Genomic DNA, 59,973 nt, shown 5'->3' on the forward strand with positions numbered 1-59,973 from the left:
GGTTGTTTTTGCCTTAGCACTACACAGCTGATTCAAATGATCAACTCATCAAACTTCAAGTGGAATTTATGTATTCATTTGTGATGCTACATGCACATGTGTGTGTGCACATGCCTCTATCTATCCGATGGTATCATGATTTGTTGTAAGGATATTATATTTGACCTGGTGATGTAAAAGTCTAATGACATTATCTTCCATATTCCTACAGATACCTTGTAACTGGAGATTCCTTCAAAACGATTGCCTACAGTTACCATGTAGGGCACTGCAAGGTTGGGTGACCAGGGCCATCTGGGACTGCCTCTTGGGGGAATTCAGGCATGTGAAGGTTACCTGTGTCCTGCATAACTTTATGAGGATGGACACGAGGAACAGGAGGAATCTGCAGCTTGCCGTGTGCCAGAGGAGAAGTCTGTTGCTCTGCAGGATGTTTCAAGGATTGGGTCCAACAACGCAGCTAGCGAGGCAATCCATGCGTGGGAAATCTTCACCTCCTACTTCTTCGAAGAGGGTGCTGTTCCCTGGTAACAACATAGACTATGCACAACCAAAGGCTCTTTATAAGCCATCCACATTGCAATAAGAGTTTTCTTCCATTTACTTAGCTATGTCAACTGCAATTATTCAATTCACAGTTTCTCTCCCTTGGATTTCTACTCAGGTGAGGGTGCCGTTTAGGTAAGGGTGTGATGTCTGTACAAGAACAGGCTATTTTAAGTCACCATATTGAAAAAAAGTACAACAATTAGACACCCTATAACCTACACACCAGTAGCGGTCAGTGATGTTTAAGATGAGGGAGGCCGATTATTTTGAATCTTATTTTTTGATTATTTTTTCTTGAACATGGACTTATTTCTATTACAGCATATTGGATGACTGTCATTCATATTCCATTCACCCAGTTCAATGTAACAGCGATAGGTTTAGGCTACTACATGATACTCAAATGTTCCCTTTACCCATCATGAGGTTGCTACAACATAGCCTATGAATTAAAGTTTACAATGTACAGTTGAAGTCAGAAGTTTACATACACCTTAGCCAAATACATTTAAACTCAGTTTTTCACAATTCCTGACATTTAATCCTAGTAAAAATTCCCTGTATTAGGTCAGTTAGGATCACCACTTTATTTTAAGAATGTGAAATGTCAGAATAATAGTAGAGAGAATGATTTATTCAGCTTTTATTTCTTTCATCACATTCCCAGTGAGTCAGCAGTTTACATACACTCAATTAGTATTTGGTAGCATTGCCTTTACATTTTTTAACTTGGGTCAAATGTTTCATGTAGCCTTCCACAAGCTTCACACAATAAATTGGGTGAATTTTGGCCCATTCCTCCTGACAGAGCTGGTGGAACTGAGCCAGGTTTGTAGGCCTCCTTGCTCGCACACACTTTTTCAGTTCTGCCCACAAATTTCTATAGGATTGAAGTCAGGGCTTTGTGATGGCCCTCCAATACCTTGACTTTGTTGTCTTTAAGCCATTTTGCCACAACTTTGGAAGTATGCTTGGGGTCATTATCCATTTGGAAGACCCATTTGCAACCAAGCTTTAACTTCCTGACTGATGTCTTGAGATGTTGCTTCAATATATCCACATAATTTTCCTCACTCATGATGCCATCTATTTTGTGAAGTGCACCAGTCCCTCCTGCAGCAAACCACCCCCACAACATGATGCTGCCACCCCCGTGCTTCACGGTTGTGATGGTGTTCTTTGGCTTGTAAGCATCCCTCCGTAGTCTGGCTTTTTTAATGGTGGTTTTGGAGCAGTGGCTTCTTCCTAGCTGAGCGGCCTTTCAGGTCATGTTGATATAGGAATCGTTTTATTGTGGATATAGATACGTTTGTACCTGTTTCCTCCAGCATCTTCACAAGGTCCTTTGCTGTTGTTCTGGGATTGATTTGCACGTTTCGCACCAAAGTACGTTCATCTCTAGGAGACAGGACGCGTCTCCTTCCTGAGCGGTATGACGGCTGCGTGGTCCCATGGTGTTTATACTTGCGTACTATTGTTTGTACAGATGAACGTGGTACCTTCAGGCGTTTGGAAATTGCTCCCAATGATGAACCAGACTTGTGGAGGTCTACAATTCTTTTTCTGAGTGAATTATAATGAAATAATCTGTCTGTAAACAATTGTTGGAAAAATTACTTGTCATGCACAAAGTAGATGTCCTAACCGACTTGCCAAAACTATAGTTTGTTAACAAGAAATTTGTGGAGTGGTTGAAAAACCTAGTTTTAATGACGCCAACCTAAGTGTATGTAAACTTCCGACTTCAACTGTAGGTGCACACATGGACAGACGGTGACATTCAATACCGCCTTGCACACTCATGCCTGCATCTAGCTGATATAGGATGTAATTATTAGTCCAACAGTTGCAAACGAGAGTTTCTATTGGACAAATTCAGGTATATTTATCTTCTGTTTAAGAAATGTTTTTTCAACCGACTCGGTGGAATGCATACACCCCTGATCACGCGTAAACACACAGCCACATCTATTCCTTCTCGCCTCCATGCTCTGTCCTGTGACCAGCAGAAAAAACCTTTCCAGGCCAAACCGCTACACACAGTCTACATGTTGTCACCATATTAGCTAAAGTAACGTCATAGTCAACATAGCTAATAGAACTAAGGCGTTAGTAAACCCTCTACAGTCATGCAATAACTTTACAATGTACAGTCAGTAAGCCGTTACACCGGTGGGCCCCGGTGGGCCCCAGTGGTAATAAATTAATTAATAAAAGCAAAATCTTACCTTGAGTTCCTGTGTTGTGTTGGATAATCATAGTCTAGCTAATTGCATTCGCTAGCTGAGTAAGTGAAACTGAAAGTGAAAAAAAATGACAATCTCCCGCTAAATATTTCTCTCTTACCTCTCCATTTTGGAAGAAATTATTTTGTTCAAAACGGTTCAACTATTGTCTCTCTCTTTTGAGTCAACTACTCACCACATGCACAGCAGTGCTAGCTAGCTGTAGCTTATGCTTTCAGTACTAGATTCATTATCTGATCCTTTGATTGGGTGGACAACATGTTAGTTTATAATGCAAGAGCTCTGATAGGTTGGAGGACATCCTCCGGAAGTTGTCTTAATTATTTTGTAATTCTATGGAAGGGGGTGAAAACCATGAGCCTCCTAGGTTTTGTATTGAAGTCAATGTACCCAGATGAGGATGGAAGCTAGCTGTCCTCCGGCTACACCATGGTGCTACCCTACAGAGTGCTGTTGAGGCTACTGTAGACCTTCTTTGCAAAATAGTGTGTTTTAATCAATTATTTGGTGATGTGATTATATTTAGTATAGTTTTATCTAAAAAAAAAAAAAACTTTTTAAATGTTTTACCATTTCTAGGAAATTCACTGAGGAGGATGGTCCTCCCCTGAGGAGCCTCCACTGCTACACACTCATGTATCAATCTGACTGATGGATTGTGTTGTGCAGTAAGCAGGCTCAGGTGTATAACTGTGGCTCCTTCCACCTTCAAAGAATAGGCAAGAGGGCCAACCATGGAGAATAGTAAGACACTTATTTATAATACTCCACTATATTGTTTGTCCTCGTGTGTCTGTGCATGTTTTTCAGCATAAAATACTCTGCAGCCACTTAGTGTGGACACCAGGTGAGGCCACACACACAGATTCCTGTTGAACACTGTCTTTAAATACCTTATTTTCTCAATAACAGTCTTTGTCCTTCACTTCATCCTGCTCTCCCCTTCTCCCTAAATCCTATAGGTCAGTGGTTCCCAAACTATTTATAGTCCCATACCCCTTCAAACATTCAACCTTCAGCTGCGTACCCCCTCTAGCACCAGGGTCAAATATTGTTTTTTGCCATCATTGTAAGCCGTCCACACAAACACTATATGATACATTTATTAAACATAAGAATGAGTGTGAGTTTTTGTCACAACCCTGCTTGTGGGAAGTGACAAAGAGCTCTTATAGGACCAGGGCACAAATAATATTAATATAATAATAATTTTGCTCTTTATTTAGCCATCTTACATATAAAACCTGATTTGTTAATAAAAAATTGAGGGGTGTGCATGAAAGGATGCACATAACTCTACAGTGTTGGGTTTTATTGGAGAGAGTCTTAGTCTTAAATCATTTTCCACACACAGTCTGTTTCTGTATTTACTTTTCATGCTAGTAAGGGCCGAGAATCCACTCTCACATAGGTATGTGGTTGCAAAGGGTGATTTGCCAAGGCAGGATACTCTGAGCGCAGCCCTATCTGAAATCTGGCAGTGGCTCCTGATTAAATAAAATGTTCACAGAACCTCTTGTTGCAATTTCGATGAGGCTCTCTTGTTCATATATCGGTAAGTGGACTAGAGGCAGGGCATTAAATAACGAATCCAGTTGTTTGTGGCGTCCGTTTCGGGAAAGTACCTGGGTAATTGCGCACCTAGCGCACTCATGTGCTTGAGTTCATTTGCACACACAAGAATCATACAATGATGGAAAGACCTGTGTGTTGTCCTTGTTAATGCAGACAGAGAAGAACTCCAACTTCTTAATCATAGCCTCAATTTTGTCCCGCACATTGAATATAGTTGCGGAGAGTCCCTGTAATCCTAGATTCAGATGATTCAGGTGAGAAAAACATCACCCAGATAGGCCAGTCGTGTGAGAAAGCTCGTCTCTCAATTAAAAAAAACATGTAAATACTTTGCCCCTTGATAACCAGCTGTAAAAGCGTTACATGGTCGCTGCCCATATCATTGCATAGTGCAGAAAATACACGAGAGTTCAGGGCCTAGCTTTAAGAAAGTTAACCATTTTCACTGTAGTGTCCAAAACGTCTTTCAAGCTGTCATTCATTCGCTGGGCATCAAGAGCCTCTCGGATGCTGCAGTGTACCCAAGTGGCGTCGGGAGCAACTGCTTGCACGCGCGTTACCACTCCACTATGTCTCCCTGTCATGGCTTTTGCGCCATCAGTACAGATACCAACACATCTTTACCACCAAAGTCCATTTGATGTCACAAAGCTGTTCAGTACTTTAAAAATATCCTCTCATGTTATCCTGGTTTCCAGTGGTTTGCAGAAGAGGATGTCTCCTTAATTGACCCCCCCATAAACGTAACGGACATATACCAGGAACTGTGCCGGGCCCGCCACGTCTGTTGACTCATCCAGCTGTAACGCATAGAATTCACTGGCTTGTATGCGAGACAGTAATTGTTTCAAAACATCTCCTGTCATGTCACTGATGCGTCGTGAAACAGTGTTGTTTGATGAAGACATTGTCTGCATAGTTTTTTTGTCCTTTACCACCCTGCATTATCCCAGTCATATCTGCGGCAGCAGGAAGAATTAAGTCCTCCACAATATTATGGGGCTTGCCTATCCTAGCCACTCGGTAGCTCACCATATAAGACGCTTCGAGCCCCTTCTTATTAATGGTATCTGTTGCTTTAATACATGTCTTACTTCTTTATTCTCACTCAAAAAACTCCTGTGGCTTATTTTTCAAATTGTTATGTTTCGTTTCTAAATGTCTGTGCAAGAGTGAAGGTTTCCCGCTAGAAAGTAGCTGTTAATGTGATCGGATGTTAATTATTTGACTAGGCTACCTGTATAATTGAAATTGTTGTTATTTCGCTGAACACTAGATGGTTTAATTACATTTTTGACAGTGAAACGAGGCTACTCAGGCGAGGGGGGGGAAAAACTCACTCAAATGTTGGAAAATATAAATGTACTGTTTGAAAATGTGAAGAATTGTTTATTTTTTTTTAATAAAAATATTTAAAAAATGTTTTTAAAATGTGAATCTAATTTTTATTTGGCGTAACCCCAACAGCATTACCCAGTTTGGAAATACCTGCTCTAAGTTATATCAGCTGTGTTGGTGAACCCCTCCCACATCTGAACTGGCTACTAGAGGGCACAGCATGATCAGAGGTGAGGTAACTTGGTCGGGTCAACAGGAAGTATTATTAGAGACAGTGAAATACAGCTAGAGATGTGGTAGTCCCAGAGTTAATGATCCAAGGTCAGTTTTGCATTTCCCCTCCTGAAGATTATGATAAAATCAAATGTTATTTGTCATATGCGCCGAATACAGTGAAATGCTTACTTATAAGCCCTTAATATAAGCCCTTAACCAACGATGCAGTTTTAAGAAAAATACCTAAAAAAATGTAAATAATAAGAGAGCAGCAGTAGAATAACAATAGCGAGGTTATATACGCTGGTTAGTTGAGCTAATATGTACATGTAGGTGGAGTTATTAAAGTGACTATGCATAAATAACAGAGTAGCAGCAGGTAAGAGGGAGGGGGGGCAATGCAGATAGTCTGGGGTTGCCATTTTTCACCCGACGCGTTTGCGGTGACAAAAAGGTTGTCTGCTGCCTCTACTGAAAATGAATAGGAAGCGGTGTTTCACTGCACGGCACTGCACGGGTCATTATGGTCAAGGGAAGTGACTTCCCAATGATTCCAGATAGTTTATTTCTTGTTTTTGCTTGCTTTTCAGAGGTATTTTTTTTATCTATATTTTTTTTAAATTCAAAATACAGATCAACAATTTACATTGTTACATCATACAAAACAGAACGCAGGTATTAACGAGAAAATACTAAAACACAAAACAATTGATGAAGTAATAAAAAATGACAGTGAAATTGTAATCACTCTTAAAAAATCTTATAATGATTCATAAAAAAGTTATTCACTATGGTTAATGTTTTAATAAGATAGTTCAATTCAATGAAATATGTGTAATTTTGGTATAGAATTTTTGTTTGTGTATAAAGTATTTGGCAACAAGAATAAAAAACTTCACAATCATTTCAATGGTCTTGTTATCATCAATAGTAACATAAGTATTTTGCAAGGTTTTCCCAAAATTCTGACACAAATTCAAAGAACAAGTGAGACAGCTGGGTTTTCTGTGAAAAAAAGTGAGAATCTATCATCAATAGCCATACATTTGGATAACATAGAATTACATGGATATATCTTATGTTAAACTTTGAAGTGCACTTCCTTAACTTTGCTTGGTATACAATATTTGTAAGGCCTTAACCATGCATTTTTCCAGACAATGTCAGGAATAAGCATGTTCCAGAAAAATGTTCCTCTCGGTGTAAGTTGGTTTTGTGAATGAAGAATTTGCTTTATATATTTATTACAACAAGATTTCTCAGGTAAGCCCATGCCTTCCAATCTGAGTTCTGGATAAGCTTTGCGATCATTACCAAAGCTAAGATGAGTTTTCATTAGTGTAGTTAGACCACTGGGAACGGCTTTGATCACAGAAATAAACTATCTGAAAGGTATTGGAAACTCTTTCAATGTTATAAATTGTTCATATGTAAGAATATTACCCCTGTTGTCGAAAACATCAAGAACAAAGTCAATATTCCTCTCACGCCAGCTGGGGTAGAACAATGACTTATTCCTTACAGTTACGTCTGAATTATTCCACAAAAGAGCTTTATGTTGGGAAAGATTTTGCAGGAAACATATTTTCTAGGCCATTAAAGCTTGTTGGTGAAACCTAGCCAATTTAGCGGGTAATCTTTCAGGAATATAATTACATAAAAAAAAATGGAAGACCTCCCAATTTATTAAATACATTATTTGGAATTAAAGGTATGGAATGAGAGGTGTTTCTGTTAAATAAAATGACGTCAGTCGCAACGTAATATCGGTTTCCGGGCAAACTCAAAATCATTTAGTTTTATTAAATTACAAACTCGCCCGTTTACGTTCATGTTAAATGTTATATCACCGACACTTGTTATGGACAGGACACAATTATTCGCATTCAGAAGAAAACGCTGGGTTGTTCGAGCGGGGCGGATAGATACCTCGCTCGCACGCTCACTTCAGCTCGAACGACTAGCTAATCTCCACAACATCTGGGAAACCTAGCTACACGAGGACTTGCTTCGTCGAGATAATCCACACAATGTGGAATCGATGCATGTGTACAAACGTCGTTTTTTTTTATGATCGGACATTAAGGGGGCGGACACGATCTATTTAGCTTACACAAGCTCATATTTGATTGAATATAATCAACTAAACTGATTTATATAAGAAATTTTAATCGAGGTTATTTTTCGAATCATATCTCAACATCATTTAAAGACAGACTATTTTTCACTATCGAATAACTCGTTTTGAGGTGAGTTAACGCTCCATGAATTATATCCTTGCTCTCTCTACGTTAGCTACCTGCACGTTTTGTGTTGGGAAATAGTTTCTAGCTACTGTTATATAGCGACAGCGTGTATCTAACTACGGAAAGATAATATACAATGCATTCCCATATACATTGCGCCTTTGTTAGATTACTTAGCTAGATAGCTAACGCATTCAGAATGGGCATGCTAGCGGAGTAACGCTGCTTTTGTTTTCTTTTTTAAACCAATATGGAGGAGAGTGGCGTGTATACTAGAAGTGGAGAGCTCGTCCGTGTCACTGCTGGTCCATGACCATGACTCTAAATGCTGGCTAACTAGTTCACGTTAAATAGCTCAATAACACAGGCAGCAAGCTAGACTGCTAACTGAAGAGTTTTCAAACCATCTTTAGCTAACTGATCACTATTTGCACATCATGATACAGTATGACCAAATCATTTCATAACGACCTTTGACTTTGGTATCACCTCGTATTGTAAGCGGTAGCTAGCTAGCCCTCCGATTGTTCAGATTGAAGGATGTGTGTTAACTCACCATCTCCTGCATGATTGCCACGGTAATTAAAATTGGAACTGCCAGTGGCCAACCTATCCATAGTCTCTGCCTTCTATTGAGCGCTGTGCTCATTGGATGTTTGACATTTGCGCACTGGTCTCTTACTGCACATGCCTTTTAATTATCTACCCCCAAAAAGAACAAAATACTGTGACATTAGGCATAGTAAACCTGTAATAACCAAGTTTTTACATAATTTTTTACTCACCTATGCAAAGGGCCCCTGTTAGAGAACTGGAAACAAGACTGTAACTACCAATTGGGGAGAAAGGGGTAAAACGTACAAAAAAATGTATATATAGACATGTAGCCACTGATGAATCGCCTTCTCTCCAATGCTATTTTGTTTCCTGTCTACCTTTTATTGATTCCTGACCCTCATTGCCCTATTCTTGACTTTGACCAGGAACCAACTGCTGGTCCCACGGTCTACCTGATGAGTATGAGCGAGTCTACAGAACCTTCTAATGATGCTCCCACTCTTACTGAAGGTCTTATAACATTTTTCATATATACAATGTCACTGTGTTGTCTGTGTGGGGCAAGGGAGCATATGTTTTTGCAAAACTCAAGCTGCTATTTCTACTAACAAATATACTTCTGCAGCAATGGGTAAACATAGGCGTTTATCATTTATGTGTGGCACTCAGTGTTGAGTTTCCCATCTACCTCTCATTTGTTTAACTGAATTACAGTATATCAATTCAAAAGGTGAGGCTATTTGTCTCACAAGATGCCATAGAGCAGGGCTCTCCAACCCTGTTCCTGGAGAGCTACCATCCTGTAGGTTTTCACTATAACCCCAGTTGTAAGTAACCCGATTCAGTTTATCAACAAGTTAATTATAAGAATTAGGTGTTTGATTAAGGTTGGAGTGAAAACCTACAAGATGTTAGCTCTCTGGGAACAGGGTTGGAGAGCCTTGCCATAGATCTTAGCATTTGTAGGCTTTAAAGGGACAATCTGCAGCTGCTACATCCATTTTTGATAAAGATGAGCAAAAAAAAACCGGTATTAAAATAAATAATAAACATTGAGCTATTGTATCCTCAAAAAAAGTGGAATTATTTTATACAAATACAATTGCTTAGAGATTTTGTTAAAAATGTAAAAGAAAATACATTTAAAAAAGATAGGGGTCAAAATTATTAGCACCCCTGTTTTCAATACTCTAGCACCCTCCTCTTATGAGGATAACGGCACTGAGTCTTTTTCTAAAATGTTTTATGAGATTGGAGAACACATTGGGAGGGGTCTTAGACCAATCCTCCATTACGAATCTTCCCAGATCCTTGATATTTGTCTGCCTTATGGACGGCCCTCTTCAAAATCAAACCACTGGTTTTCAACGGGTTCATGTCCAGAGACTGAGATGGCCATTGGGAAATGTAGATTTTTTTGGTGGATTTTGATATGTGCTTGGGATTATTATCACAAACAAATGTAAACGCAGTTGTCTTGAAATCACCATAAATCCAGAGAAGGCCAGACTTAGATGACAAAGTTTGACAATTTGCCCATGAGAGACTGCCTGTTAAAGTGAGAACAGCACAACAAGGTGAGTCCAAAAATGTGTTGTACGCTGCTGCATAAATAATATACCAGAGAGATGTGTATACTGTAGCTAAGAAAGTAATACTAAGAGTATATTGTGTAGTAAGCTGTTAGTAGCCCATGTGGCTCACCCTAATAATTTGGTCTATTTTCCTCTCTTAATTTCACTTACTGTTCTGACTTGGTGGTGCACATGTAGCCTATAACCTGTTTTAGAGAAATGTAATCATTGAATATTGTAAGAGCTGTCATTGTCTGCTTATATGGCCCCTTTATTTATCATACGGTTCTGACTTGGTGTACAGGGAGAACACTGTAAGAACGGCCAATGTTCTGAATTCTGTCGCTGTACATTTCAAAAGTGCTGAACAAATAGTTATATTGACTACGTCTGTCCTAGCTCGCTTATTAATGTCTTAATAGAATTTACGGATTTCCTCTTATCTGCTTGTCGTCCCTTATGCCATAGTTTGTACATCTCAATTGTCAGTAGAAACCACATTTGTTTAAGCAAGTCAGGCATATAAGCTATGTTTTTTTTCAACGGCAGTAAATGAGGCTGAATGAACTGTTTCGCTGCCAGACAAGGCTCTGCTGATAGCCAGGTGTAGCAGTGGTAAGGTGTTGGGACTGCTGTTGGGACAGATTTATGTAAGCCCTAACAGTTTGTGGGCGGTTTGTCACCTTTATGGTGCAATTAATGTATTGTTTAGTGTTGTGTAGTGGCTTTACTGGCATGCATCCCCAACATTATGTTTGTGTTTGCCCCACCAAGATTTACATGCCAGTAAATCTGAAGCTTGGCCGCAAGTGGATCTTGCAGCAAGATAATAACCCCAAGCACACATCAAATTCTACAAAGAAATGGTTAATTGACCACAAAATCAACATTTTGCAATGGCCATCTGTCTCTGGATATGAACCCCATTGAAAACGTATAGTTTGAATTGTCAGAGGGCCGTCCATAAGCGCAGATGAAGGATAGCAAGAATCTGGCAATATTCTGTATAGAGGAATGGTCTAAGATCCTTCCAAATGTGTTCTTCAATCTCATCAAACATTTTAGAAAAAGGATTGGTGCCGTTATCCTTGCAAGGGGAGGGTGCTGGAAAACTTTACTCCTATCTTTTAGACTTTCTCTATGACTACAAACAAAATCTCTTTCCCTTTTTAATATATATATTTTTTTTTTACATACAATATTGCTCAGGATTGTTTTGCTTATCTTTATCAAGGGTGCCAATAATTTCAGTCATGACTGAATACACATTCATTCTTGAAGAATATAACTTATAAATGCCTCATTAACTTAGTTAAACTGTCGTACCCCATCAGAACCCAAAATATAATTGTTTTTCTCCAATGTTTGTAAACAGTAAATGTATACAAATACTCTATAGCCTCAAAACATGCTTAAAACTATCATTTTGATATATTGGGTGGTCAGTCCTTGCAACCATAGCGCTGTCTATACATTTAAGATTGGTTACATTTCTCCAGCCCCATCCCTTAGCTTTTTACCAAAACAGAGGCGGGACGGCACTTTATTGTTTCAACTGGGGTTAACCCCTTTAATGAAAAGTTCAGTATAAGTGTCACCGTCAACAGAGTGGGCGTTTTCTGGAGCCGTGATTTGCTGCTCCTGCACCCACAGCCGACATTAACCCTGCGCCCACAGCCATCATTCCACCTGCACCCACGGCCCCCACCCAGTCTGAGGTGACGATGACGACACCGGCTGAGAAGACACAGGAGAAGGCAGCTGAGGATGTGGTGGCCGTGGAGGAAGAGGAAGAAGAATATGTGGTGGAGAAAGTTTTGAATCGAAGGGTGGTGAAAGGGAGAGTGGAGTACCTTCTTAAGTGGAAAGGCTTTTCGGAGTGAGTTTACACAATACAGATGTGATATATTTTTTATCCCTATGTGGAATGCTTGTATTGACCAAACAAAACCCCTCTCACTCCAATGCCATTTTCTGGCTTAATTAACACTGCTTTTGTTTCTTCAGTGATGACAACACATGGGAGCCAGAGGATAATTTGGACTGTCCCGACCTGATTTCACTGTTTCTGCAGAAACAGAAATCCGCTCATGAGTCTGTAGGCAAGAGGAAGTCTGCAGAGCCTAATGTGGGAGGAGAGGAAAGTCGACCCAAGAAGAGAAAAGATGACGTGAGTTGTAAAGACAAGCGCGTACACAGATGGAATCATTTAGTCTTTTTCACATTGAGTGACACTCGCCCTTTGTTTTAGCCAGAGAAACTAAGGGGCTTCACTCGAGGTTTGGATCCAGAAAGGATTATTGGCGCCACTGACTCCACTGGAGAACTCATGTTCCTCATGAAATGGTTTGTATAGCCCTTAATTGCCCTATTCATTTTTATAAAATGTTTTACCTTTATGCTACTAGACCTAATCATGCAGCAGTCGCAAGTCAATATACCTGTCAATTCCCATAACCCTGTGTTCTGTTTATCATGCCTATGCATCAATAAAAAAAGTGGATCCATTTCCTTTAATCTCTTCATTCTATGCATCCTAACCTATTTCATAGCGCCACTACAATCCCTGAACAAGCCAGAACCCACCACTTAAGTACTCATCCAACTCGTGGTTCTCTTTACACGGCCTGTTCTTGTAGGAAAAACTCAGATGAAGCAGACCTGGTACCAGCGAAGGAAGCAAATGTGAAGTGTCCACAGGTGGTCATATCCTTCTATGAGGAACGGCTCACGTGGCACTCTTACCCCACCGAGGAGGAGGAGAAGAAGGACGACAAGAACTAGCCGTTTTGGAGGTGTGAGGTATCAAGCTGGTTCTGAAGACTGTAGAGGTAGTGTCAAGGGCTTAGGGGGCTCTAGGCAAAGGGTCTGAGACAAGCATGACAGCACATGGACTCCCTTTTTGGTTTTATATCACCCATCAGGTTAAAATCTGGATATGACCAAAGTCAATACAGGCTATGGGTTCTCTTGAGAAATCACAACCCTGGAAGAAATGTATAATGTAGTGTTAAATGTTTTAAGATTCACTCTAGTGACCATTTGGATACTACGAGATCATTTTCACAGGGCAGTTGACTAAGAGGTCTAGGCCTTGTACATTACTGTGTAGGCTGGTGGAAATGTTATCATTCATAGTCTTGTAAACAAGTCAACGGTGCCATTTAGTTTTATGTAAATGTTTTGTAGCTTATAGTGCAAAACAATGTTAATCTTTGCTCATTTTGTGACCGTTTTAGTGTATTGAGGTGACAACACATTTTTGAAAACCATGTTTTTTTTTTTTTACTTTGCTCATTTGTCCATCTTATTCTAACATTTTCATAAACAGGACTTGCTTGTCTGTTTTTGGAGAATAAACAACTTGTTACAATTGTCATCTGTCTCATACTGACAGAGTCTAAGCTTCAAATTTGTGTAAATAGTTGGATACATTAAGGCCTTATGTATTTATCTTCACAAAACCTAATGATCAGACATTCTATTCCCCCCAAATGGACACATTTCATCTTATTATTAAATCATGCAAATGATGCAGTCACAGATGAAAATAAACACTTTATTAATTAATAAAATAACAATCCCAGATTGCCAGCAAATATTTAAATGTAAACCAAAGAAAATACATAACCAAAGCAGGGGCTGTGCAAAATGCAGACAAACTACAGAAAAGAATGACAAAAGGAGAAAATATTTACAGAACAAACAAGACCATTAACAAAAGCAGCACTAAGAAGTAATAACTTAAATGGGCTTTGCATTGTGTTGCAATGCAGGTGAACGTTTGCGCGTCTTAAATATCAAATGTTTTCTGAAGTGCGAGAACAAACAACTTTCTTCATTTAAATTGAGACAGCAACTTTTTTCCCCCTACGAAATAATTAGTACTGCATGAAACATCTGTTTAAAAGCGAAAGTATTTTTACTTTGGCTCCCCTCGGAGGGTAATGATGACAAGAACTATGAAAGTTATGTGGATGAAGAAGAACATAGGACATTCATCAGTGCAGCGACTTAGTTCTTTCCCATCCTTCACTGTAGATCTGGGGTTCACAAATGTACTCATTCTCTTTAAACAGCTATCTCTGCTGCATTAATAAATGGCCTAGTCTTTTTTTGATTAGGGGTACATGCTAAAACACAATTTGACCCCAAAAAACACATAAGCTCAGGCAATAGCACTTCTAATGTTCTGATAAGTCCAATAACCTTTTGTTCTCAAAACCATCGAATTTAGAAATGTGCTTGTGAAACAAAGGCATTCGAAAACAAGGCTCTCACTTCACATATTATCCTTGTCAGTTCACTCAGTTCGATTCAATTGGTTTACAATTCTAAATGACACGTATGACCGTAGACTATTAAAGCTGACAACTAGGCTATTCATCAACTGTCTTGTCCATTGCTTCAGGTAACTATCAAATAGAATGACAACTCTTTCAAAGGCTACCACTGCAATTACTCGACAGCCGAACGGCTCATCTGTCACCTTACAAAGAAACAAACCAACCTAATGATAGTAAAGTTGGGAGCATTTGATTTGTAATAAAACGGGACACTTCCACAGGGTTGCAGTTCATACAATACTTCCTGCAAAGACGGCTATCAAAATCAATATTCCCTGGCCTGTAAAATTCCTGCAATGTGGTTACAGGCACAACACACAGTGTGTGATGCAATAAGGGCAGGGAGTAGACCCAACATGATGAAGCTAGACTTATAACCTAGCTTATTCTGGACAGTATGAGGATGTGTGGAAAACGAAAAGACTACCAGCAGAGCTCACCCTTAAACCTGCGGCAGACGGATAGCCAGAGACACGGCACGATGCATACAGCCAAGCCTTAGAAGGACAAATTACAGAGCTATATAGATATACAGAAGCTGATACATTTGTAACGCAGCGTGTGCCTTCTTCCTCAGCGTTCCATCTCCTATACTTGTCATGTTCCACCATCGTGGCAAGCCCAAGAATACTCTCCAAGCCTCTTTTGTGTTCCAGTGTCCTACATCAAAGGGACTCAAAGTCAATGGCCAGTCAAAAACGGTGGTATTTGTAATAAACACATTTTGAATGAGTGCAGTGTCAGACTAGCTAGACATTTGCTTAGAGTACAAGTGAAGTGCACAACACATTTGGTTAGTATCGGCGGTATTGTTAAGATAATGGTATCCTGGATGATGGACTCGCTTTACCCCACTGGTATCTTAACCTTTGACATCTCCAGGCCCTGTCTTAGCTTTCCTCTACATGTGCAACTTCTACTTACTCCAGAAACAGTCACTCCAAGGCCCAAGCAAGAAAACTGGTTTAACATTCCGTTCAAAGCTGACTAACAATAGACCGGAATTTACACCCAGTTTCATGTTGACTTAATGTTAGTTTTACCTTTAACTCTGACTTCACTTGATACCACTCCCTTCACTTCATAACATGAAGTAATAACATCATGGCCTGGTGCCCTTCTTTTCCTTGTTTGTTCCTTTTTTTCCACCCAAACAATGAAAATTCAGTACTCAAATTAAGAACTTCTGCTTCAAAGTCGTTTCCCAGAGAAAACACAGGAACCACAAAAGAAAAGGAAAAAAACCTAATGCAGGAAAAGTAGTCAACAATGCAGTTTCTCCTCACAAGAATCTTCTCAAAGGAAAAAAGACCTCTCTTGCATCTGCAGAAATCTTTCTTAGTGATTTTAGCTAAATGAAAGAAAAGGCAACAGCTTCCTCCTCACTTCTTTTTGTCCTTTTGTTTCTTTTCGGCCTTACGGGTTTGCTGATCTGTCATGGTGCGGGGCATGATCAGAACGCTGCCGTCGGCGCTGTACTGGAGCGAGTACTCGCTGGGGGGGTAGGGCTGGCCCTCCTCATCCCGAAGCTGGGTGAACACCTCCTGGTAGAGGCTTTGCACTTTCTGCTTCATCTGGCGGATGGAGCGAATAAACTCCATCTTCTCCTTCAGCAGCCGCGCCTTGTCACGACGCAGGTCGTGCACCCCTTGCTCCAGGTTGATGATGGTATCCAGCTTGCGCTTGCGGCAGTTCTGGGCCGCCATCTTGTTCTTGCCACGTCTACGAATGTCGCGGACGAGGGCCAGTTGGGCCTCGCTCAGATGGTGCTTGGACAGAAGCTCGTTGAACTCCTCCACAGGCAGATTTATGATCTTCTCGTTTGAGAAGGGGATCTTCATGGCCCGAGCCCGTCGCTCATCGCGACTCGACTGTTTGTCCAGGAAGTCCTGTTGGGGCTTAAGCTTTGACTGCTTCTCACGGCCCATTTTCTTGCCAGTGGGAATCGGTAGCTCTAGGTGTTCATCGAACGATGAAGACAGTGGTAAATTGTAGGTGTGATTGTGGTTGATGTTGTCGAGCTGAGGGAGCCCGTGGAACTGGGAGGGGTCCTGGTAGCTCATGCGGCAGAGCTTGTTGAACTCGGGCTGGTAGCCCCCCACAGCGCCTTCTTCTGGTTCCACGGCAGCTGACTCCGAGTCAGTGCTGTATCCCACAGCCCCTTCCTCTGAGAAGGTGGCAGAGGTGGAGGAGGAGGAAGCGGCGGAGGAGCAGGAGGTCTCAGAGCTGCTCGGGGAGGCCGGGCTGTGACTGGAGTCTAGGGAGAGGCCTGAGTCCGAGTCGAGTTCATCCTCCAGCTGAGAGGCCTGGGCCTGGTTGAAGCCCTCCTCCATTGCCAGGTCCAGCAGACTGATCTCATCCAGCATAGACTCCTCCAGCAGAGTGCTGAAGGGATCAGGCAACACTGGAGTGCAAGTGATGTTGTTGGTGCTGTTCAGAGGCGGTGGGAGAAAGAGTCCAGTCAGATTGGTGGCTCCGAATGTAGAGTTGACGTTGGAGGAGTTGCTGGAGGACATTCTAAGCAAGGGGGTCCGTGGGGTGCTAGTGGCATCCATCTCTGGATTGAAAAGTGTGGGAAAGTCCTGGCTGCAGCTAGGGAGGGAGGCCTGGTGAAGGCTGACATCTTGGTGAATAAGGGTGGAGGAACGAGTAAGTCCAAAGCTTCCAACTGAGCCGGACTCACTTGTGCTGCCACTGGTATTGGTACTGTTGGAAGTAGTGCTGAGGAAGGAGTTCTCTGAGGTGTTATTAACCTCCATTTCCTTCAAAAGAGAAAATAATTGTAAGAAACTTTTTTTTTTTTTTACTGGAGAACCAGTTGTGATTAAAGCGCAAGTACAAACCTGTAGTTCCATGATAGCCATGATGTCTTGCCACTGCTGCTCCAGGTCCAACTGGGGCAACGGGGGAGGCAGTGGTAGGCCCCGAGATGTGGATGGAGCTTCTTCATTGGCCACCACAAGCTCAGCTGTGACTACAGGGGCTGGAAACTGATAAGATGTTTACCTTTAAAAGTCTCACAATTGTTTTTTTGATTTCCATAGACTATAATGTTAATCTAGCATTTGTAACGTCATAAAACAGCATGCAAATGTCTTTACCTCAGGAGATTCTTCTCCGAAAGGGAAGGTGGCCTCCAGCAGCCTTAGGCATTCCTGCAGGGACAGTGAGGTCTGAGAGCCAAGGCCTGGGATCTGGGGGAGGGGCAGACAGCACAGAAGTCACTCCCTTTACTATCAACTACAGTGGACACACAAGATCATGAACACAATCTGTTCCCTTAGCTACCTGCTCTGGTATGCTCTCCCCGGTCTCTCCATCCACAGGCTGAGCCTCTTGAAGGTTCACTCCATTCCTCCATCTCTCCTGTGCCTCTGCTCTTTCCTCCTCCTCTGGGCTGGGCTTTTCCGCCTCACTCTCCTTCTGGCGACTGCTATAGTTGAACACTTCCCGTCCTGCGCCAAGGTCGATGTCCTGTCGCCACAGGATGTCAATCAAATCGATGTCCTGAAAAATGATTTTTCACATGAAAAATGATGTGAAAAAGATGTTAGGACTACAAAGAAAAGAGCCCCCTTGATTGAGTTGCACAACATCTTGTCTTACACAACTTAATTCAAAATAAAAAGCACTTCAAGGAGAGAGAACTACAGTGCCTTGAGAAAGTATTCACACCCCTTGACTTTTTCAACAAATTTTTTTTTACAGCCCGAATTTAAAATTTATTATATTTAGATGCGTCACTGGCCTACACACAATAGCCAATAATGTCAAAGTGGAATAATGTTTTTGGAAATGTTTACAAATTAATTAAAAGCTGAAGTCTTGAGTCCATAAGTATTCAACCCTTTTGTTATGTCAAGCCTAAATAAGTTCAGGAGTAAACATTTGCTTAACAAGTCACATAATAAGTTGCATGGACTCACCGTGTGCAATAAGTGTTTAACATGATTTTTGAATGACTACCTCATCTCTGTACCCCACACATACAATTATCTGTAAGGTCCCTCAGTCGAGCAGTGAATTTCAAACACCGATTCAACCAGAAAGACCAGGGAGGTTTTCCAATGCCTCGCAAAGAAGGGCACCTATTGGTAGATGGGTAAAAATAAAAAAAAAGCAGACATTGAATATCCCTTTGAGCATGGTGAAGTTATTAAATTACACTTTGGAGGGTGTATAAATATACCCCGTCACTACAAAAGATACAGGCTTCCTTCCCAACTCAGTTGCCAGAGAGTGAGGAAACCGCTCAGGGATTTCACCATGAGGCCAATGGTGACTTTAAAACAGTTATAGAGTTTAATGGCTGAAAACTGAGAAAACTGAGGATGGATCAACAACTTTGTAGTTACACAACAATACTAACTTAAATGACAGAGTGAAAAGGAGGAAGCCTGTACATAATACAAATATTCCAAAATATTAATCCTGTTTGCAATAAGGAACTAAAGTAAAACTGCAAAAAAAGTGGCAAAGAAATTCAATTTATGTCATGATTACGAAGCGTTGTGTTTGGGGCAAATCCAACACAACACTGAGTACCGCTCTTCATATTTTAAAGCATGGTGGTGGCTGCATCACGTTATGGGTATGCTTGTCATCGGCAAGGACTAGGGAGTTTTTGGAGATAAAAAGAAACAGAATAGAGCTAAAACACAGGCAAAATCCTAGAGGAAAACCTGGTTTAGTCTGCTTTCCAACAGGCAAATGAATCTTTCAGAAGGACAATAACCTAAAACACAAGGCCAAATACACACTGGAGTTGCTTACCAAGATGACATTGAATGTTCCCGAGTGGCCTAGTTAGAGTTGATTCAAATCGGCTTGAAAATCTATGGCAAGACTTGAAAATGGCTGTCTAGCCATGATCAACAACCAACTTGATAGAGCTTAAAGAATTATTAAAATAATAATGTGCAAATATTGTACAATCCAGGTGTGCAAAGCTTTTAGACTTACTCAGAAAGACTCACAGCTGTAATCGCTGCCAAAGGTGATGCTAACATATTGACGCATGGGTGTGAATACTATTGTAAATGAGAATTCTGTATTTCATTTTCAATAATATAAAAAAACATTTTCACTTTTTCATTATGGGGTAGTGTGTGTGTAGATGGGTGAGAAGAAAAAATATATATAATCCATTTTCAATTCAGGCTGTATATAACACGTGGAATAAGTCAAGGGGTATGAATACTTTGATGGTACTGTACTTGACTGTGGTGCAAAAATCAAGGATGCCTATACCTGTGATACTGTTGGCTTTACATTTCGATATTTTCATCCTCAGGTCAACACAAGGTGAGATATATAATGCGATTTAAAGTAACTGTCCAGTCAAAATCTCCCTTTTAAAAGTTCATATTCAGTTAGCGCATACACAAATAATGTTGTTCACTCATCCTGTACTCTTGTGGCCAAAGCATAAATTGGAGGGGGAAAAAAACACTTAACAACCCACATCAAACGTGTGTCTCAAACAGACATGCTAGTTCCTCATAAAGGATGAGTTGGCCAATCAGCAGTCTACTGACATGAATATTTTTTCATGACCGGTATAGGCCGAGACAAGATTCTGTTGTTGGGGTATGCATGCCCACACCATTCCAACACAGAAAATCAGCTTTTTTAACATCGCTTTCCTTCCAAAAGATAATTATAATATGAGTGAAATGCTGAATTATAGGTCATATTTCATAGAAAATCATGGAACTTCAGATCATGTAAGCAGGGATGGGCAACTGATTGGGGTGGGGGCCTTAAAAAAATCATGAGGGGCCGAAGTGGCTTGCAGGTCTGCATACCCACATCCATGCATACCCACACATACATTTAGAGCTAGCCCTAGTCTTTGAGGCTTAAGTAAAATTTTGCCCCCCACCCTACCCTGAGCAAAACACTAGCTGACATGGGCTTATTGAGTGAATGGCAGTGACTGACATAAGTGGAAAAACTGCTGATGGACAACCAAATTTCAAAATTGCACTTTATGTATTCTACTATTCTAACTCAACATATTAAGTTGAGACCCCAACTGAGTTACTAATACACACACACACACACACACACACACACACACACACACACACACACACAGGCTGCTAGTTGCCCATCCCTGATGTAAGCCCACTAATGCAACCGTAGCCACTTAATTACCATAAAAGCATGTGATCCATTTGGAGACTTAGTTAATTCTACTTTAACAATGGCTTAGTGTCGCCCAAAACCACACTGCCTCCAAGTGGTGGTCCTGTGACTATTAGGGGCAAGGATGATTCTAATGCAAGGACATTACAATAATGCAAAAAACACATTACACAATAATGCCAGAAATAATTATATTTCATTAAAATGGTGATTTATCAAGGTTCACACATAAAAAGGCGTCTCTGATAGACAGCTATATACAGCAATCTGAGAAGTAGGCCTATTTCCTCCTAGTAACATATCCCTCCCTGTACATTACAATAGAAGTGCCATGCCCCTGCTTGCCTTGATCTCACCTCTACTCAGGCTCACAAGACTATCTCATGCTTTCCTACCTCTTTGGTGAGATCATCATTGCCATCCCTGTTGCGTTGCTCCTGGCTGTCCTCAGGGGCCACGGCTCCCAGGGTGCTGTCCTCTCCACTTGGGTTGTAGGTGGACTCAGGCGCTCCGCCGCCACCCCTCATGGTCGGGGTTTCGGAGTTGTTCACGTCCTCCAGGCCGGCCCCATTGTCCAGGGTGATGCTGGGGCTGGACTGGCTGGCGGCGGACACCACAGTCTCAGGGTCACGGTGCACCAGCCACGTGCTCAGCTCTGGACTGGGCACTGACAGGCGATCCAGCTGGCGCACCTGGTTCAGCAGCCGGCGGGTGGTAAAGAACTGGTCGAGGTCCACACTCTTGGGATGGATGCCATACCCGTCCAGCGTGTTGCGGAGGTTGTGGAACTGCGTTTGGGTGTAGGCCGAGCTGGGGCCTAAGATGATCTCCCGCAGTGGGGGCAGCTGATTGCTCAGGTAGGTGTCCAGGTCCACCCGCACCCCAATGAGACTCAGGAGGATGGTGAACTGAATCAGGCCCTCTGTGAAGTACTTTTTCAGGTAAAGCATTTCTTTACAAAGGAACAAAAAGTGAAGTAAAAAAGTAAAAAATGAACAGGGGACAAATTAGAGTGGCGCAATAGTTGATACTGAGATAAAGACTGGGATAAACAATGAAAGTATGACAATTGCAGCTATGACAGAAGAGGGACTTTCGCAACTTTCTCTTTTAGCAGTATTTTGCAGAGTTTGCTTAAAATGTGAATAGAATAGAGAGGGTTGCTGTGGTCTTGTATGTGCGCCCAATATCAGTCAAAAGGGTAAACTGTGTTCTAGGTCAGGCTTTGGTCTTCCCCATCAGTAAGTCCTCCCATACCTGCACAGACAGACAGACAGACAGAGAGAGATCAAGGCCAAATGAAACCTTGATACCTTTAAAAAAAATGTATGACAGGATAAAGAAATGTGAATTTGTTGAGTAAACAAGCTTAGATTAAATGTTAGGTTAAATGTCTTCCAACCTAAGCTGTGTACTACAGTATGATTTCACAGTAAAATATATATATAAAAAAATTACATTACAATGTCAAAAGAATATATTACATGACATTACATGACATATCTTGTCCGAACATTGTTCGGACAAGATGAAATGTGAGTATGGCCTCAGATGTTGAAACAAACAGGCTTTTCCTCAAACATGTACAATGGGCAGTCAGCCACAAACGATTTAAGATGACCAAATTGAATGATAACCAACATGAATAGCCAAATCAAACTAAACTCTAAACCATAAACCTAGCATATGCACTGCCAGTGAATGCAAAAACAAACCGGAACTCCTATTCCACATATTTCTATGGGAGGGAACAATAGACACATACTCCTTAGCAGCAAACCATCACATCGCCACTTCCTAAAGCAGTGGTGTTCAAACCTATCCTTGGGGACCCCCAGCTGTTCCATGTATTTGATATATTCCAAAGAAAGCACACCTGATTCCAATTGTCAACGAATCAAAAAGCCCTTGCGAGCCAGTTCAGGGCTACAATCAAATTGTTAACTGGGGGTCCCTGAGGAGGTTTGAAAACCACTCTCTCTAGAGAACACACTGTACCTCAACCCCAAGTCAAGATGACCAATTTGACATGCCAACCTGACAATGTACAACTGAAATGTATCACCTAGTCCAGTGCATAACAGGAATCGATGTGAAGGTGAAAGAGGGAGGGTCTCGGGTTCTCCTCCAGTAGCTACGCTTCATGACTCCCATCCCTAGCAGTCTCCCTCTCATCCATTTTCTTTTCAAGATGTGCAGCTTACCGATGTGTCACTCACACATACACAATTGCATTAAAATAATAGCAATAAAAACGATGCATCAGTCTATCTGTCAATAATGTTTAAAAGTAGGCAGCCGAACAACATCATAGCCAGCATCCACCGGTATTTCTCGTCCAGAGGGAAGTGTTGATAGCGCTCATTTCCGATATCAAGCAACCCCCTAGCAACAAGTGGCGCAGGGATGACTGGCAGGCTGGTGAACCATTCACAAACCAAGGATACGATCACAACGTGTGACTCTCAGAAACGTTAACCAATGGGGAAAAGATGGGGGCGGGATGTTGAGGTGACAGCAACGGGGAAGAGAAATTGCTAAAATGTACCGTTAGCTCGTTAACTGTTACTATGTATTTTAAAACAATGTGTTGCATTGCCAATCTCAACTAAACGTACACACAAGAAGCAGATAATGCATCCGCCTACTTTACGTCGCTTGTCCAAAACATTCAAGCGCAATTAGCTACAAGCTAACGTTATGTTGCTAGCCAACGTTGGCTATCTAGTAAAGCTAGTTGGCTAACGTTAGCTATCTAGCTAAAACCTATTTTATACTTACGCGTGGAGATTTTATACATCTGCCTGTATGCCCACAAGTCGGCCACCTCCTACAACCATTATTTGATTTCAGAAGAGTTCTCTCATATGTTTTATTAGCATTACACAATGTCATTATCCACCCTCTCCCCCCATTGAATGGCCCACCATGACTTGACAATATTTCCATAGGCTAGCCAACAGCGGCGCATCTGACACCAAAACACGCTTCCCACAGAGCATGCGTAGAACATTCTTGGGCGCATGTTTACATAATCGCAGTGAAAATCCCCGAATTTAATCGACTGGCTTGACAAATTAATTATTCAGTTAGTCAATTTTTTTTTTTTTTTTTTAAATCATGTCATATTAAGATTTAGAAATTATGGAAATTGAATACAACAATCAGACCTTTCTATAAAATTTGTCGATTTCTGTGGGCTACACGCTTCCAAATCATATGAGAATTAGGATGAGCTGCCTATGAATTATCGAATAATTCACACAGAAAGTGAAAAACTGGTTTCACCATTATGCCTAGGCTATTATGCCTGTGTAACAACATGTTTTGTGAAACATTTTATTCCATGTTTGTTTCTTAAAATTTTATTTTATTTTCCTTTCTACTATTTTCTAATCATCCTCTTATTTTAAAGGTCCAATGCAACCGTTTTAATCTCAATATTTAATCATTTCTGGATAAAAAATACCTTACTGTGATTGTTTTCAAATAAAATGGTAAAAAATAAACAAAAATAGCTTCTTTGCAAAGAGCAATTTCTCAAGTAATAATTTTGCTAGGACTGTCTGGGAGTGGTCTGGGTGGGGAGGGGAAAACTGAAAACTAGCTATTATTGGTAGAGAGGTTTGGAACAATCTTTCTCTATAGACAAATTTACTGCCTAGCGATGTCACCAGGCATCCCAGCCAAACAGGCTGAAATTTCAGGCAGTCTTTTCAAACAGCTCTTACACTAAAAGGGAATTATTATAATTTTCACAATTTCACAGTATTATTCCAACCTCACAGTGTGTAAAAATATATATAAAACACAGGAAATCCCATTTTTGACTGCACTGGGTCTTTAAAGCCTGACTGGTACACTACATCACTGTGCATGATTCATGACACAATTAAATTCAAAGTAAAAAGTAAATAAATGAAAATTGGAAATGGTAAACAGACATTCTAAATAAAATATGGTAAATGGTAAACAGAAAAAGGCAAATAGTAAACAGAAAATGCAAAGTGTAAAGTGAAATTGATAGTGGTTGTTTTCATTTTCCAACTACCCAATTAGCATTTTCTCTTTCAATAATGCATTTACATTTTTCAATTGTATGCCAATTGGGGGTGTGCACCAGGAGAGGGAGAGTAACACCACAGCCCAATGTAGAAGCACATCCTAGCCATGATGGGGCTGTCTGTACATGGATTTTAGACTAGTGTAACAAACACACAGGGTACCGGAAAAGCATAGGCCTGATAAGCTGAAGACTAATATTCAGGTCTCAGCCAAGGTTAGGCTTACTCATCATGCATGTGTGTTCACTGAACCACCTTGGTTACAATTTACCATCCTTTGACCTCCTCCTCACAGGTTCCCATCTGAGCCATGACAGAAATTGCCTAGGCTTTGGCTCAGCAGGCTAAGATGTCCTACTGGTGTACAGGACACCAGGTTGGAACCCCGTCGGTTACACCAGTCTAAAATCAATGCACAGAGAGTGTAATAAGAATGACATGTCCACTTCAACATCAGATACAACACGGTGGACGTAGGCTACGCTAATAAGGTTGTAAGTACCGCTACAATGTATTTTCATGATAAAAACATTTTTGCACAATCGAAAAATGTGGAGACAAATTTTCACTTTGACAAGCTAATGGATGATCCAGGAGATGAATAGATATAGCTTCCAACTTATTTTAACTTCTTATTAAACATGCCTTATAAGTTCTACAGAAATATAAACATTTTGATTGAATTGCATCCCAATCTTTGTAGTTGCGGCTTCACACGTATATGAGTTAAAGTCATAGCTGAGTTATATGGCTCATTCATTTCCACATTCAATCACAGCTTTGACAACAGAGACCACTGCCATATGGATACATTTTGTGTGCAGGCCTAAATAAAACATTTTGTTTTAATCCCTTTGGTTTCCACACTTGTTCACCATTATAATCTGTGTTAGGAATGCCATTGTATATTTGCATATCTGATGGGTCTACCATCATGTTTCTGTCAGCAACTCATACTGTCTGCATATTTCTTTGCATCCTGCTCTTGTATCCTGCTCTTGTCTTGTCCAATTATATGACTCTGAGTGCCCCCATCCCAAGTTCTGCGATACACTTAGACTGAGTCTGAGGCAGTCAGTGTATAACAGAATTTTGGTAGGGGGTCAACCCAACAGAGAGTGAGTGGAACAGGGAGAGCAGTCCAGGAGTTTCCAACTTGGTTGATTAACCATATCTTCATCTCTACAACATCTCCAATTTACGAAGTTCATTGTGACAATGCTCTGTCTGTCGATACATAAAATCATACTTTCATAGGTTTTGTTACTCACCAGAACTCCAGTTAATATATCATTTATAAACCAATTTCCACAAAGGAAAAAAAAATATGCTTGAGTAAAAGATTATGTATTTTTTTGAGTGATCATGATAGATGGTGCCACCAGATGGCAAGACAGCACATTTAAAGCAGTCACAACATCCACTGTGTAATTCAAGTTTTTTGCAAGTGGACTAAAAGATTCATCAAGATTGGATTGATACATTCCCCATACTCAGGATGTGGACAAAATGTTGTTTATGAGTCTTCTTTTTATCAACTTCAATCTGGCCTGCAGACATTTCTCAAGTGCATCATGATGTGGCATTGAATCTATTTTTGGACAGCATTCATGCTCTTTGTATTTTGTGGCACATACAGTAGGCCATTGTATTACCCTATAGTTATTTCCAGTATAGTCGTTTCTGTGAATTGAATGGTCTTTTAACGATCAATCCACCAGTATTTCAATGAATACATCTTCTTTTCAAGAAAATCTTATCAGCTATCAGTATGATAGAAAATTAACTCAAACTGTGAAAAATGTCTGTAAGTGTTCCATTATTAAAGTGACCAGTACATAGACATAGAATCACTGGTTACTTTAATTATGGAACACTGGTCACTTTAATAATGTTTACATAATGTTTTACTAATTTCATATGTAGAGTTGAAGTCGGAAGTTTACATACACTTAGGTTGGAGTCATTATAAATCATTTTTCAACCACTCCACAAATTTCTTGTTAACAAACTATAGTTTTGGCAAGTCGGTTATGACATCTACTTTGTGCATGACACAAGTATTTTTTTCAACAATTGTTTACAGACAGATTATTTCACTTATAATTCACTGTATGACAATTCCAGTGGGTCAGAAGTTTACATACACTAACTTGACTGTGCCTTTAAACAGCTTGGAAAATTCCAGAAAATCATGTCATGACTTTAGACGCTTCTTATAGGCTAATTGACATAATTTGAGTCAATTGGAGGTGTACCTGTGGATGTATTTCAAGGCCTACCTTCAAACTCAGTGCATCTTTGCTTGACATCATGGGAAAATCAAAAGAAATCAGCCAAGACCTCAGAAAAAAAAATTGTAGACCTCCACAAGTCTGGTTCATCCTTGGGAGCAATTTCCAAGTGCCTGAAGGTACCACATTCATCTGTACAAACAATAGTACGCAAGTATAAACACCATGGATCCACGCAGCCGTCATACCGCTCAGGAAGAAGGCGCGTTCTGTCTCCTAGAGATGAACGTACTTTGGTGCGAAAAGTACAAATCAATCCCAGAACAGCAGCAAATGACCTTGTAAAGATGCTGGAGGAAACAGGTACAAAAGTATATATATCCACAGTAAAACGAGTCCTATATCGACATAACCTGAAAGGCTGCTCAGCAAGGAAGAAGCCACTGCTCCAAAACCGCCAAAAAAAAGCCAGATTACGGTTTGCAACTGCACATGGGGACAAAGATCGTACTTTTTGGAGAAATGTCCTGTGGTCTGATGAAACAAAAATAGAACTGTTTGGCCATAATGACCATCATTATGTTTGGAGGAAAAAGGGGGATGCTTGCAAGCCAAAGAACACCATCCCAACCGTGAAGCACGGGGATGGCAGCATCATGTTGTGGGGGTGCTTTGCTGCAGGAGGGACTGGTGCACTTCACAAAATAGATGGCATCCTGAGGGAAGAAAATTATGTGGATATATTGAAGCAACATCTCAAGACATCAGTCAGGAAGTTAAAGCTTGGTCACAAATGGGTCTTCCAAATGGACAATGACCCTAAGCATACTTCCAAAGTTGTGGCAAAATGGCTTAAGGACAGCAAAGTCAAGGTATTGGAGTGGTCATCACAAAGCCCTGACCTCAATCCCATAGAAAATTTGTGGGCAGAACTGAAAAAGCGTGTGCAAGCAAGGAGGCCTACAAACATGGCTCAGTTACACCAGCTCTGTCAGGAGGAATGGGCCAAAATTCACCCAATTTATTGTGGGAAGCTTGTGGAAGGCTACCTGAAACGTTTGACCCAAGTTAAACAATATAAAGGCAATGCTACCAAATACTAATTGAGTGTATGTAAACTTCTGACCCACTGGGAATGTGATGAAAGAAACAAAAGCTGAAATAAATCACTCTCTACTATTATTCTGACATTTCACATTCTTAAATCAAAGTGGTGATCCTAACTGACCTAAGACAGGGAATTTTTACTAGGATTAAATGTCAGGAATTGTGAAAAACTGAGTTTAAATGTATTTGGCTAAGGTGTATGTAAACTTCCGACTTCAACTGTATATACTGTATTCAACTGTATTCTAGTCAATGCCACTCCAACATTGCTCGTCCTAATATTTATATATTTCTTAATTCCATTATTTTACTTTGAGATGTGTGTGTATTGTTGTGAATTGTTAGATACTACTGCATTGTTTGAGCTAGGAACACAAGCATTTCACTACACCCACAATAACATCTGCTAAATATGTGTATGTGACAAATACAATTTGATTTTATTAGATTTTTAAGCTTGTCCTTTCAAAGAAATCCCCTATTTCTACTTCATTACTTTACACAAGCGTTTCCCATCTAGTCAAAATGATTGCATTGACTGTTTAATGCAATGCATATAAATGCATCAAAAATATATTAAGATTACGGTTTGATAGTGTCAATAATCAAAAGTCAGAAAATGGAAGGAAAATCCTCTTCCAATTCTCATTGGTAAAATAAAATAACATTTCTGATTATCATCACCCAAGTGACCTATGAGGTATGAAATTGCAATTCCGCCACTTTTCAATCTCATATTTATTATCTCCAGCACCAAACCAATGTCTACATAGATAAGAAGAACAACCTGGTCTCAGATCACTTCGTATTATTCTGTACATAAATCCGAGACACTCCAGTTAGTATGAAATGTTACGTTTCGTATGGTATATATTTATTTGTGGATGTCCATCACCCATTTCGACAGATATGTTATGAATTACAATTCGCATTATATGTTACGAATTTGCTAAACATACAATATGTTATGAATTTGCAAAATGTATGATACGTTATGAATTCTGGCTAGGTGGCTAACATTAGCTTGCTCGCTAACTTTAGCGAGGCTATGGGTTGGAGGTTAGGGTTAAGGGTTAAGTTTAGGTGAAGAGTTAGCTAAAAGGGATACGGTTAGGGAAAGGGTTAGCTAACATGCCAAGTAGTTGCAAAGTAGCTAAAAAGTTGTAAGTAGTTGAAAAGTTTCTAATTCGCTAAAATGCTAAAGTTGTTTGTGATGAGATTTGAACTCGCAACCTTTTGCCAAGAGTGTGCAAAGCTGTAGGCAAAAGGTGGCTACTTTGAAGAATCTCAAATATAAAATGTATTTTCATATGTTTAACACTTGTTTGGTTTGTACATGATTCCGTATGTGTTATTTCATAGCTTTGATGTCTTCACTATTATTCTACAATGTAGAAAATAGTAAAAATAAACAAAAGCCCTTGAATGAGTAGGTGTGTCCACACTTTTGACTGGTACTGTACGCGCAGTCACAGTTTTTTGGCAAGGCTATTAATGGAATAGAAAGATGAAGGCGAAATTACTCCCTGACCTGACTACGAAAGTGAAGGAGATGCAAGCTTAGTAAGTGTAGCTTATTGCCATACAATGTTTTGGGCTAAAATGATTAACTGTTGTGAATTTGATGAAACGTGTTTTAACTTAATCCCAACACAACTGTCTAACAGCATAGTGTGCAGAAAAGAAGAAAACAGATGTATCGTCATAAAGTCGACAAACATTCTTCATTCTCAGCTGGCTTCCAGAAGTGTAAAGGGTTTGTTACCTATTGTACATACACTACCATTCAAAAGTTTGGGGTCACTTAGAAATGTCCTTGTTTTTTAAACAGACGCCTCGCAAGTCCTCAACTGGCGGATTCATTAAATAGTACCCGCAAAACACCAGTCTCAACGTCAGCAGTGAAGACACGACTCCGGGATGTTGGCCTTCTAGGCAGAGTTCCTCTGTCCAGTGTCTGTGTTCTTTTGCCCATCTTAATCTTTTCTTTTTATTGGCATCCTGGAGTCCCCTCTTCACTGTTGACATCGTGCACCGGGGCCTCCCACTCTTTATATTCTGGATAGAGACAGTTTGCGCTGTTCTGTGAAGGGAGTAGTACACAGCGTTGTGCGAGATCTTCAGTTTCTTGGCAATTTCTCGCATGGAATAGCCTTAATTTCTCAGAGCAAGAATAGAAGTTTCAGAAGAAAGTGCATTGTTTCTGGTCATTTTGAGCCTGTAACCGAACCCACAAATGCTGATGCTCCAGATACTAGTCTAAAGAAGGCCAGTTTTATTGCTTCCTTAATCAGCACAACAGTTTTCAGCTGTGCTAACATAATTTCAAAAGGGTTTCCTAATGATCAATTAGCCTTTTAAAATGATAAACTTGTATTAGCTAACACAACGTGCCATTGGAACACAGGAGTGATGGTTGCTTATAATGGGCCTCTGTACACCTATGTATTGTAGATATTCCATAAAGAATCAGACGTTTCCAGCTACAATAGTCATTTACAACATTAACAATGTCTACACTGTATTTCTGATCAATTTTATGTTATTTTAATGGATAAAAAAAGGACATTTCTATGTGACCCCAAACTTTTAAACCGTGGTGTTTATTTTTTCAGTTGTTTGCAAACTGACATATTAATGCCAAAATAACATGCAAAACAGGTGGGGCTTAAAACAGGTGCCCTGAATAACGGGTCGCTACTGAAAGCATGGCACTGAAAAAACTGCTTCTCCATTGAACAACAGGCAGCTTTTTTTGGGACTATGTGCGGTGTGCATTTGTGTTTTACTTCATGTCAAAGCAGTCATTTTTTTATTTTGTCCTGTTATTATAAAGAGTATTTCAGAAATAGGCTTTGCTATTTGTGAAAGTCTTATTTCAGAGCAAGTTCGCAATTGTTATAAAATAGTTAAAAACTTAACTGTATACAAACTTTGAAATCCTCAACTTATATTGTTTTGACAGGCTTTTGAGATGGGCAGGCCTAACTTGAAACATCTGAGGGACAGCAATTCCAATCCAAAGGTAAGCCAATACACACAAACCACCTTCCTGCTGTACAGGTGTGGGCAACTTGTGATGTGATGTTGTCTTGAACATTATCCAACGTCCAATACTGCTTTTGCATTGTCATGGCAGGAGTCAGAGTATCTGAAGTCATACTCAAAGATGGAGCTCATTGCTATGGTGCAAAGAGAGATGGAGAGCTTGAAATATCAAATTGAGTGCCTTACAGGTGAACAGATTAAAATAAATGAATTAAATAAATAAATGTAATTTTACACAATTTATCCAGAGTGAAGTTAAATGTTTAGCAATTTTTTGGTGGATCACTCAATAGCTTGTGGAGAGCTGTGCAGAAGCCTTGGAGCCTTGATAGAAAAAACCCAGGAGCAGTGGCATGTATTCATGGATGCCAAGGGAAGCCAGGCTTCCGCAAATATTTCACCAATAAAAAAATTACAAATAATATTTTGTCTCTCTCTGTGTTTTCATAATTTTCCCAAGTGGCTGAATCTCACTGGAGAAATAATCAGAGCGTGGGAAACAGAGGCCCTCTGTCTCAATATGTGTAGCCCATGTATCTGATGCTCTCTGGACCAAAAGAGTATAACATGTTGCCGCCGTAGCATTTGATTGATTGATGCCAGCAAGCATTTGGCCTCCCTTGATAAAAAAATTCTAAAAGAATTAGCCAATCAGCATTGAGCTGAGCTCAACTGCGGGTTGTCTTGGTGCAGCAAAACGCCCCACAAAGGAGGCCAGTTTGGATTTGGTTTGACCGAGAGACGCAAGAGGTGGCGTACAATTGGCCCACCGTCGTCCTGGTAGGCGAGGGTTTGGTCGGCCGGGATTTGTCTCATCGGGCTCTAGCGTCTCCTTGTGGTGGGCCGGGCACCTGCAAGCTGACTCCAGTCATCAGTTGGACTGTGTTTCCTCAGACACATTGGTGCGGCTGGCTTCCAGGTTAAGCGAGCAGTGTGTCAAGAAGCAGTGCGACTTGGCAGGGTCATGTTTCGGAGGACGCATGGCTCTCAAATATCGCCTCTTCCGAGTCCGTAGGGGAGTTGCAGCGATGACACAAAACTGTAACTACCAATTGGATACCACGAAATTGGGGAGAAAAAAGGTACAAGTACATTTTTTAGATATACAGTGGCAAGAAAAAGTATGTGAACCCTTTGGAATTACCTGGTTTTCTGCATAAATTGGTATTTCAATTTGATCTGACCTTCATCTAAGTCACAACAATAGACACACACAGTGTGCTTAAACTAATAACACACAAACAATTATGTTTTCATGTCTTTATTGAACACACCATGTAAACATTCACAGTGCAGGGTGGAAAAAGTATGTGAACCCTTGGTTTTAGTGACTGGTTGACCCTCCTTTGGCAGCAATACCCTCAACCAAAAGTTGTATGTAGCTGCGGATCAGACCTGCACAACAATCAGGAGGAATTTTGGACCATTCCTCTTTACAAAACTGTTTTCAGTTCAGCAATATTCTTGTGATGTCTGGTGTGAACTGCTCTCTTGAGGTCATGCCACCGCATCTCAATCGCGTTAAGGTCAGGACTCTGACTGGGCCACTACAGAAGGCGTATTGTCTTCTGTTGAAGCCATTCTGTTGTTGATTTACTTCTGTGTTTTGGGTCGTTGTCCTGTTGCATCACCTAACTGCTGTTGAGCTTCAATTGGCAGACAGATAGCCTTACATTCTCCTGCAAAAAGTCTTGATAAACTTGGGAATTCATTTTTCCGTTGATGATAGCAAGCTGTCCAGGCCCTGAGGCAGCAAAGCAGACCCAAACGATGATGCTCCCTCCACCATACTTTACAGTTGGGATGAGGTTTTGATGTTGGTGTGCTGAGACTTTTTTTCTCCACACATAGTGTTGTGTGTTCCTTCCAAACAACTCAACTGTAGTTTAATCTGTCCACAGAATATGTTGCCAGTAGCGCTGTGGAACATCCAGGTGCTCTTTTGCAAACTTTAGACGTGCAGCAATGTTTTTTTTGGACAGCAGTGGCTTCTTCCGTGGTGTCCTCCCATGAACACCATTCTTGTTTAGTGTTTTACGTATCGTAGACTCACCAACAGAGATGTTAGCATGTTCCAGAGATTTCTGTAAGTCTTTAGCTGACACTCTAGGATTCTTCTTAAAAATAATTAACCTCATTGAACATTCTGCGCTGTGCTCTTGCAGTCATCTTTGCAGGACGACCAGTCCTAGGGAGAGTAGCAACAGTCATGAACTTTCTCCATTTGTAGACAATTTGTCTTACCATGGACTGATGAACATCAAGGCTTTAAAAGATACTTTTGAAGCCCTTTCCAGCTTTATGCAAGTCAACAATTCCTAATCTTAGGTCTTCTGAGATCTCTTTTGTTCGAGGCATGGTTCACATCAAGCAATGCTTCTTGTGTATAGCAAACTCAAATTGTGTGAGTGTTTTGTATAGGGCAGGGCAACTCCAACCAACATTTCCAATCTCATCTCATTGATTGGACTCCAGATTGTCTGACTCCTGACTCCAATTAGCCTAGGGCTTCACATAATTTTCCCAACCTTTTCTGTGAATGTTTAAATGATGTATTCAATATAGAAAATAAAAATACAATATTTTGTGTGTTATTAGTTTAAGCACACTGTGTGTGTCAATTGTTGTGACTTAGATGAAGGTCAGATCAAATGTAAATACCAATTTATGCAGAAATCCAGGTTATTCCAAAGGGTTCACATACTTTTTCTTGCCACTGTACCTTATTTGCATTGGTATTCAGAACTTTTGCCATGAGACTCGAAATTGAGTTTCAGTGCATCCTGTTTCCATTGATCATCCTTGAGATGTTTCTACAACTTGATTGGAGTTCACTTGTGGTAAATTCTATTGATTGGACATGATTTGGAAAGGCACACACCTGTCTATATAAGGTCCCACAGTTGACAGTGCATGTCAGAGCAAAAACCAAGCCATGAGGTCAGAGGAATTGTCCTTAGAGCTCCAAGACAGGATTGTGTCGAGGCACAGATCTAGGGAATGGTGACAAAAAATGTTTGCAGCACTGAAGGTCCCCAAGAACACATTGACCTCCATCATTCTTAAATGGAAGAAATTAGGAACCACCAAGACTCTTCCTAGAGATGGCCACCCAGCCAAACTGAGCAATCAGGGGAGAAGGGCCTTGGCCAGGGAGGTGACCAAGAACCCGATGGTCACTCTGACAGAGCTCCAGAGTTTCTCTGTGGAGATGGGAGAACCTTCCAGAAGGACAACCATCTCTGTAGCACTCCACCAATCAGTACTTCATGGTAGAGTGGCCAAATGGAAGCCACTCCTCAGTAAAAGGCACGTGACAGCCCGCTTGGAGTTTGCCAAAACGCACTTAAAGGACTCTCAGATCATGAGAAACAAGATTCTTTGGTCTGATGAAGCCAAGATTTAACTCTTTGGCCTGAATGCCATGCATCACATCTGGAGGAAACCTAGCACCATCACTACGGTGAAGCATGGTGGTGGCAGCATCATGCTGTGGGGATGTTTTTCAGCGGCAGGTACTGGGAGACTAGTCAGGATCAAGGGAAAGATGAACGTAGCAAAGTACAGAGAGATCCTTGATGAAACCTGATCCAGAGCGTTCAGGACCTCATACTGGGGTGAAGGTTCGCCTTCCAACAGGGCAACGACCCTAAGCACATAGCCAAGACAATGCAGGAGTGGCTTTAGGACAAGTCTCTGAATGTCCTTGAGTGGCCCAGCAAGAGCCCGGACTTGAACCCGATCGAACATCTCTACAACATATTCTTAGGGCTTGGGACTGGATTACATCTAGCTTTTTTAAAGATGTTTGATCTGCTGAGCCATATGTTATACTTCCATAATCCAGTGATGACCTTAAGAGTGCTATATATATAATATTCAACGCCATTCTATCTGCCCCCCACTTCATTCCTGCAATGCATCACATTCAGTATTTTCTTTCCTTTGACCTCTACTCTGTTAATATGCTCCGCCCATGTCATTCGAGTGTCAAACCAGACCCACAGGAAGCTAAACCCTCCCACCCTCTCCAGATTCCTTCCATTCAACTTCAAGTATATTTCCTTCCCAACCTTCCCTCTAGAAAAAAACAGTCTGTGTTTTCTCAACTGAAATCTTAAAGCCCAACCTCAGGGACCACTGCTCAACTTCACTAATCGCTTCTTGAACTCTTCTGGCTGTATGGGTAACATTTCACAGTGCCCCATCATCTGCAAACAATGACCTCCAAATATCAGGGCTCACCTGGGCGATTTCATCGTCAATCATAATGGAGAACAACAAAGGACTTATGACACTTCCCTGGGGGATACCATTATCTATCTTGTAGCTTTCTGACATAGAGCTCCCCACCCTCACTTGTATTGATCGCCCCCCCCAAAAAAATCCTTTATCCAGTTAAAAACCCTTCCTCCAACCCTCATGTTATCCAGCTTGATAAGTAGGCCTTCCTTTGACACCCTAACCCTTCTCTACATCGAAGGAAAATGGCCACCACCACTTCATTTGCCTATGGCTTCCATATGACTGACTCAAGGCACAGTACAGGATCCATCGTTCCCCTGCCTTTCTTGAGCACACTGTGATCTGGTGACATTCATCCTCTACTCTCCAGAAAGTATGTTAGCTTTTTTCCTATATCATCAGGACGAACGCAACAATCTCCCCATTTACATACATGAAATGTCAACGCTATCGGCCTATAGCTTTAAGGACTTGTAGGGTTTTCCCCTGGTTTCCGTATCGGCATCACTACCGCCTGCTTCCAACTTCCAGGCAGTTTCCCTTTCTGCCACACCTTATTGTAAAGGCTCAATACTTTCTCCATTGCAGTGTCACTGAGATGAGCCATCATGATGTAACACATCTATCTCATCCTTCCCAGGGGATATTACTGAAGCATTAGCTAATGCTCTCTTCATCTTAACCAACGTAAAAGGGGCATTCAATGTATCCCCCACCATCTCTCTCTGATCTAGGACCCCTGGATGTTCTCCTCTGACACTCTTTCTCCCATGCTATCCCTCTTCTGTCAGATTATTTGAGCTGTGCACCTTCACAAATGCCTGGGCTAACATCCCTGCCTTCTCCATATCTCTCACTGCAACAATCTCCCCATTTTTCAGCACAGTGAGATCCCAATCTTGTCTGACCCCACTCATCCTCTTAATCATCCCCCATACCTCTCCCACAGGAGTGGTCCTGCCTATGTTTCCACAAAACCGGCGCCAATACTACCTCTTAGCTGTCCTAATGTGCTTGTGCTTGTTTATACTGAATCAGGTGCTGGTAATTATGGGACCTTTTCAACATTCTGAAAGTCCTGTTCCTACACTTCACTGCTTCTCTCCACACTTCAGTCCACCAGGGAACTGCATTACTCTTTCTCCCCCTGTACCCATAGGAATCACCTGCCTTGCTCTTTCTCCCCCTGTACCCATAGGAATCACCTGCCTTGCTCTTTCTCCCCTGTACCCATAGGAATCCCCTGTCTTGCTCTTTCTCACCCTGTACCCATAGGAATCCCCTGTCTTGCTCTTTCTCCCCCTGTACCCATAGGAATCACCTGCCTTGCTCTTTCTCCCCCTGTACCCATAGGAATCCCCTGTCTTGCTCTTTCTCCCCCTGTACCCATAGGAATCACCTGCATTACTCTTTCTCCCCCCTGTACCCATAGGAATCACCTGCCTTGCTCTTTCTCCCCCTGTACCCATAGGAATCCCCTGTCTTGCTCTTTCTCACCCTGTACCCATAGGAATCCCCTGTCTTGCTCTTTCTCCCCCTGTACCCATAGGAATCACCTGCCTTGCTCTTTCTCCCCCTGTACCCATAGGAATCCCCTGTCTTGCTCTTTCTCCCCCTGTACCCATAGGAATCACCTGCATTACTCTTTCTCCCCCCCTGTACCCATAGGAATCACCTGCCTTGCTCTTTCTCCCCCTGTACCCATAGGAATCCCCTGTCTTGCTCTTTCTCCCCCTGTACCCATAGGAATCACCTGCCTTGCTCTTTCTCCCCCTGTACCCATAGGAATCACCTGCCTTGCTCTTTCTCCCCCTGTACCCATAGGAATCACCTGCATTACTCTTTCTCCCCCCTGTACCCATAGGAATCACCTGCCTTGCTCTTTCTCCCCCTGTACCCATAGGAATCCCCTGTCTTGCTCTTTCTCCCCCTGTACCCATAGGAATCACCTGCCTTGCTCTTTCTCCCCCTGTAACCATAGGAATCACCTGTCTTGCTCTTTCTCCCCCTGCCATAGGAATCACCTGCCTTGCTCTTTCTCCCCCTGTACCCATAGGAATCACCTGCCTTGCTCTTTCTCCCCCTGTACCCATAGGAATCACCTGCCTTGCGGCCTCTACTATTGCTCCTCTAACGCCATCATTCACTGTTTCTATATCTGAATTGAGGTCAACCTGATTCAGGTTTCAACTCCTGAAACTTACCCTACTCCGCTCTCCCAAATATCCATCTCCTCAATCCATTTCCTACTGAATCTTCCACCCTCAATCCTACAGTACACATGACAGGATAGTGATCACTACCCCCGTCTAGATTCCTCCAAAACCTTCCATCTACATCTGTCTGCCATTGGACTTGAGATCAAAGTATGGTCCACTTGTACATTTACATCAGTCATTAACCCTCCTCAGAGCATACTATGAGCATTCAAATCCCCACACCACATTACCCGTCTCCTATCTTGACCTTCTACATTCCCAAGGGCCATCAAATCTAGTCTCTTACACGAGTTGTAAAAGTTCACTATTACCATATTCCCCTCTCCATACCACACCAATATTACTACATACTCCTGTTCAACTCCCTCTCCCACGTGCCTATACGGGATCCCCCGCTTTAGAAAGGTAGCACAGTCCCCTCCTCCCCCTGCCACCCTATCTCTACGGACTGCAACATGACCTTGTAATACAAATTCTGGAGTAGGTTTAAGCATCAGGTTTGGCTGGTAACTCCTCAATAAACTGTTTGAACTCTTGCCCATCAGCCATCAAACTTCTGGCATTCCATTGAAGGATTAACACCATTATGAAAAAGATCCAACACCTGATTCCTGACTAGACTGATTCTAAATCTTATAGAGGTCATCCTGTACATTTTCCCACTTCAGTCCTGTGATCCCGAGATACCTCACTGCCTGCTCTGTTGATGATTTGTATCTTCTTAGTCTTTGATTGTAATTTGTCTGTGCAATTGATTGCTGCTGTCACAAATGTAACAACCTTCCTCATGTCTACTAACATTATTGTGTTTTCCCCCATTCTGCTCCCTACATCACGCCCAACCTGCATCCCACTCTGTCCTGGAATACCTGCTCTTCTAGGTGCCAGTCAGTATCTGGTGTGATCACCATTTGACTCATGCAGGGCGACACATCTCCTTCACATAGAGTTGATCAGGCTATTGATTGTAGCCTGTGGAATGTTGTCCCACACCTCTTCAATGACTGTGTGAAGTTGCTGGATATTGGAGGAAACTGGAACACGCTGTCGTTCACGTCTATCCAGAGTATCCCAAACATGCTCAATGGATGACATGTCTAATGAGTATGCAGGCCATGGAAGAACTGGGACATTTTCAGCTTCCAGGAATTGTGTACAAATCCTTGGGAATTGGGGCCGTGCATTATCATGCTGAAATATGAGGGGATGACGGTGGATAAATGGCACGACAATGGGCCTCAGCATCTCGTCACGGTATCTCTGTGCATTCTAATTGCCATAGATAAAATGCAACTGTGTTTGTTGTCCATAGTTTATGCCTGCCCATACCATAACCCCACCGCCACCATGGGGCACTCTGTTCACAACATTGACATCAGCAAACCGCTTACCCACACTACGTAATACACGTGGCATGTGGTTTTGAGGCCGGTTGGACGTACTGACAAATTCTCTAAAACAACGTTGGAGGTGGCTTATGAAATGAACATTCAATTATCTGGCTACAGCTCTAGTGGACATTCCTGCAGTCAGCATTCCAATTGCACACTCCCTCAAAACATGAGACATCTGTGACAAAACTGCACATTTTAGAGTGGCCTTTTATTGTCCCCAGCACAAGGTGCACCTGTGTAATGATCATGCTGTTTAGGTCAGGTGGATAGACTATCTTGGCAAAGGAGAACTGCTCACTAACAGGGATGTAAAATATTTTTTGCACAAAATTTAAGAGAAATAATCTTTTTGTGCATATGGAAAATGTCTGGGATCTTTTATTTCAGCTCATGAAACATGGGACCAACACTTTACATGTTGTATTTATATTTTTGTTCAGTGTAATTACAGAATACAATTTACTTCTTCACAATAATTCGCAAAGCCTGAGTCACCTTAGAATCATAGACATGTACATGAAAACACACATACAATAAGTGTACTGTACAATCTATTGGTGCCTCCGCATTAATATGAATTGTATGTATTGATCAGACATTTATTTGAGAATTTACAATAGGCCAGCATAGCCAAAATATTGATCAACATGAACACTCATGAGAAATAAAAGAGTAAAAAATAATGGTGAGACATATTTCGACATAAAAAAATGAGTAGAGCAATAAGCCTAATATAGGCGCCCAGCCGCCCTACAGTGTGCAGGACCCATTGATTCGTACAATTTGTAACACTCATCTCCAGTCTGAATGCTTTAAAAAAAAACAATACAAAGTAACACCCTAAGCGAACTACTTAGGCTGTAGGAAACGCAACCAACTAAAGAGATTGATGGGGAGGGGAGCAGGAGAGGAGGGGGACCCATGTACCCCGCTTCAAACAAGCAGGCTTCAGTCACCCACTTGGCTTCAGTCACCCCCAACATTGATTCAGGAGACAAATCCAGCTGGCCTCCTCCTTGTCAGACCTCTCACACTGGGTCCTGGGATGGACAGCTCACACAGCTTCCCCACATACTTTAAATGTTATTTTATTGAACCTTTATTTAACTAGGCAAGTCAGTTAAGTACAAATTCTTATTTACAATGACGACCTCCTGCGGGGACGGGGGCTGGGATTAAAAATAAAATATAAATACAGGACAAAACACACATCACGACAAGAGAGACAACACAACACTGCATAAAGAAAGACCTAAGACAACAACATAGCAAGGCAGCAACACATGACAACACACCATGGTAGCAACACAACATGACAACAACATGGTAGAAACACATTTACATTTACATTTAAGTCATTTAGCAGACGCTCTTATCCAGAGCGACTTACAAATTGGTGCATTCACCTTATGATATCCAGTGGAACAACCACTTTACAATAGTGCATCTAAATCTTTTAAGGGCGGGGGGGTTAGAAGGATTACTTTATCCTATCCCAGGTATTCCTTAAAGAGGTGGGGTTTCAGGTGTCTCCGGAAGGTGGTGATTGACTCCGCTGTCCTGGCGTCGTGAGGGAGCTTGTTCCACCATTGGGGTGCCAGAGCAGCGAACAGTTTGGACTGGGCTGAGCGGGAACCGTGCTTCCTCAGAGGTAGGGGGGCCAGCAGGCCAGAGGTGGATGAACGCAGTGTCCTTGTTTGGGTGTAGGGCCTGATCAGAGCCTGAAGGTATGGAGGTGCCGTTCCCCTCACAGCTCCGTAGGCAAGCACCATGGTCTTGTAGCGGATGCGAGCTTCAACTGGAAGCCAGTGAAGAGAGCGGAGGAGCGGGGTGACGTGAGAGAACTTGGGAAGGTTGAACACCAGACGGGCTGCGGCGTTCTGGATGAGTTGTAGGGGTTTAATGGCACAGGCAGGGAGCCCAGCCAACAGCGAGTTGCAGTAATCCAGACGGGAGATGACAAGTGCCTGTATTAGGACCTGCGTCGCTTCCTGTGTGAGGCAGGGTCGTACTCTGCGAATGTTGTAGAGCATGAACCTACAGGATTGGGTCACCGCCTTGATGTTAGTGGAGAACAACAGGGTGTTGTCCAGGATCACGCCAAGGTTCTTAGCACTCTGGGAGGAGGACACAAGGGAGTTGTCAACCGTGATGGCGAGATCATGGAACGGGCAGTCCTTCCCCGGGAGGAAGAGCAGCTCCGTCTTGCCGAGGTTCAGCTTGAGGTGGTGATCCGTCATCCACACTGATATGTCTGCCAGACATGCAGAGATGCGATTCGCCGCCTGGTTATCAGAAGGGGGAAAGGAGAAGATTAATTGTGTGTCGTCTGCATAGCAATGATAGGAGAGACCATGTGAGGATATGACAGAGCCAAGTGACTTGGTGTATAGCGAGAATAGGAGAGGGCCTAGAACAGAGCCCTGGGGGACACCAGTGGTCAGAGCGCGTGGTGCGGAGACAGATTCTCGCCACGCCACCTGGTAGGAGCGACCTGTCAGGTAGGATGCAATCCAAGCGTGGGCCGCGCCGGAGATGCCCAACTCGGAGAGGGTGGAGAGGAGGATCTGATGGTTCACAGTATCAAAGGCAGCAGATAGGTCTAGAAGGATGAGAGCAGAGGAGAGAGAGTTAGCTTTAGCAGTGCGGAGAGCCTCCGTGACACAGAGAAGAGCAGTCTCAGTTGAATGCCCAGTCTTGAAACCTGACTGATTAGGATCAAGAAGGTCATTCTGAGAGAGATAGCAGGAGAGCTGGCCAAGGACGGCACGTTCAAGAGTTTTGGAGAGAAAAGAAAGAAGGGATACTGGTCTGTAGTTGTTGACATGGGAGGGATCGAGTGTAGGTTTTTTCAGAAGGGGTGCAACTCTCGCTCTCTTGAAGACGGAAGGGACGTAGCCAGCGGTCAAGGATGAGTTGATGAGCGAGGTGAGGTAGGGGAGAAGGTCTCCGGAAATGGTCTGGAGAAGAGAGGAGGGGATAGGGTCAAGTGGGCAGGTTGTTGGGCGGCCGGCCGTCACAAGACGCGAGATTTCATCTGGAGAGAGAGGGGAGAAAGAGGTCAAAGCACAGGGTAGGGCAGTGTGAGCAGGACCAGCGGTGTCGTTTGACTTAGCAAACGAGGATCGGATATCGTCAACCTTCTTTTCAAAATGGTTGACGAAGTCATCCGCAGAGAGGGAGGAGGGGGGGGGGATTCAGGAGTGAGGAGAAGGTAGCAAAGAGCTTCCTAGGGTTAGAGGCAGATGCTTGGAATTTAGAGTGGTAGAAAGTGGCTTTAGCAGCAGAGACAGAAGAGGAGAATGTAGAGAGGAGGGAGTGAAAGGATGCCAGGTCCGCAGGGAGGCGAGTTTTCCTCCATTTCCGCTCGGCTGCCCGGAGCCCTGTTCTGTGAGCTCGCAGTGAGTCGTCGAGCCACGGAGCAGGAGGGGAGGACCGAGCCGGCCTGGAGGATAGGGGACAGAGAAAATCAAAGGATGCAGAAAGGGAGGAGAGGAGGGTTGAGGAGGCAGAATCAGGAGATAGGTTGGAGAAGGTTTGAGCAGAGGGAAGAGATGATAGGATGGAAGAGGAGAGAGTAGCGGGAGAGAGAGAGCGAAGGTTGGGACGGCGCAATACCATCCGAGTAGGGGCAGAGTGAGAAGTGTTGGATGAGAGCGAGAGGGAAAAGGATACAAGGTAGTGGTCGGAGATTTGGAGGGGAGTTGCAATGAGATTAGTGGAAGAACAGCATCTAGTAAAGATGAGGTCAAGCGTATTGCCTGCCTTGTGAGTAGGGGGGGAAGGTGAGAGGGTGAGGTCAAAAGAGGAGAGGAGTGGAAAGAAGGAGGCAGAGAGGAATGAGTCAAAGGTAGACGTGGGGAGGTTAAAGTCACCCAGAACTGTGAGAGGTGAGCCATCCTCAGGAAAGGAACTTATCAAGGCGTCAAGCTCATTGATGAACTCTCCAAGGGAACCTGGAGGGCGATAAATGATAAGGATGTTAAGCTTGAAAGGGCTGGTAACTGTGACAGCATGGAATTCAAACACAACATGGCAGCAGCACAAGATGGTAGCAGCACAAAACAGGGTACAAACATTATTGGGCACAGACAACAGCACAAAGGGCAAGAAGGTAGAGACAACAATACATCACGCAAAGCAGCCACAACTGTCAGTAAGTGTCCATGATTGAGTCTTTGAATGAAGAGATTGAGATAAAATGGTCCAGTTTGAGTGTTCGTTGAACTCTGAGGACCTCAAATTACAGTGGCTTGCAAAAGTATTCACCCCCTTGGCATTTTCCCTATTTTGTTGCCTTACAACCTGGAATTAAAGTGGATTTTTGGGGGGTTTGTATCATTTGATTTACACAACATGCCAACCACTTTGAAGATAGAAATATTTTTTCTTGTGAAACAAACAAGAATATAAGACAAAAAAAAATCCGGAAAACTTGAGTGTGCATAACTATTCACGTAACTATTAGCAAACATTTATAAAAACCTGTTTTTCCTTTGTCATTATGTGGTACTGTGTGTAGATTGATGAGGGGGAAAAAATATTTAATAAATTTTAGAATAAGGCTGTCACGTAACAAAATGTTGAAAAAGTCAAGGGGTCTGAATACTTTCCGAAGGCACTCTAAGGTCAACAGGGCTCAGTTTTTCAGCACAAAACACCAGAAAATGTCCGAAGAGCAGCTCACCTGCTTTTACAGTATGATTTGACTATTAGATGTTCAATGTTACCTTTGAAACAAATATTTAGAAAGGAATAGTTTCACCATAATAATTAAAATAAGAGTTAAGTTCATGTAACTGAACTTAAAATGAGGGATGTAAATGAATCACTAATCACATGAAATAAATTATAATCTTCAGAAATGACTTTGTCAAAGCAACAAAATAACTATATATGAACATTGTCACCAGATTTTACATTTGATACCTTGAAAATGGCCTTAAAAATCGATATATAATGTGACATCCAGCCGAACTTTGTGTATCATTGTCCTTCCACCGAAGTCCCTCTCCTTGTTCGGGCGGTGTTCGGCAGTTGACGTCACCGGCCTTCTAGCCATCGCCGATCAACTTTTCATTTTCCATTTGTTTTGTCTTTGTTTTACACACCTGGTTTCAATCCCCCAATTACATGTTCATTATTTAACCCTCTGTTTTCCCCATGGTTTTTGTGCGTGATTGTTTTATGTATGTTCGGTCCGTTATTGTGGGCTTGGTATTACGACATGTTATTGGAATATTTGAGTAAAGTTACTTGTGTTACTCATCTCTGCTGTCCTGCACCAGCTACAACCAGACCACTACAATCACCCAATCCTTGTTTGATCTAGCAATGATGGATGGATGAAAGCCTCTAACAAGCAATTTCCTTCAAGCACTTTCTCCAGGTTGACTTTCTCCAGGCCGTGCAGTCAAAAACGAGATTTCCCTGATGTTTTGTATATATTTCCACACTATGGGGTAGTGTAAAAGCTGTTTGAAAAGACTGCCTGAAATGTCTGCCTGTTTTAGTTGGATGGAGTTTTGGCCTGCCTGGTGACATCACCAGGTGGAAAATTAGTTAATAGACCAATAACAAAGAGACTTCCAAACAGGGTTGGAACCGAAATTATTTTCCGATCGTTTCGTTCTGAACAGAACCATATATATTTTTTGTTCCGTTCCACTGTTCTGACCAGCAAAATAAAGCTCTGAACGGGATCGAACCGAAAACCAAAAACATTTTATTGTTCATTTCTGTTCCTTTTTAAACTTCAGATTTTTTTTAATTTTTTTTTACATTTAGCTCGACATTAAAGTACTTCACCATTCAGTGCGGATAGAGCAGTGGAGTGTGCTATGGAGCGGGCAAGCTATTTACATGCATTGGACAGACAAGTGTAGGATGCGAGATGCGACAAATGGTGCGGGTGTTGGAGAGCGCGAGAGAGGGTGGAGCAGACGGTTTGGCTTGAAGCACTGGGCATCTTGTTGTTTGACATGCATTATCTGAAATAGGCCCACAGAATTATACCTATGGAGGAGCGGCTTCTATGAAGGAACTTTGAACGTCTTTGAACTTCAGAGAGTTGGCTTCATGTTGGACCAGAGCTAGCTAGCTAAAAGTAATTAACCGGTTCCCATGCTTTTAAAATAATGGTTCTGATCCGGAACAGTATAGATTACTTTTGTTCCCAGTTTTCGGTTCTGTCCCCTGAACCTTTCCCGGTTTTCAGTTCTGTTCCGGTTCCAACCCCTGGTTCCAAATCTCTGCCAATAACAGACAGTTTTCAGTTTTCCCCTCCCACAATCCCAGTAAGGTACATAACTGTAACCCAGAAATGATTTGATATTGAGGCAAAAACAGCTGCATTGGACCATTAGGATAAAAGTTGATCATCATCAGCTAATGCTATTTTATTTAAATATTTATTTAAATATTTTGCCAAATTTCAGTTTATGTGACGAAACAAGCAGTGTAGAGAATCATTGTACCATCGAAATCGCTGTGAAATATATTTTCAATAACCCAAAATACTGCATTTTCAGATTTTTGAAGCTTCTGAACAAAAACAAAAGTAAAGGTCGCAAAAACGAAACTTAAGAATCGGAATCATACAAATAGGCACATAGAACAGATCTACCGCTTCTTAAACTTGCTTTCAATGAGAATGACAGATCTATAACTAATATTTTTATGTGAATTTGTCACCCAAAAAGTTACATTTTGCAGCCTTCAGGTCCGGATAATTTTCACTTTAGTCTGCCAATCAACTACAAGAAACATGTCAGCATTGTCTCAAGAATCCCCCCTGCCTTTGTCTCTTGAACTTGAATCCTCTTGCTGTGCAACTGTCACAAAGACCCATATTACTGATTGACAAAACCGGGTGCCCTTTTCCTCCCTAGGTCTGCACCCCCCCCCCCAGTCTCTGTCTGTGCCATGGCTGACCCTGGCTGGTGTGGAAGCTGACCTTCTCACGCAAGAAGTCTGAGGTCAAGGTTCTGTACAAGATCCCCACCAGAGTATGGCAATAACACTGGGAATATGAAGCATTCCAACAGCTCTCAGATCCCCACAGACAACCAGTTCAGTGCCAGATTGGAGAAGATAGTTGATAAGTCGGCCACTAAAGGACGCCATGTTAAGGTGTCCCACTCTGGTCGCTTCAAGAAGATCCGTGCCACACTGGCTGAGAACCCTACGTTGTCCCCTGAACATGGTCTTAGTGATGAGAACCACAGGGCAGAGAAATAACATACATAACGCATGTACATGTGCGCACACACACACAGGCAAGTGTATATCAATACCTATGAACAACAAACAGCCACACCATTCACAAAAACGCAGCAATCTTATTCGCACAAAACATATATATACACTCCCGAGGTGGACACCACACTCAAGCACACCGATAATACTGTTACCATCTAAATTCTCACTCACACCCATATAAACAATACTGTTCAAGGTTCTTGATGCACAGACATAGTAGAATGTGTGGTATCTTTGTGTGGATAGCAAAGCACCTTCAACAGTTAATTCCTGTGAGAATTGCACTTTTCAAGACTTTCAAGACTACGGCAACAAATATGTTGCCTGTGTCTGAACAAGGGCTTATGACCAGTAATCTGGAGTGAATATATGTTAAAGTATATGAAATTATGAAAAATACGTTTAGCTTTAAAGGTTTGTTTGTTATAGATGTTTGTTATACATATACATGTTACACAGAATTACCTTGGCACTACTGTTCTCACATCAGCTCTTTTAATCTTAATATACAGTTGAAGTCGGAAGTTTACATACACCTTAGCCAAATACATTTAAACTCAGTTTTTCACAATTCCTGACATTTAATCCTAGTAAAAAAAAATCCCTGTTTTAGGTCAGTTAGGATCACCACTTTAGTTTAAGAATGTGAAATGTCAGAATAATAGTAGAGAGAATGATTTATTTCAGATTTTATTTCTTTCATCACATTCCCAGTGGGTCAGGAGTTTACATACACTCAATTAGCATTTGGTAGCATTGCCTTTAAATTGTTTAACTTGGGTCAAACGTTTCAGGTAGCCTTCCACAAGCTTCCCACAATAAATTGGGTGAATTTTGGCCCATTCCTCCTGACAGAGCTGGTGTAACTGAGTCATGTTTGTAGGCCTCCTTGCTCGCACACGCTTTTTCAGTTCTGCCCACAAATTTTCTATGGGATTGAGGTCAGGGCTTTGTGATGACCACTCCAATACCTTGACTTTGTTGTCCTTAAGCCATTTTGCCACAACTTTGGAAGTATGCTTAGGGTCATTGTCCATTTGGAAGACCCATTTGCAACCAAACTTTAAATTCCTGACTGATGTCTTGAGACGTTTCTTCAATATATCCACACCAGTCCCCTCTACAGCAAAGCACCCCCACAACATGATGCTGCCACCCCCGTGCTTCACGGTTGGGATGGTGTTCTTCTATTTTTGTTTCATCAGACCAGAGGACATTTCTCCAAAAAGTACGATCTTTGTCTCCATGTGCAGTTGCAAACCGTAGTCTGGCTTTTTTTATGGTGGATTTGGAGCAGTGGCTTCTTCCTTGCTGAGCGGCCTTTTGGGTTATGTCGATATAGGACTCGTTTTACTGTAGATAAAGGTACTTTTGTACCTGTTTCTTCCAGCATCTTCACAAGGTCCTTTGCTGTTGTTCTGGGATTGATTTGCACTTTTCGCACCAAAGTATGTTAATCTCTAGGAGACAGAACGCATCTCCTTCCTGAGCGGTATGACAGCTGCGTGGTCCCATGGTGTTTATACTTGTGTACTATTGTTTGTACAGATGAACGTGGTACAGGCGTTTGGAAATTGCTCCCAAGGATGAACCAGACTTGTGGAGGTCTACAATTCCTTTTCTGAGGACTTGGCTGATTTCTTTTGATTTTCCCATGATGTCAAGCAAAGAGGCACTGAGTTTGAAGGTAGGCCTTGAAATACATCCACAGGTACACCTCCAATTGACTCAAATTATGTCAATTAGCCTATCAGAAACTTCTAAAGCCCTGACATGATTTTCTGGAATTTTCCAAGCTGTTTAAAGGCACAGTCAACTTAGTGTATGTAAACTTCTGATCCACTGGAATTGTGATACAGGGAATTATAAGTGAAATAATCTGCCTGTAAACAAGTGTTGGAAAAATGACTTGTGTCATGCACAAAGTAGATGTCCTAACCGACTTGCCAAAACTAGTTTGTTAACAAGACATTTGTGGAGAGGTTGAAAAACGAGTTTTAATGACGCCAACCTAAGTGTATGTAAACTTCCGACTTCAACTGTACCTATTTACATTTACATTACATTTAAGTCATTTAGCAGACGCTCTTATCCAGAGCGACTTACAAATTGGTGCATTCACCTATAATATCCAGTACACTGCTCAAAAAAATAAAGGGAACACTTAAACAACACAATGTAACTCCAAGTCAATCACACTTCTGTGAAATCAAACTGTCCACTTAGGAAGCAACACTGATTGACAATAAATGTCACATGCTGTTGTGCAAATGGAATAGACAACAGGTGGAAATTATAGGCAATTAGCAAGACACCCCCAATAAAGGAGTGGTTCTGCAGGTGGTGACCACAGACCGCTTCTCAGTTCCTATGCTTCCTGGCTGATGTTTTGGTCACTTTTGAATGCTGGCGGTGCTTTCACTATAGTGGTAGCATGAGACGGAGTCTACAACCCACACAAGTGGCTCAGGTAGTGCAGCTCATCCAGGATGGCACATCAATGCGAGCTGTGGCAAGAAGGTTTGCTGTGTCTGTCAGCGTAGTGTCCAGAGCATGGAGGCGCTACCAGGAGACAGGCCAGTACATCACTCCTGGAGGAGGCCGTAGGAGGGCAACAACCCAGCAGCAGGACCGCTACCTCCGCCTTTATTGGGGGAGCACTGCTAGAGCCCTGCCAAATGACCTCCAGCAGGCCACAAATGTGCATGTGTCTGTTCAAACGGTCAGAAACAGACTCCATGAGGGTGGTATGAGGGCCCGACGTCCACAGGTGGGGGTTGTGCTTACAGCCCAACACCGTGCAGGACGTTTGGCATTTGCCAGAGAACACCAAGATTGGCAAATTCGCCACTGGCGCCCTGTGCTCTTCACAGATGAAAGCAGGTTCACACTGAGCACATGTGACAGACGTGACAGAGTCTGGAGACGCCTTGGAGAATGTTCTGCTGCCTGCAACATCCTCCAGCATGACCGGTTTGGCGGTGGGTCAGTCATGGTGTGGGGTGGCATTTCTTTGGGGGGCCGCACAGCCCTCCATGTGCTCGCCAGAGGTAGCCTGACTGCCATTAGGTACCGAGAGGAGATCCTCAGACCCCTTGTGAGACCATATGCTGGTGCGGTTGGCCCTGGGTTCCTCCTAATGCAAGACAATGCTAGACCTCATGTGGCTGGAGTGTGTCAGCAGTTCCTGCAAGAGGAAGGCATTGATGCTATGGACTGGCCCGCCCCTTCTCCAGACCTGAATCCAATTGAGCACATCTGGGACATCATGTCTCGCTTCATCCACCAATGCCACGTTGCACCACAGACTGTCCAGGAGTTGGCGGATGCTTTAGTCCAGGTCTGGGAGGAGATCCCTCAGGAGACCATCCGCCACCTCATCAGGAGCATGCCCAGGCGTTGTAGGGAGGTCATACAGGCACGTGGAGGCCACACACACTACTGAGCCTCATTTTGACTTGTTTTAAGGACATTACATCAAAGTTGGATCAGCCTGTAGTGTGGTTTTCCACTTTAATTTTGAGTGTGACTCCAAATCCAGACCTCCATGGGTTGATAAATTGGATTCCCATTGATTATTTTTGTGTGATTTTGTTGTCAGCACATTCAACTATGTAAAGAAAAAAGTATTTAATAAGATTATTTCATTCATTCAATCTAGGATGTGTTATTTTAGTGTTCCCTTTATTTTTTTGAGCAGTGTATATATACACACACTTAATATACCTTAACATACCTATATTTCAAAGGCAGTTTGATTCACAGACATGGATTGCCTGTGGAATCAATCCATAACAAATTCAACACAGGGACCTCAGCCTAATAGGCAATCGTTATTACATTATGACAGAGAAACTGCTGTGGATGTGGGCCATTAAAAGACATATTAGCAGCTAGACAGAACACGTAGGCTATCCCTGCTCCAATAGAATGGAACTCATGTACGAACGTTAAATAACAGACACAGTACTGGAGATTGTGCTTTTTACAAGTACAGTTTCTAGAGGTTGTTGAGGCCTGCGGAAACACATTGCTGATTTTCTGTCAATCATTACCAAACAGTGACTACTCTACTAGACAGACTTTGCACTTCATGAGTCAGAAAATCCAAAGCATTCCATATAGCATATTCAGATTAGTAAAACCTTGTGTCACAGGTTATGTGCCAGACTGTATAGTTCATAGTTGCATCACATTAATCATGTTCCGTTGTTGCCTTGGAGACAATAGACAATCAGGCCTCCTAACCAACCATCAAATGTCTCCTTTATTTGGTATAAAATGAAGACCAATTGAACAGAACAGCAAATTATGGCTTAATAAGACACACATCATATAGCACTTAGGTATTCAACATCAAACTGTTCCTAATGTATTGAAATGATGGTGGTTTGATTGACGATGTTGACATCATGAGTGAGTTGTACGCTAGGCCCAATCTCCAGCCTGCTCGAGTCCATTTCCCCTAACCGTCCTTGTCAAGGGGATAGCCTCTGGTACACCCAGCCCGCCTCTGCATGATGTTGATGCTCTTCTAGAACACTCTCTTCATTTTTCGGCCGTGTGAAAACAATACGGTCATGTAGCCTGTTGGTCTGACCCTGCCAGAACTCTATCATGTAAGGCTTGATGATATAGCCTCCCCTATTGGAAGACAGGCAAAAACAAGAACAGGCTTGGATGATAAGACCACTTACTGCACATGTTTGGCATGGCAAAGTCATGTAGAATTCTGGTGATTTGATAGTAATACTAACCAATAGTCAGGCATTGGGACATCTGTGTCCTTGTACTTTTCCTCCAGCGCCGCATTTTTCTGTCTCAGGTACTGCAGAGTGAAACAAAACCGTCAAATGAGCGATTCCACGCCAGGACAGACCAAAAATATTTTGTGTATCTCAGATTCTAGCAAGTCTCACAGAGAAATTTCATTGGGAGGAAGGATGTTTGACATGCTTTAACATTTGTATCACTCTTTTTTTTTTATCATGATGAAAGTGGTCATTTTAGGCCCTTTTAAGACATACAGTTAAACTCGGAAGTTTACATACACTTAGGTTGGAGTCATTAAAACTAGTTTTTCAACCACTCCACAAATTTCAACCACTCCACAAAATGGGGAGGCTTGCAAGCCGAAGAACACCATCCCAACCGTGAAGCACGGGGGTTTCAGCATCATATTGTGGGGGTGCTTTGCTGCAGGAGGGACTGGTGCACTTCACAAAATAGATGGCTTCATGAGAAGGAAAATTATGTGGATATATTGAAGCAACATCTCAAGACATCAGTCAGGAAGTTAAAGCTTGGTCGCAAATGGGTCTTCCAAATGGACAATGACCCTAAGCATACTTCCAAAGTTGTGACAAAATGGCTTAAGGAGAACAAAATCAAAGTATTGGGGCGGCACAACGCCCTGACCTCAATCCCATAGAAAATTTGTGGGCAGAACTGAAAAAGCGTGTGCGAGTAAGAAGGCCTACAAACCTGACTCAGTTACACCAGCTCTGTCAGGAGGAATGGGCCAAAATTCACCCAACTTATTGTGGGAAGCTTGTGGAAGGCTACACAAAATGTTTGACCCAAGTTAAACAATTTAAAGGCAATGCTACCAAATGCTAATCGAGTGTACGTAAACATCTGACCCACTGGGAATGCGATAAAACAAATAAAAGCTGAAATAAATCATTCTCTCTGCTATTATTCTGACATTTCCCATGCTTAAAATAAAGTGGTGAGCCTAACTGACCTAAGACAGGGAATTTTTACTAGGATTAAAATGCATTTGGCTATGGTGTATGTAAACTTCCAACTTCAACTGTATACTGTACATGCCTCCTGTAAGACCCTATGATCCGTGAACCATACATGATACAAAAACATCTTGGTGTCATTATACTTCTTTATAGTGTGCTTTCAAATATGGAGTATTTATAGATTCTGAAATAAAATGTTTAGCATTCATTCAACATAAACAACATGAATATCTCAAAAGTACCCTTTTTGATACATCGTTTAGAATAATATCCTCTTCAAACACATACAATTTCCAGAGTGGGCTCTCTGGTACCATTGAAGATATGACAAATGTAATACATAGACATGTATATTATAGGTCATTACCAATCACAGCCCTCCTTTAGGATTGCACATTCACAAAAATCACTTTTTTTTTTACTGTGTTTATTTATTTTTTATTAATTTAACTAGACAAGTAAGTTAAGAACAAATTCTTATTTACAATGATGGCCTACCAAAAGGCAAAAGGCCTCCTGCGGGAATGGGGGCTGAGACTAAAAATAATTTAAATAAAAATATAGGACAAAACACACATCATGACAAGAGAGACAACGCAACACTACATAAAGTGAGACCTAAGACGACAACATAGCATGGCAGTGTGGGTGATGCTTATAAAATAACTTAAAAATGTGGAAATTGTATGTAGTTGTAGAGTATGTCTTAAAATGAACAAAATCAAAAAGGGTACTTTAGAAATATTATTTTTCATGTTGAATAGATTCATGTGAGAAAAAAACAATCTGAATCTAGAGATACTCCGTTATGTTAGAGCACACTATAAGGAGTATAACGACACCTAGATGTTGTCTGGATCATCTACGGTTCACAGATCATTGGGTCTTACAGGAGGCATGTATAGGTTTAAAAAGGACCTAAAATCGCCAATTTCATCATCATTTAAAAAAAAATGGTTTGTCATACATGTCAAGCATCCTTCCTCCCAATGAAGTTTCTATGTGAAAATTAGCAGAACAATCTGCGATACCCCAAAATATTTCTGGGCTATCCTGACCTGGAATTGCCCAGATTTAACATATTTCATTAATTTCCCTCATTTTGAGGGAATTAAGTCCCTCAATGGTGGATGGCAATAATACGGTGGAGTAGCATGGACTGGTTCTCACATTTCTGTCAGGGACGGCAGTGCTTTGTCTGCTCACAATGGCCCCGATCTGGCTACTCTTGGGCCGGGAGTGGAAGTAGTCACAGGAACTCTGGTAGGGGATTCTCTCCACATTGCCCTCGATACGGATCTGCACACACACACATTCACAAGGGTAGTGCCAACTACTGTACAGCAAATTCAGTGTCATCCTGCATTAGTTAATTAAAAAAAACACATCACAATGTGTTTTTTTAAAAAATCTAAGATATTAGAAGATATTAAAACAATGGTTTGACAAGTACGCTACATTTTAAGAGGTAAAATGAAGCACATACCTGCCTGTTGATGGGCTCCCAGTAAAAGCACAGACATGCGTAAGGGTTGCTCTCCTACCGGAAGGGGAAAAAAAATCTGATGTCAAGTCTGCAAATAGAAGTTGTAGGGCTGGGTGATATGGCCAAAATATCATATCACAGTAGTTCTTAAAGTGTTGATGGTATTTGACTATTTCACTTTTTTGAATAATAAAAGTTCTACAATTGCTTTATGAGTAGTGCGTGATGCTACGGTGGCAACACATACATTCTACATGATTTTAATGGGTCTTTCTTCATTCTGATTGTTTTATACTGTTCAATTTCACTTCAACCTAAAACAATTTCCTACATTTCCATCAATTTCGACATTTCCTGCACTAATTTTAGATAATTTCCACACTGCCAGCTAACAAGCGATTAGCATTAGCGGCTAACAGGATTTAGCTAAAACGTGCTAAGAAAAGACAAAGTAGCTATTTGCAGATGTAACACAAACAAATTGTGTAATTATAGAACGCTCGTGGATTTAAATTAAGACAAGTGGAAATAACATCGTTGTCATCAACATTGTTGCATGTGCTGGATTGACCATGCAGACTGAACGCAAGTGTCTCGTGGTCAAGCAACAACAAATGCACTCCTTGAGTGACAAGGGGCAGGGCTACGTCTGTGTGGAAAGCGGCATAGATATAGAGAGCGGAGAAGGATGACTCAAGTAGAAGGTGTAAACTATAAAAATGGACATTACACACGGCATATCACATTTAACAAACCATACATTCAAATACCGTTATAGAAGGTATAGTAAAAACCCAAACCGGTCTGTGCATCAATATCAGTATATTGTAAAATACAGTATACTGCTCAGCCTTAAGAATAGTATGGCATAGTCTAGTAGTACATACATTTGAGAGGACAGGAAGATGCCTGCCTTATGACAGTAGCAGACACTAACCAGCTCTCCACCTTTCCGGCTCTCGTAGTTGGTAAAGAAGCGGAAGCCTTCATTGCTGTAGCCTTTTAACAAGACCATACGAGCAGATGGACGTCCTTCTCTTCACGTAGAAATAAGCAGATTGATGGAAAATGTGTTACAATTTGAGCTTAAGAAGCAAGCATTGTGTTTGATGGAGTACTTATGTGGGTACTCACTTAGTGGATGTGGCGATGCACATTGCATTGGGCTCTCCAATTTCAGGACATTTTGTGGCTTGATCAAACCAATCTCCAAACTGCTTGATGGGGTCCAGAGACACGAGCTGATTCTCCTCAAAGCACTACGACATGTTAATATAATGACACTTTTACATCAAAATGCACATTACATTGAAGACATAAGCAGACTTTGACATTTAAGGAAATACATTTTGAGCAATGTCTATTATGCCATCTTCAATACATTTCTGATATCACTCCAATTACTAGGGTGTATGCAGTGAGGTGAACCTTCATAACGTTGTAGATGATAAAGATGTTATGACTAGAGGTGACACAATTCTCTATTCTAGTATGTGGACAGCTGCTTGTTGAACATCTCATTCCAAAATCATGGGAATTAATATGGAGTTGGTCCCCCCTTTGCTGCTATAACAGCCTCCACTCTTCTGGGAAGGCTTTCCACTAGATGTTGGAACATTGCTGCATGGACTTGCTCCCATTCAGCCACAAGAGCATTAGTGAGGTCGGGCATTGATGTTTGGCAATTAGGTCTGGCTTGCAGTCGGTGTTCCAATTCATACCAAAGGAGTTAGATGGGGTTAAGGTCAGGGCTCTGTCCAGGCCAGTCAAGTTCTTCCATACCGATCTTGACAAACCATTTCTGTATGGACCTCGCTTTGTGCACGGGGGCATTGTCATGCTGAAACTTGAAAGGGCCTTCCCCAAATTGTTGCCACAAAGTAGGAAGCACAGAATCGTCTAGAACATGGATCATCAACTAGATTCAGCCGCGGGCCAATTTTTTGGGGGGCCGGCAAATTGACCTCAAGAAGCCCAAACATATACAGTATAATGTTTGACTAAAACCGAATGATTTCAAACCCTGCTTACATTTGTATATGGTCACGTTTCTGGTCACATTTCTATTATGCGTGGGACTACCTGGGAACAGATTTTTTAAAGTAAAATAATTTTTAGCTGATTTCCTGGTGTTTTTAGTCTAATATGTTTAACAAAACATGTATTTATTTATTTTCGCAGAAAACTTGGGTGGACAAATAAAACCACCAACGGGCTAAATTCGGACCGCGGGCTGCCAGTTGGGGAACCCTGGTCTAGAATATCGTTTGCTGTATTGTTAAAACTTTCTTCACTGGAACTAAAAGGGCTTGAACCATGAAAAACAGCCCCAGCCCATTATTCCTCCTCCACTAAACTTAACTGTTGGCACTATGTATTGGGGCAAGTAGCGTTCTCCTGGCATCCGCCAAACCCAGATTTGTCCGTCGGACTGCCAGATGGGGAAGCGTGATTCATCATTCCAGAGAACGCGTTTCCACTGCTCCAGAGTTCAATGGCAGCAAGCTTTACACCACTCCAGCCAATGCTTGGCATTGCGCATAGTGATCTTAGACTTCTGTGTGCCTTTTCGGCCATGGAAACCCATTTCATGAAGCTCCCGAGGAACAGTTCTTGTGCTGACGTTGCTTCTAGAAGCAGTTTGGAAGTCGGCAGTGAGTGTTGCAACCGAGGACAGAAGATTTTTACCCACTACGCACTTCAGCAGTTCTGTGAGCTTGTGTGGTCTGCCACTTCGCAGCTATGCCGTTGTTGCTCCAAAGACGTTTCCACTTCACAATAACACCACAGGGCAGCTCTAGCAGGGCAGACATTTTACAAACTGACTTGTGGGAAAGGTGACATCCTATGATGGTGCCACGTTGAAAGTCACCGAGCTCTTCAGAAAGGCAATTCTACTGCCACTGTTTGTCTACGGAGATTGCATGGCTGTGTGCTCGATTGTATACACCTGTCAGCAACGGGTGTGGATGAAATACCGGAATCCCCTCATTTTAAGGGGGTCCACATACTTTGCATATATAGTGTGTATTATAGGGCCGTTATGCTCTCTTCGCCAGTGGTGGAGCTGTTGGGAGATGCCCCTTCATTGCATCACGACGTTGCACGTAAGCAAAGTCAGCTTTGTAAGCAGATTTTACATTTGACTAAAGTACATTCAATTGACCTATCATACTTGCAATGTGATGGAAATGTTGGGGTCATCCAGGGCCTTTACACTCCAAAACAGTGCTAAATAATACACCAAAATTAGTCATTCTGCCCCGAACAAGGCAGTTAACCCACTGTTCCTAGGCCGTCATTGAAAATAAGAATTTGTTCTTCACTGACTTGCCTAGTTAAATAAGGGTAAAAAAATTAAAAAATGTGGGCAAACTGGGTGGGCATTGTTGTGCCGCTGGAATATGCAAGTATCTGCATTTGCCATTGACATCTTTACGGTCATTCAACCCAAATTAGAAGGGTAAGTGAGGTAGCTTGTGCCATAACAAGAATGTAAGAAATAAAAACTCTTGTTTATTCTCACCTCTTCGTCTCCTTTGTATTTTTTCCGCATGCCACTGAGATCCATGGCTGTAGAATCACTCGTAGATTTCGTGCAAAAGGACTGAGAAAATAAAGCTCGACAGCAAGCTGTCAAAGAGGCATGGGGATGAAAGTATTGACCTATTTCACGGATATTCTTTAATGTACTGCAACTGGGTATGCGCCTCATGCTTGTACAACAACCACGCAAAGCCTGACTGACGTAATCACGTTCACTGTCTCACGTAAAATATTACGCAAACGTTCGCTGACTTTTGTAACTAAAAACAGTACTGTAGGAAGAGAGGCAGAAACTGCTTCTCCAGGAGAAATAGGTGGCAAGCTAAGCTTATGCGCAGAACTACGCATATTCAAACTACGCATATACAGGCCGTTAAATCAATTTTTACGAAAATGAAAACGTGTCAGTTTGTAATTTGCACGAGGTTGGATAAATAACATGTTCAACTAGTTAAGACATTTGCTCGAATCTTAGTTGTTCCTTCAGATTTCGAGAAAGTTACATTATTAAATGAATACCGCTACATGTAGAGTCAAACCATGTTGTGGAGCACGAGTCTATGTCCTCGGTTGTACAGTGTACACCTTATGACTTCCTAACTAGCAGTAATTAGTTAGTTACACCGGCTAGTTACATAAAAAGATAGTTACATTGCAGCAAGTACCTGGCTAGCAAGTCCATGGCTACATTGTAACAAGCAGAGCATTGCAACAACAGCCTTTAAAAATACATCTGGAGAAAAAACGAATTGCAACTTCATGCTTTACTCTTGGGTGGAAGGTTATTACAGAAAGCTTGATGTGCAAAATGCTCTGTACACTACCACCATATACATCCTTTCTTTGATGTCAAACCTGAGCCAAGAGCAGCACTGTACAAAGATAATCACATTGACAGAAAGATGGATTGTATTGTATCACTAACACCATATACTGTATTATTGGAATGTATGCACATGCACACACAAGTGAACACTTTTATCCCATGCAACACAGTTATCAGGTTTTATTGCCTGCATAGAACGGTAGGGCTCCTGAGTGGCGCAGCAGTCTAAGGCACTGCATCTCAGTACTAGAGGTGTCTCTACAGACCTTGGTTCAATCCTGGGCTGTATCACAACCAGCGGTGATCTGGAGTCCCATAGGGCAGCGCACAATTGGTCTGGGGTAGGGGAAGGTTTGACTGGGGTAGGCCCCTCATTGTAAAATAAGAATTTGTTCTTAACTGATTTGCCTAGTTAAATATAAGATTCAGTATGTCTATTATTTTTCTATAAATCCTCCTTTATAAACACACAATAAACACCTTATTAATGTAACATGTGTGTCTACAGGATGGCTGCCGCTGATGCAGAGTGTCCAGCATGGCTCTAAGGGAGTCACACGTCACAAGAAGTCCATGCACATCCTCAAACAGAAGCTGATGACTGTCACTGAATACATTCCACCCAAACCTGCGGCTCCCCCAGGGATTCTGACCCCCCCACGTCAAACCAGTTCAGGAGGTCAGTGAAGTCCAGCGCATGTGTTTATAACTCAAAAAGAAGCACAAGAAACCTGTCAATGTTTGTGTGCGTACTGGAGCTGTCTTTTCAGCACCACACAAACACACATCTATAGTTGTGTAGCGCTGAAAGGAGCTAGCTCCTCCATCCGGTCAGTTAGGAATAGCATCCGGTTAGTTAGGAATAGTAGTGATGTGAGCTGGTATCGAGATGTGGACTGATTTATGAGTCCTGGTTTATTCACAGGAAAGTGGCCTGGTGTTGCTCTTGAAGAAGGAACAGTGTTCCAGGACTGTAAGGTGATCGCTGTGATCCAAAACAACGCCACCAATTCAGAAGATATTCTGCTTCTCAAGCACAGGCTCTACTAGCATGGCATCAAAATCAAGTTTATTTATATTGTGCCTTTGAGGCAAATTGTATAGCCGTTTGCATTTGGAAAGATTTTAATATGACGTTTTTGACATTGTTTAACCACAGGTGATGAGGTCCTACCTGCCAGACAGCCCTTACATTAACATGGGGCCTCTATTCATTGGCCAGACTGTTATATTTGTTAGTAAAGAGCCAAAGGTGAAGCAGATGTTTCTGAGTTTGAGGACCAGCCCCCAGGTGGTATTATTGGGTAAGTACAATCTGATGGTCCTACTACCAGTATAGCAGAACTGTACTACGTGACTTCAGTGAAGATACTATAATACAAGCAATTGTGTAATGTCTTACTTTTCCTCCCACTGTTTTAGGGGCCCGTATATGGAAGACATTGCTGAGTCGGCAGGGGGTGTTGAACTATGCCAGGCTGTCGTCAGTGACCCTGGTCTAGGGAGAGCTGGTGAGAGGCCTGACCATGATGACCCTCAGACAGCCTCCATGCTGCAGCGCCACCCCACCCACCTCTCATTGCTGCTCCAGCAAGAAAGTAAATGCACCAACCTACTTGGTTAAAGAGGTTAAGAGGTAATCGTCTGGGGTGATCCTTTTTTTAATATATCAAAATCTGAGTCGACATTTGCAAAAGTCATCACCAAGAGTCATGCATGTTGCAATAGTAATGAGAATCAGTCTTGCCAAAATAAACACAAGTGGTCTCGGAGATCCTGACAAATGCTAATCTGGGGATTACAGAATGTTAATCTGGGTCAGTCTATTACCGATTACCGCTGCTATTCTGGGTTCGTGGGAGAGAACCTAACATAATCATCTCAATTCAATATCGGTCTGTCACAGGGCAAGCCCTACTACCCCTCAGGGCTGCGTATTAATTGAACGTGTGTGTGCTATATCACATGAAGTATCCTGTTCAAATAGCCCTCT

The 59,973-nt window shown here is 41.9% G+C and overlaps 3 protein-coding genes and 2 pseudogenes across 8 annotated transcripts; 3 read left to right on the plus strand and 2 right to left on the minus strand.

The window, feature by feature from the left end:
* Positions 1-7,830: 7,830 nt before the first annotated feature.
* Positions 7,831-13,690, plus strand: LOC115201042 (chromobox protein homolog 1-like). 5 transcript variants are annotated; one of them, XM_029764266.1, is made up of 6 exons: positions 7,831-8,173; positions 9,154-9,238; positions 11,980-12,181; positions 12,310-12,472; positions 12,554-12,648; positions 12,942-13,690. In XM_029764266.1, exons 2-6 carry the CDS (start codon positions 9,184-9,186, stop codon positions 13,084-13,086), a joined length of 660 nt encoding a protein of 219 aa, XP_029620126.1. In that variant the 5' UTR covers positions 7,831-8,173; positions 9,154-9,183; the 3' UTR covers positions 13,087-13,690. The 5 variants fall into 5 exon arrangements, with proteins under 5 accessions (XP_029620126.1, XP_029620125.1, XP_029620127.1 ...); XM_029764265.1 differs by having other exon boundaries at positions 7,836-8,173; positions 11,956-12,181; XM_029764267.1 differs by having other exon boundaries at positions 7,838-8,173; positions 11,910-12,181.
* A 153-nt stretch (positions 13,691-13,843) lies between these two features.
* On the minus strand, positions 13,844-23,816 carry LOC115201041 (endoplasmic reticulum membrane sensor NFE2L1). 2 transcript variants are annotated; one of them, XM_029764261.1, is made up of 6 exons: positions 23,580-23,816; positions 21,194-22,055; positions 17,937-18,155; positions 17,750-17,842; positions 17,492-17,638; positions 13,844-17,410 (listed from the first exon to the last, which is right to left on the minus strand). In XM_029764261.1, exons 2-6 carry the CDS (start codon positions 21,746-21,748, stop codon positions 16,031-16,033), a joined length of 2,394 nt encoding a protein of 797 aa, XP_029620121.1. In that variant the 5' UTR covers positions 21,749-22,055; positions 23,580-23,816; the 3' UTR covers positions 13,844-16,030. The 2 variants fall into 2 exon arrangements, with proteins under 2 accessions (XP_029620121.1, XP_029620122.1); XM_029764262.1 differs by lacking the exon at positions 23,580-23,816 and adding an exon at positions 22,864-23,538.
* A 22,217-nt stretch (positions 23,817-46,033) lies between these two features.
* On the plus strand, positions 46,034-46,605 carry LOC115200835 (proline-rich protein 15-like protein B; annotated as a pseudogene).
* A 3,431-nt stretch (positions 46,606-50,036) lies between these two features.
* LOC115201043 (pyridoxine-5'-phosphate oxidase) lies at positions 50,037-57,352 on the minus strand. The gene is made up of 7 exons (XM_029764268.1): positions 57,135-57,352; positions 54,743-54,867; positions 54,546-54,645; positions 53,609-53,662; positions 53,293-53,421; positions 51,127-51,197; positions 50,037-51,013 (listed from the first exon to the last, which is right to left on the minus strand). Exons 1-7 carry the CDS (start codon positions 57,321-57,323, stop codon positions 50,848-50,850), a joined length of 834 nt encoding a protein of 277 aa, XP_029620128.1. The 5' UTR covers positions 57,324-57,352; the 3' UTR covers positions 50,037-50,847.
* Positions 57,353-58,100: 748 nt separating this feature from the next.
* On the plus strand, positions 58,101-59,604 carry LOC115200792 (39S ribosomal protein L10, mitochondrial-like; annotated as a pseudogene).
* Positions 59,605-59,973: the final 369 nt, after the last annotated feature.

The sequence above is a fragment of the Salmo trutta genome, chromosome 10, assembly GCF_901001165.1.
Source record: "Salmo trutta chromosome 10, fSalTru1.1, whole genome shotgun sequence".
In the NCBI taxonomy this organism is placed as follows: Eukaryota; Metazoa; Chordata; class Actinopteri; order Salmoniformes; family Salmonidae; genus Salmo; species Salmo trutta.

What these genes read in the sequence shown, in the direction of transcription:
- LOC115201042 (XM_029764263.1), top strand. An exon ending in TGCTCCCACTCTTACTGAAG is followed by an intron (nt 9,239 to 11,955) that starts GTCTTATAACAT and finishes CTGCACCCACAG; the next exon opens with CCGACATTAACCCTGCGCCC. An exon ending in AAGTGGAAAGGCTTTTCGGA is followed by an intron (nt 12,182 to 12,309) that starts GTGAGTTTACAC and finishes TTGTTTCTTCAG; the next exon opens with TGATGACAACACATGGGAGC.
- LOC115201041 (XM_029764261.1), bottom strand. Translation starts at nt 21,748, where the DNA reads ATGCTTTACCTGAAAAAGTACTTCACAGAGGGCCTGATTCAGTTCACC. An exon ending in ATGATGATCTCACCAAAGAG is followed by an intron (nt 18,156 to 21,193) that starts GTAGGAAAGCAT and finishes ATCATTTTTCAG; the next exon opens with GACATCGATTTGATTGACAT. An exon ending in TGGCTATCATGGAACTACAG is followed by an intron (nt 17,411 to 17,491) that starts GTTTGTACTTGC and finishes TCTCTTTTGAAG; the next exon opens with GAAATGGAGGTTAATAACAC.
- LOC115201043 (XM_029764268.1), bottom strand. Translation starts at nt 57,323, where the DNA reads ATGAGGCGCATACCCAGTTGCAGTACATTAAAGAATATCCGTGAAATA. An exon ending in AATACAAAGGAGACGAAGAG is followed by an intron (nt 54,868 to 57,134) that starts GTGAGAATAAAC and finishes AACATGTCGTAG; the next exon opens with TGCTTTGAGGAGAATCAGCT. An exon ending in GTCCCAATGCCTGACTATTG is followed by an intron (nt 51,014 to 51,126) that starts GTTAGTATTACT and finishes GTCTTCCAATAG; the next exon opens with GGGAGGCTATATCATCAAGC.